The sequence below is a fragment of the Diceros bicornis genome, chromosome 31, assembly GCF_020826845.1.
Source record: "Diceros bicornis minor isolate mBicDic1 chromosome 31, mDicBic1.mat.cur, whole genome shotgun sequence".
NCBI classification, from domain to species: domain Eukaryota; kingdom Metazoa; phylum Chordata; class Mammalia; order Perissodactyla; family Rhinocerotidae; genus Diceros; species Diceros bicornis.
Genome location: NC_080770.1, coordinates 5,095,107 through 5,165,102, shown reverse-complemented (window position 1 = coordinate 5,165,102; position 69,996 = coordinate 5,095,107). Strand labels below are relative to the sequence as shown.

The window sequence follows — 69,996 nt, the reverse complement described above, 5'->3', positions numbered from 1 at the left end:
GGTAACATGAGCAAGGCTGAGTCAGGGTCCTCAGAGTGGCCAAGAGCATACAAGGCAGGTGGAGGGGAGACCAGGGCTGGGGGGCCCAGTACATGCCACCCCAAAATAGGCCTTTTTGGCCTATGGATTATTTTGAGCTGAAGACCATTGAGAACCAGCAAATGCAGGGAAAGCTCTAAAAAAACAAACAAACAAAAAAAAACACACACAAAAAAAACAGGGCACAAGTTTTCTTTTGTAAAAGACATTTACATTTATAAAGGCAATTTCCACTTGTAAAGGGTCTCCCTCTCCCATCCTAGAAGTGGAAGACTGAACTCGCATCAATGGAGAAGGCAGGGACGTTGAGTCTGCATGACAAACCTTACTCAACAACCCTTGAGTACCATGCTTTTCCTGGTCACATTCCTTTAATTTCCTCCTCCACCTGGAAGGCCAAATCCCCTTTTCCTTGGTTTTAACCTAAGATGGTATGTAAACCCAAATTCTCACCACCCGTTTGGGTTACTCACGGCTGGGTGCTCCCTTGCGTCCATGTGTGATGCACGTATTAACACACTCTGTCTGCCTTTCTCTTGTTAATCCATCTTTGGCCAGTCTCGTTTACAGGGCCCCAGCTGGAGGACCTCAGAGGGGGAGAGGAAAAGATCTTTTGCCTCCCCTGCTGGCATTAACCTCCCCAGGCAGGCTCTGGACGTACGCCCCCACCTCAAATCCAGGTGCGCTCACTTGCTAGCAGTGTGGCCTTGGATGTGTTTTTTAGCTTCTCCAAGCTTCAGTTTCTCATTTGTAAGGTAGAGATCATAAAGCCTACCTTGTAGGATTATTGTCAGGTTGTATGGGTGTGGTGGGTGATTTTACGTGTCACCTTGACTGGCTGAGGGCTGCCCAGAGAGCTGGTAAGACATTATTTCTGGGTGTGTCTGTGAGCATGTTTCCAGAGAGATTAGCCTTCGAATGGGTAGACTGAGGAAAGAAGGTCGTCCTCGCCTCCCCAGTGGAGGGGGCCCCGTCCAACCCACTGAGGGCCTGGAGAGAACAAAAAGGTGGAAGAAGGACGAATTTGCTCTCTCCTTGGGAGACATTCATCTTCTGCTCTCGGACACCCCGGCTCCTGGTTCTTGGGCCTTCAGACTCGGATTGGGATTTATTCCACTGGACCCCCTGGTTCTCAAGCCTCTGGGTTTGTACCGAATTATACTGTCCTGGCCCTACAGCTTGCAGACAGTAGATGGTGGGGCTTCTCAGCCTCCGTAATCCTGTGAACTAATCCCTCATCATAAATCTCTTTCAACATATCTATATATATCTTATTGGTTCTGTTTCTCCTGAGAACCCTGACTAATACAATGGGATTATTTTCGGGATTAAATGTGATAATTTATGTAAAGTGCCGGGCACGGGGCCTGGCCTATAGTGAAAGGTCGTGATGGGGTGGGTGGAGCCCGTGTGCCTAGCCTGAGTGACCAGCTGATGGGGCGGGGCAGTCAGACACCTTGCAGAGTAGATGAGAACAGGAGAAGGAAGCAATGTGCCTCCAGAACCTTCTGTGGGCCACTAGGCAGTCACCTGTAAACTGACCTCAGTTTTTATTTTCATAGTCAAGTATTTATTTAATATGCATCAATGGGTAGCTGCTACATCAAGCTAGGATTTCATAGCTGCAATGGCTTGTGGCAAGGCTAAAGGAGGAGTCTTTAAAAAAAAAAGTGAGGGAAATTCAAGAAAATTAATAACACCTGTGATGGGAGGCTAGGGCAGAAATCACAAAGGTCAAAGTTGAAGGGAGTCTGGGATCAGCGGTAATAGGCAGGGGTCTTGCTGCTCTACCTTGCTCCAGGAAATTCCTTCCTCCTGGAAACGGACCACAGGTAAGATGGACGGGTGTGGAATGGTGATCTTAAGCTTCCATGTGCTCCATCCTCACTTCCTAAACACACACACACACACACACACACACACACACACACACACACACATCCCACTTGTCTGCTGGAAACATGAGGGCCCACAGGTCCTACCATCTTCTCCACTGGGGCAACAAGACAGGCCCCACCTTCCCAGCCCTGCACCCGACCCTGGGCCCCTCCCCATCCTCCGGGGAAGGACCAGGTGTCCAGGCATCCACGGCAACAGAAAGAGCGGGCAAGAGTCTCTAGGGGAGGTGGGGTGTCTGGAGGTTCCCAGGTGCTCTGCTCCCCATGTCCAGTTGGGTCAACCTTGGCCGACTTTGCCTTGGTGGGACATTGTGATGAATCCCCGTCTTGCTGTGACACTACCAGTAGGACCTCCATGGTCCCAGAAGGAGCTCTACGCTTCCCTAAAACCTCCCACCACCGACACCCTATCAGACTCACCACAGGCCAAGGGCCCTGATCTTGACCTTCTGTATCGCTTCCTGCCTTGCCACTGTTCTTGCAAACTAGAGCTTTTACTAAGCCTCTCTAACTTCCTTTAACTGTTTCCCCAGTGTCACACACCCCGTACCACCATTTCCAAGCTGTGATCTTGTGATTTATAATAAGAGACATATACAGTATTTGGTCTTCCTCCTTGTCCCTGGTGCAGAGCTCCGAAAACACTTGGCATTTCCTAAGAGACAAGAGCCACCAAGGAGGAATGGGTGTATGTCTTATACTGGCCCCTTTCAGCTACACCTGAGTTTATGTTAAGGAGGTGACTTTTGGAAAGCCCCTAGACAGCCTCAGGATGGGGGCTGGCGGCCAGGGGAACCAACCACGTGATTAGAGGGTTGGAACTTTCAGTCCCACCCCCGACCTCCAAGGAGGGGAGAGGGGCTGGAGGTTGAGTTAATCTCTAATGGCCAACGATTCAATGAACCAGGCCTACACAGTAATTATGTGATGTGATGGAGGCATTAGCTAACGCTATGGTGGTAATCATTTCACAATATATAGATGGATCAAATCAACACATTGTATACTTTACACTTACACAATGTTATATGACAATTATATCTCAATACAGTTAGAAAAAATATTTTCCCCATAAAAAGAAATCATGCTTACGTAATGAAGCCTCCTTAAAAATCCCTAAAGCACAAGGTTCAGTGAACAAGAATGCATCCATGTGCCAGGAGGGTGGCATGCCCCAAACTCCACAGGGACAGAGCTCCTGTGCTCAGGACCTTTTCAGACCTCACCCGAGATACTTCTCCATTTGGTTGTTCATTTGTATCCTTTAATGTCCTCTGTAAGAAATGGGTGATCTAGTAAGTAAACTGTCTCCCTGAGTTCTGTGAGCTGCTCTAGCAAATGATCGACCCCGAGGAGGGCGTCATGGGAACCCCCGATACATAGCCGGTTGGTCGGAAGCACAGGTGGCCACCTGGACTTGCCATTGGTGTCTGAAGTGGAGGGCGGTCTTGTGGGACTGAGCCCTTAACTTGTGGGGTCTGATGCTATCTCCACGTAGACAGTGTCAGAATTGAGTTAAATTGTAGGACACCCAGCTCATGTCCAGAGAATCTGAGAATTGCTCGGGATGGGGGAAAAACCCCACACTGAGTGGCCAGAAGTGAAGTATGGAGAGTATAGGAGTGTGAGTGTGGATGTAGTAGAGAGCAGAGTAGAGAAGAAACACAGGAGTGTTTTCCTATTCACAGGCCTTTTGTTCGTTTCTTTATGCATTTGGTCAATTACTCTCCACCTTTCTGTTGTTCTCAGAGGCATCAGGCCTTTTCATTTTGATTCCTCTCCTTTTAAAAGAAAAAAGTTAGCCTTTCACTTCTTAAAATGTCCATACTTCTTATTTTAAAAATATTTAATTTGTTTTAATATAAAAAAGAAATTTAAAAATGCTTCAAATACCCTCACGTAGAACTCAGCACTGCTAACCTTGGGCATAGACATATTTGGTATGTGTGTGTCTTGTCAGGCAGGGTGAAATTCTCCCTTCTACCCTTCCTGAGTTCTTACGGCTGAACTAATAATAAAATTGACACAAGCCCAGATTAAGAGGAGAAAAACCAATTTAATATGTATGTACTGGAGATCATCAAAATAATGCTGTCCGAGATGGGCAAAGCAGGTTGCTTTTATATCTTTTTACATAAAGAAACAATCAATTTGTGAGGAATTGATAGGACAAAGAAACTTAGGTTTGGGATATGTAACTGGTGAGGAATTTAAGCAGAGTTTAGGCTTGAGGTAGTAAATTAGTAAAAGTAACAGGTTTGTTTATACAGGCTTCTCAGCTCTGAATTCCCTAGCTCTGGTGATAAGGATGTCTCTCTATCTCCTGGTGCTGGGAGTGTACCTTTCACATGGGAGATTTATTTCCTGCTTTCACGGGGACAGAGAGGAGGGGATGCCCTTTTTGCATTAGCTGCTTCTCAAATAACTTTAAAATAATCAATATGGCATTATGGAATATTTCGGGGTGGCCTGCCCTGGGCCCCAACAGTACACACGTGTGTGTATACACATTCATACCTATGTGCACACAGTATACATGCTCCTCTGTTACATGGCATCTCACTTAGTACCCTATCAGGACATCTGTCTATGTCAATACAAATGGTTCTACATTGGGTTCCCCCAGAAGCAGACCCTGAGACAAGGATTTGGGTGAAAGTAGTTTCTTTGGGAGATGACCCCAGATGACCCCAGGATGTATGAGTGGGGGACGGAGGAAGTGAGACAGGGAAGGAAAAGAAAGCAAGACCAAGTACATTAATGAGCAGGTCACCAGTTTGGGGCAACCAAGGCCCAGGCCCAGACCTCTGGGAGATACAGTAGCACATGTCTCCCTGCTGGCCACTAGAGGGACGGGATGTTCTAGTATTTATCCTCAGATGTGACAGCTCTTGGTGTTTACTGCCCAGCACAGCCAGCCTGCCTGGCCCATGGGGCTGAGAGGAAGCCCACAGGCCACTGGGGCCTTCAGTAGGACACGGTGGGCCATGTCCTGGAAGGTGAGCTCTGGAGCACCAACAACATTGCCTACAGTTACCTAGTTCTTTTTACCAGTTGCATAATATTCCAGTTTGTGGCTGTGCTATAATTTACTTAATGAGTCTCTTGTTGGTGGGTGTGTAGGTGGTGAGCAGTTTTCCCCATTTTGAGCACACAGGTGCAAACTCTGCTCATCTGTGTGATCATCTCCTTTGATAAATCCTCTCATTCCTTCCTCTGCCTTCAGGAACGGCTCTGCCTGGTGGCACCAGGGCCTCCTGCCCTGTCCACGGAGCTCATCGGCTCTCTCGTGTCCACTCCCAATGCTTCACTCAGGCATAGAATTTTCACACGCCTTTGCACAAAGATCCTGTGAGTCAGAATTTTCAGGTGACTGTTCTTTGGGAGTTGAATTTATTATCTTGCACAGGTAATGCTTGTCCACGGCAAAAATTCCAAAGGCACAGAGGGCATATGGGAAAAAGTATGCCTCCCGTCCTCTGGTCCTCCAGCTCCCGACTCTGGAGAGAGACACTCCTGCCAGTTTCTTGTGTGACCTTCCAGAGATCTTCCACTTTGTCAGACATACTTTTCTGCATTTCCCACCCCCCGTGAAATGGGAATCTTCAGATGTAGGGACACGAGACCTGTGGCAGGGGGTGGGGAACGAGACCAAGAGTTCTTTCTGAAGTCATCATCTCTGTCCCGAGCTGGGTCCCCTTGCCGGGGACCCCCTGCCGTGTATTCTTCCAGCAACCCCACCAGAACCCAGTGTCTCCATCCACCCCTCCTCATCCTCCCGCACTTCCTTGAGCCGACTGATCATGAGTTCTGCCATTTTCCCTTCCCAGCCTCGCATGGACTGTTCCTCCTGGATCCGTGTCCTTCGCTACCGCAGCTGTCAGCTTACGCCTGGGTCCCTCGGAAAGGCTCCAGGCCAGTCCCCTGCCTCTGTGCCCTCCTCCACTCCAGACACGGCCAGGACTGCAGACACACTCAGAGTCTCTCCGAGTCTTTCTGTTTGTCCCCTGGGAGGCTGAGCTCCTTGCAAACAAGGACAATGTTGTCATAGCTTCTAGGTGTTGCATAAAGCCCGGCCCAGTGCCCCACAAAGGACAAGGTGACAACCACTGACCTGGTTGGGGGAGCACAGCTCTGTACTACCTCACAGACCACAGCACTCACTCACCCAGGCCCTGGAGCCGATCTGCTGGGGTTTGCCTTCCAGCTCTGCCCCTTTAAGCCATTTGACCTTGGACAAAGTCGCTCAACCTGCCTCTGCCTCAGTTTCTTCATCTGCAAAATGGGCAAAACAATAGTAGGTAAAGCATTTAGAATCATATGAAGGGTGTAGAGTGAATAAATCACAGAAGTAACATAGAGTCTGTAAATAAACAGAATGAATGAATGAATGAATGTTGGTAAAGAGTGTCCTTGCAAGCTGATGTCTCAGACAAGCTACACTCAGGAAAAATATCTGCAAATACATGAAACCAAATCCCTGAGTGGGGGTCCCAGCCACCTCATCGTGGTGAAGCACAGAGGCAGGGCTGGGACACTGGCTCTGAGAACAGGCTGGACACACGACAGTGTTGATGCTGGTTATTTGTGTTGCCACCAGCAGACACGGTATACTGGGAACTGAAGCCAGCTTGAGGAGAGGGTGGTGAGTTTCCCACACTGTCTTAACCTCTCGTCACCAAGGAACATATTTACAGTGATTCAAACCCGCGCTCACTGGGTTCCACGCGGGAAGCTCCTGGTGTCTGGGGCTCCAGGGGGTGCGAAGGGTTGAGAGGGGATGCAGTCACAGCAAGGAAGGTGGCTGGGACTGGAGTCTTGTTTGTCTTAGCTGCCCCGAGAGCGTGTGACAAGAGAGAAATTAGGTTCCTGTGCTACCAGAGGTTACTTCTTGGAAGCTTGGTCTCGTAACCAGCGCCAAAGTCACGGCCACACCCCGTCAAGGTGAAGGGTGACAGGCTGGCGGGCAGGCCTTCGGGGCTGTTGGGTTTGCTCATCCATGACCCCAGCCAGCTCACCCTGGGCAGTCCCTGGAGGGGTGCAGGCCACCAGGGCAAGGAGGAACCACTACTCCAGAAGTCTGGCTTGGCCTTTGAAGGAGAATACAGCACACTTGGATCAATTCCACAGGCTAGACCTGGGCAGAGCCGCACGCTGGCAGCCAGGTGGCTACCTGATGGTGGGGGTCAGAGTTCAGGGCTGATTCGAGAATGTGCCTTTGGTGTTTATCCAACGTCTTCATCTCTGTCTTAGCTTCCTGTGGCTGCTGTAATGAGCTTCCACAGCTGAGGGGCTTGAACAACAGAAATTTATTGTCAAAGTCCTGGAGGCTGGAAGTCCAAGGTCACGGGGTTGGCGCCCCTCAGGTGCTCTGGAAGGGGCTGTCCCAGGCCTCTGTCTGGCTTCTGGTAGCTCCTTCGCTTGTGGCTGCATCACTCCAATCTTTGTGTGGCGCTTTCCCTGTGCGTGTGTCTCTGTATTCGATTTCCTCTTTTTTTTTTTTTTTTCTGTGAGGAGGATCAGCCCTGAGCTAACATCTGCCAATCCTCCTCTTTTTGCCAAGGCAGACATGCCCTGGGCTAACATCCGTGCCCATCTTCCTCCACTTTATATGGGACGCCGCCACAGCACGGCCTGACAAGCGGTGAGTCGGTGCACGCCCGGGATCCGAACCCGGGCCGCCAGCAGCAGAGCGCGCGCACTTAACCGCTACGCTCTAGGGCCAGCCCCCGATTTCCCCTTTTCATAAGGACATCAGTCATATTGGACCAGGGCCCACCCTACTCCACTGTGACCTCATCTTAACTCACTACGTCTGCAACAACCCTATCTCTAAAGAAGGTCATATTCTGGGGTCACATTCTTCACAGTATGAATTTGGGGGGGATTTCAGTCAACACATGACGCCCACCCATTGTTCTTTTAGCCGAGCTGTCTGGTTGGACCTTCTCCCTTCTCCCTGTCAGCCCCGGGCACACGCGCGTCAGGGCTCTCAGGGGTGGGCTGTGAGGTGCCCCGCGGCCCCCCAGCCGCTTGAGTGTAGGATTCAGCTTCCCCTTGAGTAGCCAGAGGCCTCGGACACGGCTCCTGGGTGACGACAGGACACCCGGTCTCTGTCGCCGGCACTGGGAGCAGAAGTAGAGCGTGGCTGTGGTTGGAGAACTGTGTAAATATGTGTGGCTTTTCACCTGCGTGGCCGTGAGCAGAGTTCAGAAGACTCAGAACAGAGGCCGACACACCTACTCACAGCCTCTTCTTCCCCATCTGCAAACTGAGAGGCCAGAAGCTCTTCGGTCTCTGCTTCCGCTCATGGACTATCCAACAGGTATTGACTGAGCATCCACCGCGTGCCCAGGCCCGAGCTCCACCCGGCCACCTGCTCTGGGAAGCTGGCCCCAGCTCGCGTTTTGTTTTACACGGGGCTCAGAATTTTATTCAGATGCTTGCCTGAACAGAGAAGTCAGCAGGAAACGAGTTGAAATACATCCGCATCAAATCCCGTATTGACTCTCACCACAAAGAGAGGTTTTATTCTATGAAGTCCAGTGTTTAGTAACAGCCATCTCTTTGGCCATCTCGTCTCTCTTCCTCTCCTCCGTAGTGACAGCCAGATGGACAGTTTCTAGAACATTGCAGCTCTTTCCAGCCTCTGGAGCTTGGGGAACTTTGCGCCTTTTATTTCCTCTGAGTGGCATCACTGTCAGTGTCATAGAGGTGCTGCCCGGCCCTCCCTCTGGGGGGTCCCCTCCTGGTTATTCTCTGCCACAGCTCCCTGCTTCTGTGCTGCTGGTCACAGTGCTCCCCATAACTACTTTGTTGATTCATGTGTCAGCCAGCCGCCCAGTCGATTGCAGCATCTCCAGCACAGGCCTCTTGGCACGAAGCCGGGTCTCAATGAGGACTTGAGAGGTGGACGAGTCTAATCGGATGCTGTGTGTGTGTGCGTGCACGTGTGACGCGCAGCATGGCATTTGATTTACACAAGTCAGTGAGGAGTGGTTCGCTCTGTTTTGTGCATGAGGGAATAGGGCTGGCGAAGCTTCCGTTTTGTTACTCAGCCAGCACCTGTTGAGCTGGCAGGAATCTGGGTTCCGGACTGTAAACCCAGCGTTCCTTTCCGTCACACCCAACTGCCCGACTGTATTAATCACATCTTTTTATTTTCTGTATTTCTGATGCTTTGAAGTCTAGGGTCTGGCTGATCTGGACGGACTGCCCCTGCCCAGGTGGGCCAATTCCTAGAGATGGTCAACAACACACCTGGGAGTGCACCTTTCAAATGCAGACCAGCCCTTCCTGAGCCCACACCCCCAACCCCCTCCTCTATCCTGCGCTCACACTCAGGGCCTCTCCCCGCTGCCCTAATCACCCATGCCACGGAGCCCCCTGAAATTACTCAAACTGGCCAATCCTTAGCCTGCTTACCCCGCCTCTCCTGTTCCTTCCTGAGGAAACCACAGTAAAGGCTCCTGCCCACGTTTCCCCGTCTCCCTCTGCCCCGACCACAGGGAGGCATTTGTGGCCCCCATGTGGCCCCTATGGCATGGTGCACCCCCTCTCTCGGGAATTGTAACAAACCATCTTTTCAGTGGCATCGTCTCCTGAATGCTTGAATATAGTGAGACTATATCCGGGACTCCAAAGCAGGTTACCCGGTCTCCAGATGATGACGGGATCCCACAAGATAGCCCCACACAGCCCTGACATAGCGAGCCTGGTAAACTCTCATTAATGCCTAGCGTCATTCACAGAGTAACATTAAAAATCAGATAATTGGGGAGGGGGCAGGAAGAACAGGTGGGCTTTATGGGGAGGCGAAGGTGCAGTAGGGGGAGGTAATGTTCTGGGGTCGTGGAGAGCTCCAAGCCCAGGCCTCAAATCCTGCTTCCTGAAATAGCCCCACTTGGCATCCAGGGATTTTTCAGTCCAATTCAAACATTCCTGGGAGAGAGAACTCCCCAAGCCTTGGTGATTTCGTTCATGAAGCTGAGCTCCGGGAGGAGGGGGGCAGCAGATGGAGGTGGGGCCTGGGTGTGTGCAGCAGGAGGGACCATCGGAGACACACTTGGCTTCCAAACTCAGCCTCAGGCTGGCCCTCCAGGAGGATATGTTCTTTGGGTTCGAAAACATCGGGTGAAATCAGTTTCAATGTCAAGGTATAGGTTTGACAATTAAGTAGAGTCTTCCCTAAAAGGGGAAGGCAAACCAAGAGTTTCCATTTGTATGCATTGCATCATCCTGTGAGAACAGAATTTTCTGGAAGGCCAGAAACTGTCAGCGTGCCATAGAGCTGCATGCGTTAACAATTAGCCACCACCATGACAATGACGATGATGTTTACCCTGCACACCCACCGGTGCAAGGCAAGGTGGGTACCACTATGTCCCCACTTTACAGATAAAGAAACTGAGGCACACGGCATGAACTTGCTCAGGGCACAGAGGGAGTAAGTGGTAGGAGTGGGGTTCAGCCTTGCCAGGCTGACAGAGACTCTGCTTTGAATGGTTCAGAAATCCTCTCAGTTCCTTATTTATCCAAACCTTCAGCCCCAAGAAGCCCTTTGGTTAAGAGGGGGGACTGCAGCTGAGCTTCCCGACCCTGGCCGCCCATATTAGAATTACTTGGGGAACTGAAAAAAATACCAGTGCTAGTCGGGCTCCCACCCCAGACCCAGAGACCAGAGTTTTGGGGCTGGGGGCTGGCAAAGGTAGTTTTAGAAGCTCCTCTGTCCGGGCACCCAGGAAAATGACGCCTCCCAGCACCCCACTTGTTCTGGGGTTATAACTACAAGTTAGAGAGTGTCCCCTGCTCTGCACCAGGTTTTTCGTGAGCAAGAGATAAAACCTTGCTGTGTAAAGCCTCTGAGAGTTTGGGGTTTATCTGTTACGGTGGCATCGCCTAGTCTGTCCTGACAAACATACCAGATGATTCTCAAGTGCCGCCAGGGTTGAGACTTGCCATCCCTCTCTGTGGCTCAGTCTCTTCACGTGTAAAACGTGTGCAGAATCATCGTACCTGTGTCACAGGGCTGTGGGGGGTTGAGATGGGTTGGCATATGTCATGTGCCTGGCCTGGTGCCCTGTGCATGTTACTTGCTCAACAAATGTTACCATGGTGACATCCTGGCCCAGAATGCACACCTGGGCCTTCCCAGCCCCGGGCTCCTGTCCCCTGGCCCAGGAGACCAGGGGCTCCATGGCAGCCCATGCAATGTAATTTTCCTTTAAAATGATCCCCCGATGAAGGGATCTTTGTCCTCAGAGATCATTCCTGGAGACAATCTGATAAAGACTCTGCCACACCTGAACTTTCATTAGGATCCTGGGTGTAGGGCAAGACCCTCACCTGGCACTTCTGTTCTGTACATCAAGGCCTGGAGTGGTTGGCGGGGTTCCCGAGGGGGGACCTCTGTGTGTCCTGGTAGCCGTTGACAGGAGAGAAGAAAGCCAGATGGCGTCTCCTAGACGTTAGGCGGCCGGGGTTTCTGCATCTCCTCCAACCTCCGCTGCACTGTCTGCGCAGGAAGTGGGTTAAAGGGCGCCCAGGCCTCCAGGGGTGCTGCTTTCTCTTTCTGAGGGCCACTGCGGGGTGGCGCCCCACCTCAGCGGAAGTGGCTCCAGGGTGTGGGACACTGGGAGGAAATGCCACGCGCAGCTGCCGTCCTGCTGGCTACCCTTTGCCTGCGGTAACTGGTGCAGCCCCCTCTGTGATCTCTGTAGACCACGCTGAGCCCCGACTGCCTGGGGTACAATTTCCATGTTTAATGCTTCTAGAACAAAGTCTTACATGGTTCTGGTAGACACGAGGGACTCAGCTCCTCCACAAAGTGCTGGGCCGGCAGCCTCGCCTGACACCACTGGGCAGGCTCCACCGACCCCCTCTAACCCCCAAATGTGGCCCAGGACCCCACCGATGTCTGCCCTCCACGGGGCACCAACCCTGGTCACCAGCACTGTGGAATTAGGGATTCTGATGGAGACCTTCATTCAAAGTGTGCTAACCGCAGGCCTGCCGGGGGCCAGGTGTGGCAGCGGATGCTGGGCATACGTTGGTGAATAAACAGATGGATGCTGGGCCTACGTTAGTGAATAGAGATGTGTTAGTGAATAAACAGATATACGTCCCTCCTCCTGGAGCTGGCGGTCCGGTGGGGGAGGGAGGCAGAGAAGAAGCTGGGACCAATAAAGATGCATATGCTGACACCAGGAAGGAGTCAGGAGCAGACAGGGCCCGGAGGAGGGACCCCCTGAGATGGGAGGGCCAGGCAGCCCCATCCGAGCTAGTGACACGGGTCAGTAGCAGCCAGGCAGGCTGCTTAGTGACGGAGGTGACAATGGAGTCAAAGCCCTCACGTCTAACCCCTGGGCTGTCCTGTGTCCCCTGTTGTCCCCTTTCACGCCCTCCTTACATCCCCACTGCCATCTCTCGTACACACAGGCTTGGCTGGAGGTTTTGGGGTGGCAGCAGCCTTGGGCCTCGGGCCAGGCCTGGCCCCGAGAGGGTGAGCTGAGCTCTGCAGTCCGGGGGAGCAAGCTGGGGGGCGACGGAGGGGCAGTGCTGGGAGAGGACAGCCACAGAGCCTCAGGAGCTGGGCGGGGCCCCGGTGGGTGCTGACCAGGTGGAGGCTGGGTCACTGGGAGGCCAGGCAAGCAGGTGCGCCCTGGTGAGGCCCACGCTGCTGAGAAGGGGGAACAGAGAACCCTGGCCTGGGCGAACCCAGCAGGCAGCCCACGGAGAGCCAGAGAGGGGCGGTGTGGGCCGGAGCGTCCTGCCCACCTCAGGCGATGCCCAGTGCGGCTGTGGTCTCCCGCCCAGACAGCCGTCTAGAGGAACCTGCGAGGGAACGTTCATACCCTGCAGAGACAGGGACGTGGGTCCGTCTTTTGCCTTTTGTTTTTAGTCAAGTGATGTCATTAACCTAGTCCAGGTTTTTCTATTTTTTTTACGGTGGTAAAACACACCTAACACGTAATTTACCATCTGAACCATTTTTAAGTGACGATTCAGTGGCATTAAGTACATTCACAATGCTGTGCAACCGTCACCTCTATCTACTTCCAGACCTTTTCTTGACCTCAAATAGCAACCTGTACGATGAGGCAAGAACTTCCTGTTCCCTGGCTCCTAGCCCCTGGTAACCTTTCCTCTTTCTGTCTACGCATTTGCCAAGTCTAGATACTTCCCATCAGTGGAATCATGCGGTACTTGTCCTTCTGTGTCTGGCTTCCTTCCCTTACCCTACCGTGTTGAAGGTTCACCCGTCCTGGAGCACTCGGCCGTGCTTCCCTCTTTCTTCTCGCTGAATTACGCGCCATCGTACTGACCGACCACATTTGTGTATTTGTCCATCTGTTGCTGGACACGGAGTTATTTCTGCCTTTGGCTGTTGTGACCGATGCCTAGTTCAGTTTTTTTAAAAGGCGTAAACTTTCGCCAGTTCAACTCCTGACCATGTTAACACTCTGTAGGCACGTCACCAAGCAAGTTACTAAAAATTCCCGAGGTGTCAGCGTTAGAGGGACAGCACCCCACATTCTGAGGTTGGGTCCCATCACCACCCTCTCACCCCAGTCACCGCAGCCAGCAACCAACACGGGAGCTGCAAGTGCCTGACTCCAGGACCTGCTAGTCCAGCGGCACGGCCGCCCCCTGCTGTACACGGAGGGCACTACAGCGGGAGAGAGTCCCCAAGGGCCGGCCAGCATCTCCCAGGGTGACTGGGGACCTGAAGTGGGGGCAAGTGATGGGGGCAGGCGCGAGGCCTCCCGACGCAGCCCTGCCTCCCTTTTCTCATTTCCACACAGCAGGGAAGATTTCAGAAGGAATTACGTGGAAGAAAGTATTTACTCTGGTTTGATAAAAGGGGTTTTACTACATCCCTTGAAGGAAGTCACTTGGAGAACAGCTCTGCCTCCGTGGATGATTGTGAACCAGGGCCCCGGGGTACCCGAGAGCCCCCACCTCCCCCAGCCCCGCTCCCCCGTGTCCTTCCCTGCGTTCCCCGGGCCACTCTGGGTTCAGGACCTGTCCCTTCTTACCTGCGTCAGCTGCCTGCCTGGTTTGAATCCCAGCTTTTAAAAAACCAAATCGCTAGAAACAGGTATACGGGGTTCCTTGGAGACGGAACTTGCTGGTGTTTTTGTCCATCTCGCCCAGAGGGGGAGTCTAGACTGTGTCCCTCTTGGCATCGGCTCCGGGTCCCAGCTGCGTCCCTGCCGCCTGTGGTGCGGCGTGGAGGGCGGCCGAGAACACTGGCTTGTCTCTCACACAAGCATCCAGGCTCCAGCCCCAGGAGGGCTGTGCCTGTCATTCTTCCCGAGTTCCTGGCTCCTCGGGCTCAGGGAGGCTGCCGCTTACTGAGAAGCTCACAGGTACGCCGCTCAGGCTAGAACCACCCATAACAGGATGCAGGGCTTTACACACCAGAACACAGACACGCGGTCTCCTCGGAAAACGGGAGTTTATTTTCACACTTCTGTGAGCGTCAGCTGGACGATCAGCACAAACAGGGAGCGATCTCAATGGTGTTTATCCGGAGCACAGTCTGTGAGCTCACAACAACTGGAAGAGACAGAACACGGTCACAGCCGGACCACGATTCTGACGCTGTTAGAGAGCTGCAGCGAGGCCCTGCCAGCGACGCCGCCCGCTCCTTCCACGAGGGCTCTGTCGTGCACCAGCCCTCCCCAGGCGGCACCCGCATGCCCTGCTGGCCACGTGCCCCGAGTACTTTGTGGGTGCACTGTCCCCCCACTGGTTCTATGAGCCCATCAGGAGCTGCAGAGGCTGTGACAGCCAGGGGCCTGGTGGTCAGGAGAGCCCTTGCCGCGACCCCCAGCCTTTCTCACCCCGCGTGCACTCTACGAGACCCCTGGACTGTGGCAGGGGACAGCCCATCTGGTTGACCTCGAGGCTCCCCGGAAGCAGTGAGGGTGTAGGAGAGGCTCCTGCTGGCCCGAGTCTAAGTAAAGCCAGCGCCCCTGTTGCCAGTACATTGTAATCCTCCCCACGACTGGCAGCTGAGGCCGGCAGTCACTGCTGTGACCAGGGATGTGAGTGACACAGATTCTACAGCCTGCGGGCCTGCCTCGTGGGGACTGGGACTTCAGGGGAGGCTCCTGCGGGCACAGCCCTGTTCCGGCTTGTGGGTCACCTGGGCAGTGCTGGTGGCCATGGGTTGGAATGAAGAAGGGAACACAAAAGGGTCAAGGAGAATGAGGAGAGCGCAGGCCAGGCCTTGGCCCAGGCTCCCTCCCGGACAAGAGGGCAGAAGTGGGCAGTGATGGCTGGTCCGAGACCAGTCTGGGGCTTCCTCCCAGCCACCTTCTGTGCCCCACTGCCCTCTGTCCCGGCTGCGCTGAGCCTGGCAACCACACCACGAGGTTGGGCAGGGAAACCCAGATCTGCCTCACTCAGGAGACGCGCTCACCTTCCCATCCCCACCCGCCAAGGGGGGGTGTCTCCTGGAGCCCCGCACTTTCTCAACACTCCTTCCTCGGTGTGCCCCAGAACACCACTAAATGAGGCTTCCTCTCGACTTCCCGCTAACTGGCCACCCAGCCCACACCTGGCCCCTCTGCCCCCTCACGCACTTGTCACAAGCCCCCTGCCTGTGTCCCCCGACGAGAGGGCACCACGGTGAGGCTCTGCTGTGCAGTCACCCCTCAGGCTCGCTGCTGCTGCGTCTCCACGCTGGCTCTGCTGTCAGTCCCCCTCCTCCACGCAGTGTGCTGTGCTTGTCACCTCTCTGACCTCTGGCCTCACCCCTTCCCGCCTCTACTTCCTCTCCCGCCCCAGCAGACCCCCTGACATCCTGCCCACCTCAGGGAAGCCATCAGACAGAAACTGCCGCACTGAATGCCCCCTCACCCCGACGGAGCCGGGATGGGGGCCCTCCCGTCCGAGGCCTCACTATCTGTGCTCCAGAGCACAGCCTCCTCCTCTGGCCCCCAGCAGCCAGACGCCTCGGGCCTCCCTCCCCGTCCTCCTCCTCTTCCCACGTTTCCCTTCCTCCAGGCTTCAGGAGCGTCCCTCCCGAGCCCACGCCCTTCCCGCCACGACCTCTAACCACCTCTACGCCATGGCTGACGCACCATCTCCTTAAAAGGATTTTAGTGTAATATCAGTAATAGGAAAGAACGTGTGGCACAAACATGAGCGCTCTGAAGCCCAACAGCACGATGAGCTCCAACGAGCCCACCAAACGAACCTGAAAGGAGAACACCACTGACCCCTCTGCGGTACCCAGCTTTCTCCTCCTGCTCCCCTCCAGAGACAACCATGACCACAGACTCTGCGCTTACTGTTCTGCCTTTAAGAAATGTTCTGTGTACGCGTATGTGTATACATAAATGTGTGTGGACACACGTGCCCAGAAGAATAAGGCTGAGTTTGCTCATCTCCAGGCTTTATACACTGGCATCACCCTGCGCGTATCTAAGACTCATCCTTGTTGTCGTGGAGAGTGAGGGTCCTTCACTGAGAGGTCATTCCACCGAGAGAACATCTCTCCATCTATTTGTCCATTCTCTGCGGTGGACACGTGAGTTGCTTCTGGTGTTTCCCAGCACGAATGAGGCTGCCACTGACGTCCCCGTACATGTCTCACGGCACATGCTGTGCCAGGCCGTGGTGAAGGTGAACGTTCACCTTGCCGCCAATGGGCGGCAGCGTCTGAGGGCTCCCAGGGCCCTCTCCCTCCATGACCCCTGGGGTGGTTAGGAATGGCCTCCACCTGCCCCTCCCTGTCACCCCACAGACTGGGGCAGAGCTCTGTCACTGGTCTCTGTGGCCACCACACCTCCAATGATGCCAGGCAGCAAGAGGCGCCTGGTCCGAGCTGGCCCAGCAGCAGGACGCAGGGGTCAAGCCCACAGCAGGACATGAACACTCGGGGCCAGCTAGCCTTTCTCTAACTTACTTTTTTTCTTCCTGTAGTTTTTCCTCTTCTTAAATTTCATATTGACTTTTGGCCATGATTCTGTCTTTTCAATGACTGTGGCTTCTACTCGAACAAGATCCTTTCTAAAAGGAGGAAAAGAAACAGTGACATACCTTCTTGATTTTTCAATTTTACCAATGCTTTATGTAAGAATTTCTCTCTTTTTTTTATGAGGAAGATCAGTCCTGAGCTAACATCCAATGCCAATCCTCCTCTTTTTTGCCGAGAAACATTGGTCCTGGGCTAACATCCGTGCCCATCTTCCTCTACTTTATCTGGGACGCCACCACAGCATGGCGTGACAAACAGTGTGTCAGTGTGCGCCTGGGATCCGAACCCTTGAACCCTGGGCTGCCGAAGCGGAGCGCACGCACTTAAGCACTTGCGTCACCAGTCCGGCCCCTATGTTAAGAATTTTTAAAATGAAGTTTTACTTTCTTTTATGCTGATTATAAAAGTAATATGCCTTTCCTGCAGACATTTTGAAAACGACAAGGCAGCATAAAGAACAGCACAGTGTGTCAACAAATCTTAAAAGGCCACACTGTAACGAACTAGTAACAGACCAATGATTTGGTCTGAGGTTCTCTGCTCGGCCTCACTGCCTGGGCCCTCGACAGAACCAAGCATCTGAGAGCAAGTTACCCGAGGAGCGGCTTGCCAAGTAACGTGAAGTTGTCAGCTCCAACCAGCAGGACCTGCCAAATGAAACAGGCGCATTACCAATACGTGATACAAAAGTCGCCAGAACAGGTAGTGACACGAACACACGGGAAAATGAGCAAGGTACTGGTAACTGAAATTGTGATACGGACTTGATCTGTTATCTAACCAATTATTCCCTTAACTTTAAACAAATGGGGATGCGAACTGACAACATGGCGGTGTGTGACAGGACACCCCACCCCAGATGAGCCCAGGACTGTCGGAGGCAGCACAGGTATAACTGATTACTTGACACACTGACCACGCATCCAGATAACTGTGTTAACCTCCTGTGGAAATGGTGGCTTTTTTTTAACTTTTTATTGAAGTATAACATATACAGGGAAAAGATGCACGAATCATTCTGTGGTATCTTTTGAAGCTGTTCACAGTGCTGTTAATACTGCAAAGACTAGGATCAAGTGTATTCTTTTAATAACCGCAAAATTCTGTATAGCCAGGCAACCATTCTCGGTGTCGGGGAAATTGTGACGCTAACTGTGGCCTCAGATGAAGACTTCTTTGCATTTCAAGGGCAATGTTGTTTTTATTAGATGCTGGAAGACTGTCTTAAATTTTACTGATAAGAAAAAATCCGATCATACTAAATTTAAATGACTAAAGACACAGCTTATTTTAACATCACATCAGTGGACCATGTATATTAGATAATAACAAATAATAAAACATTTGTTGAGAGTTGCTTTCAACATGGCAGGCTTTCTCCCACTGGACTTCGTAAGTTAGGAAAAACAATCAGCAATGGGGCCGGCCTGGTGGCTAGCAGTTAAGTTCATGCACTCTGCTTTGGCGGCCCGGTGTTCACGGGTTCAGATCCCTGGCACGGACTGACGCACCGCTCATCAAGCCATGCTGCGGTGGTGTTCCACATAGAGCAACTAGAAGGATGTACAACTATGACATGCAACTATCTACAGGGCTTGGGGGAGGAAATAGGAGAAAAGGAGGAAGATTGGCAACAGATGTTAGCTCAGGGCCAGTCTTCCTCAAAAAAAACAATCGGCCTTAGATGGGGCTTTCTATAACGTCTCTGTTAATGTGAAATGTTTCAAAAGAATGTCTTTTCAGAAGTCTTCGCAGACACACTTGTGAAGTCGCCTGCTTATTTCAGACGTCCGAGCGAACACGCTCTTGTTCCTGAGCTCACGGCACAGCCATGAAGCCATCACGGAGGAGAGAGCCTTGCTGGCTCCTGTCAGTTAATTAGTTCAGCCCTGAGCTAAGCAGGCGTGCTCAGATCACAGGTGTGAGAACATCATCTCAGAAAGAGAGTTTAATGCTCTCCTTGGTGTAAATGTGCAAAAACTCTACAATCAGAGGAAGGAGGAGTTTTAATTAATAAGGAAAATCATATACGTTATGTTACATTATACTAACAGATAAATATATCCTAGCAAAATGATCCGGTACAGAGGTCTTATATTTTATATATAGTTTTATAAATAAAATCAGGAAAAACCAAATAGACCCATAACCAATGGGTAGAAACGCTTAGCTCAATAGAGAGGCCAGCAGTTTAGAAGGGTCAGGAAGATAAACTGGTGCCTGGTGAAATGCCTCGAAACCAGTCCTTACTGTCTAAAAACAGAGGCAGCCCTCAGATCTAATGTCAGAGTAGTGTTCTAGCTGAAACTGAACATTTTTTTCCCACAAATATGGGCTTGAAAACCCTTTACATCCTTAGCTGGGATTTTTATTATATCTCTGATCAGGTGTTTTTCTATGGGAATACATTCACGAGATGTGAGACCATCAACAGACATACTTCTCCTTAGAGAAATGCACTGACCGTGTCCCTGTAGGGAGTAAACCTCCTGAGGAAGTGGCCGTCCTGGGAGCGGTGGCACCAGCTCTGCCCACACTGCCCCTGGCCTTGCTTGCGCCTGCCCTGCCCCTGCCTGGCCAGCACGCTGCACTCCAGGGAGGATGCTGGCACCCTCGCTCCCCCGTCCCCAGGCTCTGCTCCCTTTCACCCTCAACTCCCAACTTGAGGAAACCTCCCCGGTGATGACCCCGGGGGGCAGGAAGTGCACACTTGATGACCGAGTCCCCGAATGCATAAAGAAACCCACAGTCCCACCTTCTCCAGCCGAATCCTCTCTCCACACGCAATGTCTAATTCATTTTCGATTAGAATCAGATCCTCGGAGGTCACCTTCCACTGATGGCTGGCAAAGTGCACCACGGCAAAGAGCCGGCCGTACTGGCCCGTGGCGATCAGCGCGTTCACCCTCTCCACAACCTCTGCGGGGAGGAGGCAGGTCGGTTACTCACAACTGCAAGGTGACTTTATTACATGAAGCATGCCCCCTCCTTCCGTTCTCCCACGGCAGGTGACATGGAGCTCCTGTGGAGTGGCCACAGGGTGGGCAGGACAGCCACCCCTCCCATGAGGCGAGCTCACTGCTGACGGCCATGCCCTCACTCTCCTGACTGCAGGCACGGGCGCCTGGGCACGGGGCAGCCTGCTCTTCCCAGGAGCACCACAGCTCTGCATGTGGGGCACGTGGGGCTCTTACAGAGGGAAGTTCCCCTGGACGTCACAGAATGCCCCCACCCCTGAGTCTCTGGCCCGAGCACTCAGCACGCCTGGCTCCGTCTCCGACTCTGGGGTGGAAAAGCCCTCACCTCGCTTGATCCCAGGCATTACTGATAAAGAGCTGGAGGACTGGAGGGTGTGCAAACCCTGGGCAGTGGGAGGAGAGGCCTTTTTGCAAACAAGGAAAACCTGGAACTACACCCCGTGGCACTGGATTCCGGCTCCTTGCTTCCCGTGTCTGTGGTCACTCCCCGACTCAGGTCACAAGCCCTTCTACCTGCACCGATACCGTCTGAGCACCGACCCACCCAGCGTCGTCTAGGGCTGGGTGCACGGGGATGAACACGACCCATCTCCTGCCCTGGAAACGGTCCAGACCAGAGGCTGCACCTGGCGAGAGGGCAGAGCCAGCCTGCAGCTTTGTCTATCTCGCACAGCACCTGAAACTACTTTAACACTAGAAGATTCCACGCGTGAATCCAGATCTCCAGCTTTTTTGGGAAGATCGAGGAGCCCCCACTCCCTCATGGCGGCGGTGGCTGTGGTGGCTGGCCACAGTGTCCCTCCTCATGACACGCTGCAGGCTGACACGCTCCCTGACAACCTGGTGGTTTCTCCAACACCCAGGACAGCACCGGCCCCCTGATTACCGTGCACATTGTTCCTCTGACTGGGGGGACATCGGTCCCTGACCCACCTTTCCACCACAGTAGGAAGACAGAGATGCACCCAGGGCCCCTTCCCTCACTTACATGACCTGCCTCGAACACGGCTGGTGCTCGAGGAGGATTTGCTAAATGAATGAGGGTTTAAGTTTTGGTGTTAAGTGGCAAAGAATGAACCTGAGTGTTCATGCTGTGCCATGCCCCGGAGCATCTAGAAACTGAATCCCTGTTCTGGGGCCAGGTGCCGACCTTCATCGGGGGAGGTGGTGGGCACGGCCCTCGAGTTTCTGCCTCTCTTACCTGCGTGGTGTCTGGTCTCCTCAGCTGGGTCTGGCAGGACAATTTCTGGCCACGGTGGTGAACTCAGTGATGTTTTAGGAACATATCTGTAAAAAATATTTTATGTATGCATGTCACAAACATGTGAAAAGACAGTTCAAAACCTCTAAGAGATGGCTGTACACAAAACACTGGGAGGGACCAGGATCTACTGTGTCGCCAGTTGATGTCTCGGATGCTCAAGTCACTGGCTGGGGCGGCTGCCCTGCAGTCAGAGTGAGCCATGCTCCCACATCCACAGGAGGCCGCAGCGCTGGGAGGGGACGTGCACGTGTGGGGTGACGTGACTCCTTGGCATAGACCCCACCCCTTGGCGTCATCCTGAGGATGGGCTCCCACATCTCCTCTTAGAAGGGCCATGTACTTCAAGGAACAATGGCTAATCATTCAATAACCACATAGGAATTCTAAGCATTCTAGTCCAGAAGAGCCCCTCCTAGGAATAACTCTCTCCTCCTGGGCTGGCGGCCCACCCGAGGCTGGATCCTCTCGGTGTCCTCAGGACACACGCACTCTGAGCGGTATAGGCTAAAACGCTCCACCCTTCTCCCCAGCTTCCCTCCAACACACAACACCGGGCCAAGAAGCTGTCCCGCCTCCCAGGCTCGCATCCTGTGCTCCCCCCGGCATTCAAGGGCCCTGAAAGCGGGGTTCCAATTCCCCTTCCCTGCAGCTCGCTCCACTGGGCCCACTTTCCTCGCTCTCCCCACACCTGGGCAGCCCCACCTCTAACTCCTACCAGGGAGGTGCTGACCCTTCCCTCAGCCCAGACGGGAGGCGGGCAGACCTGGGTCTGAACACAGCTTTGCCGCTGATGAGTAACATGACCTTGGCAAGGATTTAACTACTCTGTGTCCTGGTTTCTTTACCTGAGAAAATGGGAATCAAAGCACCTGCCTCCAAGGGCTGTGGGGGATCAGAAGGGATAGTGGGCCCAGCGGGACCGGAGAGAAAGTGGAGATGCCCTCAGCGCTCAGGACCAGTGGCACCGTGACCACGAGTCTGTCCTGTGCTGGGGTCACCTGTCTGCCGTCAGCCTGGTGTAGATGAGTGCGGTGGGTGCAGGGAGGGGAGGGGGGCAAAGAAGAAGGGGAGCAGGGACGCAAAAGGAGGAGGAGGGTCTTCCTAACTCCCTGACCTATTTTTGCCTTGAATCCCTAAGTCTACACAGCGGGGAGAGGTCGGCAGGGCCCAAATCAAATCACTCAGAAGAGCTTTTAAGCTTTCGTTGCGGTTTGCCACCAGAGAATGAAATTGTAGTCTCTCTGCTCCAGAGTTGCACGAGGGAAAAACGTTGCTCCACAGGGAAAAACGGCCCGCTCCCACAACAGGGCCCCGGCCTCTCTGTCAGTAGACCTGGTAGTGCTCCAGACAACCTGTGCACTGAGGGAACGCTCTCGAGCTGGAGTTCATTGGCCATTTGGCGTCAACTGGCCAAAATACTGAATTGAGCTTCCCACCGTGCTAACCTCAGAGCACCTAGAGAGAGGGACTCCGCGCTCTGTGGCCGGCAACGACCTCTGAGGGACGAGGAGGAGCGGGAGGGTGCTGCCCTCTCTCCCCGTCAAGGCTGAGTCTGAGGGTGGGACCTCTGGTCTCCCAGCGCCCCGCTGAAGACCACGAACAGAACAAAGACTGGAAAACCGGAGCCTGGCGGGTGGCAGTGACCTTTCATAGAGGGCACAGGGAGGAATAAGCCAAATTAACTAACATGCCCACTAATGATCTCTGCCTGCGTCCTGATTCAGTTTTTCAACCTCTTTTCAGAAACAAAAAGAACCCCTGTGTCTCCTCGCTGCAGAGAACCTCTGGGGCAGCAGCAGCAGCAGCAGCAGCCAACAGTTTTCAAGTGCCGACTACGTGCCAGGCACTGCTCTGAGCCCTTCAAATGTAGAAACTACATTTTTCACAAAACTACAATTCTCACAGAAATCCACTGAGATGGATACTAATATCGCTTCCATTTTGCAGAAGAGAAAACAAAGCTCAGAGTGGACCACCTTGCTCGGGGTTCTCGGGCTGCGAGGGGCCGGGACAGGACCCTGGGGGGCTTCCCTGTATTGCTCCTGTCTGTTCCTACCAGTGAGCGTGACTTTGTCATGTTTACTTTCTGTAGTTTATGTTAATCTAAAAAGCGTTTTCCTAAGTATAAAATTTTAACACTGAATATGCTTTTTCAAACATACCTAAGTTCCTCCTAGAGATTCTGATAGAAGCTTCTAGTGACTCAACCTGCCCAGTTAGAAATCTCTAATTATGGAGATGGCCCGGTGGCATAGTGGTTAAGTGCGCACGCCCTGCTGTGGCGGCCTGGGGTTCAGATCCCAGGCGCGCACCGATGCACCGCTTGTCAGGCCATGCTGTGGTGGTGTCCCATATAAAGTAGAGGAAGATGGGCACGGATGTTAGCCCAGGGCCAGTCTTCCTCAGCAAAAAGAGGAAGATTGGCAGATGTTAGCTCAGGGCTGATCTTCCTCACCAAAAAAAAAAAAAAAAAAGAAATCTCTAATTACAAGTTTAAAAGCTTTTCCTTAAGAAGATAGAGCTACGTAAGGCCCAGGAAGCCCTTTCTCTTTAGACTCTTGAAGTTCTGTCTATATTTATATATGTCAATGGTCTGAGAAAAAACACCGTCAAAAAAGTTAAGAGAAAATTGAAACATTCCCGAAAACCCGAACGTAAGAAGTTTTGACTTTAGAAAGGCAGTCCTACAAATGAAAAGAAGAGAGTCACCAAAACCCACATTTTGATATTACCCTTGTGGAAATGAAGCGCTCTGTGAACGGAACCTCCGAGAAGCAGACCACAGGGAAGCTGAGGGAATAAGAGAAACACCGGCAGTTACCAATACAAAACGCACACCTGCTGTTACTGCTATCAGTTTAAATCATCACGTCACAACTTGTCTCCAGAAAAGTCTAGGTCGACAAAACGAAAAGGTCCTCGCTTACAGTTACTGGTTACTACTGTAAGGATGGAGATGCGATCACCACACCCTCTAAGGGGCCTACAAGCGAATCACCCCCCACCCCGCTAACCCACTCCTTGACCACCAAGCGCCCAGGAGGCTCAGATCCTGTCGTGCCTACATGTGGGTGCAGCTGCCAAGACGGCCCCATGAGCCCGCCTCCTGGCATTCTCACCCCTGTGTACTCCCCCCACATGGAGCTGGTTTCCGTGACCAACGGCACGCGACAGAGGTGATGGAAGAGAACTTCCGAGGTGAGCTTATGAGAGACTGCGGCCTCCCTCCTGGCTGCGCTTGCTCTCTCTCTCTCTCCCCCTCGCTCTCTCCCTCCCATCTCCGGCTGTCGGGGCTGCCACGCTGTGAGAACCCGACGGAGAGGACTACCTGCGGCCTCCTGCCCACAGCTGGGGGAGAGAGCTGGGAGGCAGACCCTCCAGCCTCAGTGGCCTCTCAAGGGAACTGCAGCCCCGGCTGACAGTCTGACCCCCAGCTCAGCTGCTCCCGCAACCCTGACCATCAGAAAGGCTGTGAGATGATAACTGTTGGTTATCTTACGTGGCTAAGTGGTGGGGCAATCCGTTACACAGCAGTGGATGACTGACACACCAAGGGACAAGGGCCCTCACAGTCTACCGAGGGGAGAAGGGCTCAGAACAAAATGCACCGTGCTCAGGCAGAAAGCAGAGGACAGATTTCTCAATAACCATCGTTTTCATAAAAATTGGGCTATAATTTACATACCCCCAAATTCACCCTTTAAAGCTCACCTACCAGCAGTCGCTCCCCGCTCTTGGTCCCCTTGGCTGGTTTCTCCTCTCCCTACCAGTGTGGTGTGCCAGGGTATGGACCTGGCCCTCACCTCTTCTTTATCTACGGCCACTCCTCTGGTGACGGCTTTTGGTCAACTGGATTTAACACCACTCTACACTGGAGATGCCAGGTTCACCCTGCAGCCCAGGCTTGGACGCCCCCTGTCTGCCTGCCATCACCACGTGCGTGTCTAACAGGCGTCTCAGAACTAACAAGGCTCCTGTCACCCCCTCATGCCCGCTTCTCCCAGACTCCCTCCCACCTCACACAGCGACAACGTCATCCTTCCAGCTGCTCAGGCCAAAAGCTCAGTCGTTTTTGACCCTTCTCTCTCACGCCCCTCAGCCAACCTATTGGCAAATCCTCTTGGCTCTTCTTCAAGATCCAGGCTCTGACGCTTAAACCATCCAAGCCACCCCAGCCTCTTGCCCGGGTTATGACTAACACCGGGTCTCCCTCTCGTTCCCTTCTCTGCACAGCAGCTGGTGATCCTGGTAAGGCTTAGGTCAGATCATGTCAGTATTTTGCTGAAATCTCCAAGAGCTTCCCCCTTCATTCAGAGAAAAAGCCAAAGCCCTTCCAGTGGCCTACAAGGCGGTGGGCAGTGCGATCCCCTCTGTCGCCCTGAGCCGGTTTCTCAAGGGCCTCCTCTTGTTCACTCTGGCCTCCTCGCTATTCCTGGGACACGGCAGGACCACGCCAGACGTGCACCTGCCCACCAGCCTATGCCCTGACAGCCCTTTCCCTAGAACCTTCTCACCCTCAGAGATCTGCAGGGCTAGTTCCCTCATTTCCCCTAGGTCTCCATTCAAGTACCATCTCTGTAGAGAGGCCTCCCCCATCATCCTATTTAAAACTGAACCCTCCTTCCCGACTCACCCTTTATTCTTCTCCATAAGACCCATCAGCTTAACATACTATGTCATTTGCCGAATTAAAAAAATTGCTGTCTCTCCACAGACTCCTCCTTCTACCAGAACACTGGCTCTTTAAGCAGGGACTACTGTCTTATGTTTATTACTGACGTATCCCCACCCGCGGACCAGTGTTTGACACCTAATAGGTACTCAATAAATGGTGAATGAACGAGTGAAGTCTACTGTGCTCCATCATCAAATGCAGCGCCTGCTGGAACATTCCACAACTGGGAACTCGGCATCCTTCTTGGGAGCCATCCCACTGCTCAAAGCTCAGTTAGAGAGTTTCTGCACCCAATCTGCTTCCCTGCAGCTCTCCCCTACGGTCTGACCTTAGCCGTGGACCCCGCGGGGACAAACGTGCTCCCTCCTCTCCCACAGGACTGTCCTTCAGGGCTCTGAGGACTGTGACTGCGTCTCTCCATCCCGTTTCCTTCACTCACTCTTCAAGGCCGCGTCTGCTCACCGTTTTGCTCACCTTCTCTGTCCTCACCATACTTGATCTGTTTCTCTCTTAAACAGTTTGAGTCTGGAATTGAACACAGCCTCCTAGTGGTGGCTTCGTGTCAGCAGAATAGAGTAAGTCCCACTGCTTTTGTACAAACTTTCCTGCTACCTAAACTCAAGTTTTATTATGGAAAATGTCAAGCACACAAAAGTAAAGAGACTGGAATAGTGACCCTGAGCCCTCAAGGGTCCCTCTCCAGATTCAACAGTGACCCACTCATGACCAGACTTGTCTGATTTGCACTGTCCCGGGCCCAACTCTGCAATTATTTTTAAGCAAATCAGACATATTGTTTCATCGGTAAAGATGTCAGTATACTTCTGTGAAAGGTAAGGATTCGTTATAAAAACCCGACATAACCACACACTGTTATCGCACCTAAAAAAGGGTAAATTCTTTGACATCATCAGATATACGTCTAATCCAATTTAAAACCATACGTAAACACTCATGCACACAGACACGCACTCCAACCGTTTTCAGGCAGAAATTTACAGTGTTTTTGACGAACATAACCTTTTCTGAGCCTCCTAACAACCCAGTGCCTACACTACAGCTGTTGATTTTGTCGAATGGGTTCAGTTTAGGCGAGGACATTCATCATTATTTTCCAGATGAGGACAACGAGGCTTAGAGAGTGGCTCAAGCCTGGGGGCAATGGTAAGGCCCAAGTTTTGGAGCCGGGCAGAGTTGTCTGAATCACTCCTCTCCCTCTTGCGTGCTGTGTGACCCTGGGCAAGTTAACCAACCTCTCTGAGCCTCGGGTTGCTCCCCCGGTAACATACGGCCTATTCAGAAGTTAAAAAGCTATTGTCAGTATTCAAGCTACTAACTTAAAAGAACCAGAATCTGAACCCAGATCCCCGCCGACTCCAAAGCCCGAGCTGTATTCACCGCATCAAAAAAGGCGATCAACCCCGAAGGCATCAGGTCGGCCACAGACACACCGGTGGCGGGACGGCGGGGCGCCCCGCTCGGCCCACTCCCTCCCTTCACCCCGCGGCCCGACTCTCACCCGCTCCGGGCCCCGGCGGTCTCAGGACGCTGCGGCTGCACGCGGCCACCACCCGCCCGAAGGTGACCGTCAGCGCCGAAGCCGCCACGGCCGCCGCCATCTTCCCGCCGCCTCGGCCGGAAGCGGAAGCGGCACGAACCTGGTACGTCGACGCACGGGGCCCGGCGGAGAACAGCGCCCGCGCGGCGGGTGGACCTCGGCCGCTGCGGGCCCTGGCGGGCGGCGGCCATGGGCTCGGCGGCCGTGGAGAGCTTCGTGAGCAGGCAGCTGGACCTGCTGGAGCTCGAGAGGGACGCGGAGGTGGAGGAGCGCAGGTGCGGCGCGGCCGGGCCTCTCGGGGTCGCTCCGGCCGGGCCCCTGGCCCCGCCGCGCTCAGCCCCGGGCGGGCCTCCGAGGGCGCGGCCCGTGCTCCCCGCTCCCCGGGCCCGGCCGCCTCCGGGGAGGGCGCCGCGTCCCCTCCCGGCCCCCCGGCGGCCGGTCCGGTCTCGACCCCTGGGACGCCCTCTCTTTGCTCGCCCTGAGTCCCCTCTGCCCGGCCACGCGGGTCCTGCGCTGTCCCCAGTTCCGTCCCCGCGTGCCTCAGCCTCGCCCTCGGTGTCCCCTCTCTGGATGCTGGCGCCCGTTCTCGGGGGCCCGAGTGAGAGGGAGCCATTGATGGGGTCACTGAGAGGCCGAGTCTGGGCAGAACGGGCGGACAGAGGCGTGGACGGTTCGCTTCCAGCCCGACCTGTGCGGACGCGCTGGGGAGCATGGGGGAGCACGGCTGACCCTGGGGGGCAAGTCGAGGATGGCTGCGGGGAGGAGGCGGTGTCGGAGGGGGATGCGGAGGAGGAGCATTCCTGGAAGAGATGCGGGGAGGACGGGAGCCAGGGGGGAGCCCGGCTTGTTGGGAATGTTCGTTAGGCTGAAACACTAAGAGCTAACACTCCTTGCGGTCAGTGAAAGCACTTTACATGCGTTAATTCCTTTAAATCTCGTGTCAGCCCAACGAATTAGGTTACTGTTATTCTCATTTTACGTCTAAGGAGGCGGAGACAGAGGTTAAGTAACTTGCCCCATGTAACACAGGTGGAGTGAGGGTTTGAGGTCAGGCAGCCTGATTCTAGAGTCTGCACTCCAGCATTGTGCTACATGCGTTGATAGGATTTGCTTAAAAGGTTTTTAATCGTGATGGTTAAGAGCTTTTGCAGTCATATTGACCTTAGAAGAATCCCGGTTCCTTTGTTGATGGCTGTGTGACTTTGCAGGGTACGTCTCTGAGCCTTAGTCACCTCGTCTGTAAAAGGGGTTATACCCCCCCCCCCCGGATTGCTGTGAGAATGAAATGATGTTTAAGTCAGGTGCTCAGCGTGATACCCAGCGCAGAGTAAGCACCCACCAATAGATACGCAGGGCTCAGATTGAGAAAGGCCTTGCTGAGGAGCTGGTGTGATGTTCTGTGCGCAGAGGGTGGCCCCCAGCGCAGTTAAAGCAGGTGAGGGAGGCGAATGGATTTGCATTTTTAGGAGGAGTGCTCAGGTGCTGCTGCTGGTGATGGGACGGGAGAGCCGGGAGGTGAGGCTGTAGGAGGCTCAATTTAGTCCAGAGGATCAGTGATGTGGGCTTGAACCGAGGCTGTGGCAGCCAGAATGAGAGGCAGAGGCGGATTCTGAGGGTATAAATAGGAGGGGCCTGAGAGGACTTAGTGACACATGGGAACCAGGATGCGAGGAGAGAGTAGGGAAGGTAAAGATGACTGAGGGTTCTGTCTCAGGACCTGGGAGAAGGGCTGTGGCGTGAGCTGCAGTGGAGGATCTGGAGGAGCAGGTTTGAGAGAGGGGCAGATCTGGAGTGTCGTCGGGTCGTAGTTGGTCCCTGTGCACAGATCTTGGTCTGTTTTTCTCTCCTTTTGCATTCCTCCTGCGTGGGTAGACATTTCAGTATTGCGTGTCTTACAGGTCCTGGCAGGAAAACATCTCTCTGAAAGAACTCCAGAGCCGAGGCGTCTGTCTGCTGAAGCTGCAGGTGTCCAGCCAGCGGACTGGGCTGTACGGACGGCTCTTGGTCACCTTTGAGCCCAGGAGATGTGCGTCTTCGGCTGTGCTGCCCAGTAACAGCTTCACCTCCGGTCTGTGCATTTTTGACATACGTTGACTATTGCTGATTTTCAAACTGCGACTTTTACTCTTGTAAGGACTGGGTTACATGTGACCAGTTGGAGACTAAAGCGTTGCAACGAAGAACGCTTAATTAGAAGTTCAGCAGTCGCGTGATTCTTGATAGCCCAGATCAGCACTGTCCAGACTGGTAGCCATGTGGCTAGTGATGGTGGCACATGTAAAGTACGCACCAGATTTTGAAGATTTAGTACAAAAGAGTTAGAATCCCTCAAGAGTAATTTTTTTGAATACTGACCACATGTTGAAATGATAATGTTTTTCATATATGGGGTTAAGTAAGATATATTATTGTTAAAATCAATTTACCTGTTTCTGTTTAATTTCTTAATACAGCTACAGGAAGATTTAAGGTTATGCGTGCCTGTCGTTACATTTCTTCTGGGCAGCCCTGGTCCCGATTGTTAGCATGCAGCGTGCCTGGTTCTGTGTTCCCACACCTGTGTCGTGCCACGCACACTTTGGCTCAACTTGTGGCCGCCGTACTGGAAAGGAGAGGCAGTCAGAAGTAGCTTCCTAACCACACACCTGGGACGCTTGTTTAGGCCTCAGACTGGAAACCTGGGGAGAGCAGTGCTGCCAACACTGTACTCTCCCTAGAAACGTCTCTTGTCAAGGCACGAAAACGTGCCTTGTCTTGGTGGGGCAGTTGATTTCCTAGACTCTTGCCCCACAGTTGTTGGAGTACTGGCTGGATTTGGAGACAGATGGGAGGGAGAGCGAAGAGGGGAAGCTGCTGGTCAGAGTCGGACCCCAGCAAAGTTTGAGATCTTACACTTTCTTGTTAAGTGACCGTCCTCTGAAGGCCAGGGCCAAGGGGCTTATAGTGGTGCCTTTTGGCCTGACTGTCAGGATTAAATGAGCAGGATTGAATGTCTGTGCAGGGGGTTTGTAAACCCCGAAGACCGAAGGTAAAAGTCTGTATTCAGTTAGAAAGCCTTGTGGCGTGAATGACGTAAGAGATTGACGAATAACAGAAAGTCGGAGGGAGCGGCATTTGTGTGGAAAAGCAGGGGGCTGGGAATTTGATGTGTTGCTGCTGCTATTGATCAAATTGAGGTGGAGATATTTTTCATCTTCCGAGGAGCAGTTTTAAAGCTCAGTCACTTTGAGATGTAAATTCTGAGGTGTGAGCTCCTATTCAGGGTGCTCACGGGGAGGTCACAGTGGGGATGGGGTCCCTGCTCACAGAGCCAGACCTCTGCCTCAGGAGCGTTGCTGCCACCTGCTCTTTGTTTTTAAAAGTTGGGGAAGGAGACGGAGGAAAGAGTCAAGGTGTAGGTGAAATTCATTGCCTAGAAGGGAGACAGCTAGGGCTGAAAATGTGCCTGGTTGGTGCATGGCACATACTTTCGGACGTGGACTAACTAGGGTGTGGATACATGGGAGCCCTGGCTTTATCTCAGTGGATTCTCTCTTGGTCAGAACTGTCTGTGTTGCGGGTGACAAAACCCAGGCCAGACTGTCCTGTGCAGGAAGGCTTGCGTTGATAACTGGGAGGTAGGTTCAGGGCCCAGAGGACTCAGTTTCTCTCCGTTTCTTGGCTTTGCCCTCTTGTGGATTGGCTTCCTTCTAAGGCGCCACGTGGTGGTGGTTCTAGCCCCTGTGTCCTCTCAGGTTTCTGGTCGAGCTGGAAAGAGTGACGATTTCTCCCCTAGATGCCCGAGCAAGACTGTCACTTGTCTCAGGCACTCTGATTTGGTCCCTGCCTCTCCCTGAGCCAGTCACTGGTGGGGTGCGGGGAAGCCCTGATTGGCTCCCATGTGGGTCCAGTGCTCCATCCCTGGCGTCGGGGGAAACCCTTCAGACTCACCTGGCGGGCATGTGAATCGCCGAACAGCATCACAGGGAGTGGGGAGAGCCATGCCGAGTGGGCAGCAGACACCCACTGGCCCTCCTGCATCCATGTTCGTTTCTGCCTGGAATGCTCCCCCCTAGATGTGGTCATGGCCCCCACTTCAGGGCCCACCCTGCTTACCTGTCACCAGAGAGGCCTGACCACACACTCTTTCTGAACTGGCCCCTTGTCCCTGTCACCCCACCCTGTGCTTCGTCTTTCCATGGAGCCCTCCGCACTGACAACTGGCAGACGGGTGTGTTTATTCCTCTCGTCCCTAACGGGAGGGCGGGGCCTGGTTTTATTCCTGATCAGACCAGTGCCTAGACCAGTGCCTGGCCCGAGGAGGCACTTAAATATCTCATAGACTCTCAGGTTTGTTTTAAACAGTTCATTGATCTCAATGATCTCAAGTCAGTTTTCATATGTGATTTAGATGGTAGTTAAGAAAACTTTTTTTGCTGCTACTGATTTTATTTCTAATGAAAGTAACAGGATATTTGAAATATGCTGGAATTAGTATATGAAATAATCTGCATTTAACTTTGTCCAGTGTTTTATGTAACTGAGCCTTTGTTTCCGCAGGCGATATAGTGGGTCTGTATGATGCTGCTAACGAAGGCAGCCAGCTGGCCACCGGGATCCTGACCCGGATCACCCAGAAGTCGGTCTCGGTGGCCTTTGACGAGTCCCATGACTTCCAGTTGAGCTTGGACCGAGAGAATTCCTACAGACTCTTAAAACTTGCTAACGACGTCACATATAAACGACTGAAGAAGTGAGTGCCTGAGACTGGAAATCATGCAAAACACTTTCCTTACATGCAGCTCCCTCCCTCTGGCCGCTTGTCCTGCTGGGCCAAGAGGTTCGCGTGCCCCTCCCGTGAGGTGGGACAGGGGCTTGGGCGCTGAATGAATGGCTGGTTTTCACCCAGCTCCTAATTCGAGTCTTCTCCCTCGGCAGAGCTCTGATTACCCTCAAGAAGTACCATTCTGGCCCAGCATCCTCGCTCATAGAGGTCCTCTTCAGCGAGTCAGCCCCCAGTCCTGCCAGTGAAATACGTAAGAACTTTTGGTTTTTCTTTTCTGGTTGAAATCACCACGGAAAGCATCAGGCACGACATGATGGTCATTTTAGCAGGAGTTTGAGAATGTACAATCAGAAGAAATCCACCTTTGTATCTGTGTGTGAATTTCTTCGAATGACTTGCATGAACTTGACTGTTTCCTGTACTCGATGTCGAAGTAGCTCATTCCACTGATTTTTTTATAATGTTCTTTCTAATATATCTAATATTTTATTTTGAAATGTAGGGATATTTCTTCTAGCTCAGTGCTCTGTGAAAATAGAGGGTAGCTGATTGTACTTTATGCTTGGTAGCATTTTCTTTCTTCTTTTTTTTTTTGTGAGGAGGATCGGCCCTGAGCTAACATCCATGCCAATCCTCCTCCTTTTGCTGAGGGAGACTGGCCCTGGGCTAACATCGGTGCCCATCTTCCTCCACTTTATGTGGGACGCCCCCACAGCATGGCCTGGCAAGCGGTGCGTCGGTGCGCGCCCTGGATCCAAACCCGGGCCGCCAGCAGCGGAGCGTGCGCACTTAACCGCTACACCACGGGGCCGGCCCCTCAATAATATTTTATTTCTGCCAAATATTAATACTGAGAGGCTACTGCGTGCTGGAAACTAAATTAGACATTTATTTACTGTGTTTGGAGGAACGTGATGTCTTGATTGTAGCTGACACCTAAGGGAAGAGGGACGCGGTATGGAGTGGTGGAACACACACTGAAACTTTGGGTCAGACGGTCCATGACCGCTGTCCTAGTTTGTTTCAGTTGTACAGGTCGAGGTGGGCGCCCTGTGCCTGTGAGTCCGGCACGCCCATCTATCAGGCGCCTCTGTGGAGCAGGCGCCCTGTAGTGGATGCTGTGGGAGCAGAGCTGGACATAACGGTACTGCTCTCGGGGAGCACCGGGCACACGAAGCAGATAATTAGTCTTGCTCATGAAAGATTCCAACTTGAAACACAGTCCTGGGATTTGCTTGTAGTTCTTTTTTGTCATTTTATGGGCACTTAAGAAGGGCCAATATGGTAGAAACAAATATGTTCCAAGAAACATTTACTTCAGACAGCTCTGTTCCTCTGGAGCATGAGTTGGCAGACTTTGTCCATAAAGGGACAGATGGTAAATATTTTAGGCTTTGTGCGCTGACGTAGAGGCAAGCAGCAGAGACAGTATGTGACTGAATGGCCTGGCTGTGTTCCAGTAAAACCTGACTCACAGAAACCGGCAGGAGGCTGGGTTTGGCCTGTGGTCCGAGGTCGCCGATCCCAGTTCTAGGAGAAATCTTCTGACAACAAAGCAGACTGATTTTGTGTTAATGGATGACTCCTGGGGAGGGCCGGGTCTCCTCGTGTCCGTCACTCATCTCCATCAGTGTGCTCTGCGAGGACGGAGCGCCGGGTGCCTGAGAGCCGGAGCCTAACACTGTTGCTTCTCCCGCAGACTCGCTGACGTTCTGTAACGCCTCCCTGGACGCCTCCCAGAGGGAAGCGGTCAAGTTTGCGCTGTCCCAGAAAGAACTGGCCATCATCCACGGGCCTCCTGGCACTGGGAAGACCACCACTGTGGTCGAGATCATTCTTCAAATTGTGAAGCAGGGCTTGAAGGTGGGCAGTGGACGCCACGTCCCCGTCAGCACCGCGCAGCTTCTGTCTTCCGTGCTGGCAGGCGCCCCATAGGGTCCCAGCCTGGGCTCTGGGGGCACGGTCAGGAACATTCCTGAGCGTTTCCTGATTGGGCATTGGGCTGCACCCTTTTTGATTTTGACAGCTACGTGCGTCGTTGCGTCCTTGCTCAGGAACTTGGCCTGGGTGATTAAGAAAGGCCCGGCGAGCCCTCCGAGGCTGGAAGCCTTTGTTGTCGACTGGGCCACGGTCCAGATTTGTCCACTCAGCACACTCACTGTGCTCACGCTCTGTGTTCAGGCCTGTGCCTGGCACGCTGGGGGCGTGGAGTGGACCAGAGCCCGACTGTGCCCTTCAGAGCCCTGTGGCTGGTTGGTCAGATGGTCTGGTGAATTGATACGATGCGCGTGTGCAGTGCGCGGATTACTGATTTTCTGAGATGTGGAATATAATATTCTACGTTGTCGTTCACACACATTTTTAATGGTTGGGAAAGGATCTTTTATCCTCATCTGCATCAACACAAGTCATCGTGGATTCTGAGCACACAGAAAGCTTTTTAAAGTATCTTTCTGGTTTATCAATGTTGGGTAATGATGAGAATTGGAAAAATAATGGCCAACATTTGTAGGTTGATGTTTACTGGGTGCTTTTTGTAAACCAGGCACCCTTCTGAGTGCTTTCCATGCATGCACTCGTTTAATCCCACAGAAACCCTGGGTGCCAGGGATGGTCCGTGGCCCCAGTTTACAGAGGACACTGAGAAACAAGGTCACATGCTCCAGCCACTCACCAGTGAGGGGCAGGGCCAGGATTTCAGCCCGGGCAGACGTTCCCTCCAGAGCCTCTGTTCCAGGCCACACGCCTCTCTGGGCAGAAGCACTGCTTCTGACAGCTGCAGCAGAATCTGTCGCTCGCTTCCAAAACTACGTCCAGTGGTTTCCTATAAAGGAATGTCTTGGCACAGGCAGTTGAAACTTGATAAAAAGATGACTTATTGGCAGGAAGCAGATTTGGTGGTTTAATTGGGTGCCTTCTGTGTCAGTAAACAGACAGATCACACCTGTGTTCACGCTCGGGTGCAGGTGTGCCTTTGGCCACCTCCATGCAGGTGGAGGTGATGCCAGGACGTGGGGAGGGTCGGCCACCTGTTGGGGGTGAACAGGACTCTCCTCTCTGCCTCCTCTGCTGGCTGCCACCTGCCCCTGGTAGTGGGACTGCAGTTCTGGGAGCAAGATGGAGCCCATTCAGAAAGATTTTCCCTTGTTCCACTTTGTCAGATGACAAAATGATTGGTGGTAAGTGGATGTCCCAGCTCCGATTATTCAGGGCACTCTTTGGTATTTGAGTCCTTTTCTTTCCAGTTGCAGGTCACTTAACGTTTCTGGTGCTTTGGAGACTGAAGGTTCTTAGGACCTGAATCCTAGGCACCCAGATGTCGTATCAGCGCACAGTGCCGTGTGTCCTTCAGGCGTCTTCACCCATCCTTACAGCTGTGTGCTTACCCTTAACACTCCCACTTGTACACGCTCCACTCGCCTCTCTGTACCTGTAAGGCTGTCTGTTTGTTCTAGTGTAAACTTAAGTGGTTTCATTGAAAAATCAGCAAACCTGAATTTAAACCTTGCTTCCCTAGGTGCTGTGCTGTGCGCCCTCTAACATCGCCGTGGACAATCTGGTGGAGCGTCTGGCTCAGTGCAAGCAACGGATCCTGCGCCTCGGGCACCCCGCCCGGCTTCTGGGGTCCATTCAGGAGCATTCCCTGGATGCGGTGTTAGCTCGGAGTGACAACGCCCAGATCGTTGCCGATATCAGGAAGGACATCGATCAGGTCTTTGTATGTGTCCCGGAGCTGCTGTCTGCTTTACGTGTGGTTTTCCATCTGCACCCTTTTCAAGGAGTGAATTGTATCTGTGTTCTTGCTTTTCTCTGGCTTCCATCCATTCATTTAAGAGTTGTAAACATTGGGTCTGCCAATTTTTGATGGAGACCTATACTCAGCATTTATTAGGGACTCGGCTGTCTTCAAGGTACTTTCATGAGGAGGTAAGGAATTGTCTTAAAGAAAACATTTCTCTTAAGCATTCCTTATGTCTGGTCATTTGTCTGGGTCATATTGGCAAGCAAAAAAAAAAGCAGCCTGAAAATAAAAATTGAGGAAATATGCATCCTTCCCAATTTTTTGGTCCATTTTGCATTATCCTCGTGAAAGAGAACGCAGTTGGTGATAGGTCAATTTGAGATGGCGTTTTCTCTGGCGGTCCAGTACTTTTGAGCTCTTTGGTTTCTAGTATACATGTCCACCTGAATTTCCTTCGCTGCATGTCCTGCCCTGTGTTTGCCCACCATCAGCGGTCTCCTGGCCTCCCGCTGGCGCTCCTTGGTGTCCCGGCCTCTCAGGGCTGGTGCGGCGGGTCAGCCTTTCTTGTGGGCCTGCGGAGTAGCAGGGTAGCACATGGGGTGCTGTATGGAAATAGCAGGGCCGGGAACAGAATAAACGCAGGTTGCTCAAGTTAAAGGCCGTACAGGAATACGCAGCAATCGTATTTGCTCCATCCCAGGTGTGAGTGATTTCATTTTCCTTAAAATCAGTGCTTTTCAGGGTTTTCCTCTCTGTAAGTTAGGCGCAATAAAATCCCTCCTGTCACTCATGCCACAACCACATCCTCCAAAGCAGAAATCACAGATAAGGAAGGGGTTATGTGTCTTTTTGAGTATTCAAGTCAGTTGGGGTTCAGGTAAGCATCTTATGGGCTGAAGAAATTTTTTTTAATCTCTTGACAAGTGTGCAACGAGAAGTGGAGCTCAGCCTCTCCGTGTGTCAGCTGCTCAAACCCCAGTCCTGGGAAGAGCAGGTGCTGTTTCTTCCCAGAGAGCATATCCGTGACTGTGCGGGGCAGGGCTGGCAGCCAATTTCTGGTCTCATCTGAGTTCACAGTTAAAACACCGTCCACTTCGAGGACCTAGGCTTTCCCTTCTCCCTGTCCCTGTGCAGGTGACAGTGGCTCTCAGGCCAGGCAGGATGTCAGGCGCTTAGTCACCTGTGTATAGCTCTTCTCCTTCAGTAAAGAGTTTTGACTTTTACTGTCTTTTGAGGAACTGACTAAAGTGGACCAACTGATAGTAAATAAAAGCACCTCGTGAATGGAAAAGAGCTAAATAAGTACAAGGTCATGTCCAAATAATTACGTTTTCTTGGCTTTCCTTTATAGGTAAAAAACAAAAAGACCCAGGATAAGCGAGAGAAAAGTAATTTTCGAAATGAAATCAAGCTGTTAAGGAAAGAACTGAAGGAGCGAGAGGAAGCGGCTATGCTGGAGAGCCTCACGTTGGCAGACGTGGTCCTCGCAACAAATACAGGTGGGGAGGGGCAGGCTCCATCCCTCCATCTGGCCTCAGCGAGGGTGGGAGGTGTGCCCTCTTCCTCAGGTTTCTGGAAGGGTTTGTGTAGAATCATCCTTCAGTGTTTGGTAGGATGCACCGGTGAAGCCTTCTGGGCCTGGAGTTTTCTTCCCAGAGAGGTTTGTAACTACAAATCCTATTTCTTTAATTGATAGAGAGGTCCCAGTTTCCCTCTTCTTGGTGAGCTTGTGTCTTTCAAGAAATGTGTACGTTTAGTCTAAGTCATGGAATTCATAGGCATAAAGTTGCTCATAATATTCCGTTATAGTGTTTTAAATATCCAGAGCATCTGTGGTGGTTACCTCGTTCATTCCTGATACTGGTCATTTGCATCCTCTCTTTTTCCCCTGATCTTCTGGCTAGAGGTTTGTTGATTTTATTGATCTTCTCAAAGAACCAGCTTTTTGTTTCACTGGTTTTCTCTATTTTTCTGTTTTCTGTTTCATTGATTTCTGCATTGATCCTTATTATTTCCCTTTTCTGCTCACTTAGGTTTAATTTGCTCTTCTGTTTCTCCTTAAGATGGAAGGTGAGGTCATTGACTTGAGGTGTGTCTTTTTTTTCTGAAACAGGCGTTCAGCGCTATAAACGTCCCCAAAGTACTGCTTGTGTGGCGTCCCACAAAGTCTGATATGCTGTGTGTCATTTTCATTCATTGTGAAATACTGTCTAATTTCCCTTTAATTTCATTTTTTACCTAATCTACTTGTCCTGTCCCTTATTGAGAGAGGAGTGTTGAAATCTCTGACTATAATTGTACATTTGTCTATTTCTCCTTGAAGTTCTATCCATTTTTGCTTCGTGTCTTTTGAAGCTCTTTTATTAGGGGCATAAATGTTGGGTTATGCTCTCTTGATGCTGTGACCAATTTATCATTATGAAATGACCTTTCTTATCCCTGGTAATGTTCTGTTTTTGAAATCTGCTTTGTCTTGTGTTAAAATCACCACTTCAGCAGGAGACTGCTGCTCGCTGCTTTAGACCTTCCCACATGGCCACTTCTTCAAAGCCAGCAAGCGACAGTCTTCTAGCAAGAGGGGTCATAATCTTAGATAATGTTATCAGACGTGACCTGCCATCACCTTTGCTGTATTCTGTTGGTTAGAAGCAAGGCGCAGGTCTGGCCCACACAAGGGGAGGGATTGCACAAGGCGTGAACACCAGGAGGCGAGGGCCATGGGGACAGAGACACAGAGTCCAGACTCTGGCTTATAATTAGCGTTTTGTCCAGTTGTCTTCTGAATTAAATAAGACAGAAGAAGCCCGTCCAATGAGCTTCAGTTACTGTACTTTTCAACTGCAGAATTTCTGTTTCTTTTTTTTATAATTTCTGTCCCTTTATTGATAGTCTCTAGGTGGTGAGATACCATTCTCATACATTCCTTTATTTCTTTAGACGTGGTTTACTTTTGCTCTTTGAACATACTTAAAATCGCTGATGTTTAGTAAGACCGACATCTGGGCTTTCTCAGGGATAAATTCTGGTGACTGTTTTTCCCCGTGTGGGGGCCGTACTGTGTCTCCTTGTTTGTCTTGTAATTTTCCGTTGAAGCCTGAACATTTACAACAGCATACCATGGCACCTCTAGAAATGAGGTTCTCTTCCTTCCCAAGGGTTAGTTGCTGCTCTGTTATTATTTGTTTGTTTAGTGACGTGTCTGAGCTGATTCTGTAGAGTCTGTGTTCTTTATCCTGGTTGGCTACTGAAGCCTCTGCTCAGTTAGCTTGGTGGTCAGGTAGTGATTAGATAGATTCCTTCAACTCCTGGAACCAGTAAGTCTCCTGTCTTTGCCGAGGGGCTCTGTGTGTGTGTCTGTGTGTGTCAGGACGCACTTTCACTGCTCAGCCAGGCAGTTTACCACTCACCCTTCACTTCCTGCTTGTGCAGAGCCTCAAGGTGAACCAGAGGTGCGCACTTAGGGCCTCCTTGGGTCTTGCCTGAGTGTGCACACAGCCCTACATGTGTGTGGCCTTCTAGATTCCCAGGAATATGTCAGAGGTTTTCAGAGACCCCGTGGATATCTCATTGCCTAGCTTTTCCTTTGAAGCTTTTTGATCATCCTATCATTTGCTGCACCTGTTACCCAGAGGTCAGAGAGCTCTGATGTTCAACAATCGCCTCTGATTGTTTTCACCAAACACCGCTAGAGGAAGGGCTGTTTGCACTGGGTGAGCTCCAGGTCAGGTCAGAGAAAGACAGTGGTGTGAGTGGGATCTTCCAAGGAACCAGCAGACGGGTCAGATAATGACAGTTCTCTGGGAACGGGGCCTTGAAGGAGCTCTGTCAGGCTGCTGGTTTTCACTGTGATAGCAGGCCACTGGTTTCAAAGCTGCCGCGGACCTGGGCAGCAGCGCCTGGTCCACAGGAGTACCGCAAAGCTTGCTGCTCTTGCCCAGATTTAGCCTTTCTTTTGAATAAATGCTCCCACATTACTGCAAGCCTTTGGTTAATTTCTAGAGTTCTGAAAAAGTTGATTCTGACAATTTTTTCAGTCTTCTCGTTGCTTTAGTGGAGGAGAGAATTTTCAGAGGTCCTTACTCAGCCGTTTTTGCTGACGTCTTTCTCCGACCTACTTTAAATGCAGCACTTTCTGGAAATCACAAGGCAGCTGGCCTCCCCGTCCCCCCACTGCAAGGTCAACGTGTGGCCTTTAGGTCTCTCCCGATTCGCTTGGGGAACTAGAGTGAGTTTCCTGGAAGTGCTTCCCTTTGCACCGTGAAGTCACGTCCACGGTCTAAACACGTCTCCTAGTTCTGCAAAGCCCGGTCCAAGTTCTCCTTCTTCTGTGGACACTTCTTCTGACCATTTCCTAAGAATCAGTCTTGGGAAATTCGTCAAGATACATATCTTAGTCATCAAATAACATGTGTGCATCTATCTATCTATCTATCTTAGTATAATTAACCAAGGGGGAGAAGGGCAAGAACTAACATTCATAGCATTTATTAAAACCTGCCTTCTTGTGGTAGACACTTTATATATATTGTTAAGTATGTGTTAAATTTTTATGTATGTCCTTATATGATTTATATATATTATTGACATACATGTGCTATATTAGTTTCTAGTCATCGTGACAATCCTGTGAGACGCAGGTATTCTCCACGTTTGCAGATGAGGTGCAGGGGTCGGGTGGCTTGCCCGGGGCCGCAGATGAGGTGCAGGGGTTGGGTGGCTTGCCCGGGGCCACACTGCAGTTTGCAAGAGTTGGCATGGGGCCCAGGTCCTGCTCGCACTTGGACTTGTTCCATGTACCGCTCTGCATGCCGGGAAGGAGGAGCTGGTATGGTGGTTTATGTCGTCAAATGCACAGAGTTTTTTTTCCCTCGTGAATTCTCAGCAGTTAATTGTTCTATATGTTCAAGAAAACACCTTAGAGGAGACAATTAAATTCTAAATTCAGAAAATGATACAGAAATAATATTTAGAAATAAGACAACCTTCCAGGATTTGGGGTCCTGGGCCCAAAGGAGGGGTTGATTTTAGTGATTGAAATGTTGGAGTGGCCTGTGGCTAGGGACACACTGCTGCACATTTAAACACAAGTGGGCTGGAACTGTGAGCTTTTTAATGTCCTTCCCAAGTTTTTATTCCAAGACGCAAGTTTATCACACACAGTGTCAGTGTAAGACTAGACTGTGAAACACTTGGCTTGTTGCCTCTTTCAGTGTGATTGCAGCTGTTGGGACACAGCCAGCGCCTCCTGTAAAGGCTGATGGTTCTGATTTCCGCCAGGTGCTTCTTCCGACGGCCCTCTGAAGTTGCTGCCCGACAGCTACTTTGATGTGGTGGTCATCGATGAGTGTGCCCAGGCCCTCGAAGCCAGCTGCTGGATCCCCCTGCTGAAGGCCAGAAAGTGCGTCCTGGCCGGAGATCACAAACAGCTGCCGCCCACCACCGTCTCTCACAAGTACGAGCCCTCTGCCTGAGGGCTTGTCTCTGCCCCTGGCCCGCCACCCCTTTGGTCCGTCCTTCAAAGTCCAGTCCAGAAGCCCCAGGCTCACCAGGAGGCCCTGGATATGCCCTCCTCTGCACGTTTCCTGATTATGGCGCCTACCCCATTGTATGGCACTTACTCGTTTACACGTCTGATCTGTCAGACCGTATGCTCCTTGAGGTCAGGGGTCAGATGGAGTTCAATCTTTGAGGTCGGGGTCATATGGTGTTCATCTTTATGAGGTCAGGGGTCGGATGGAGTTCATCTTTACGAGGTCAGGGGTTGTATGGTGATCGTCTTTGTAGCCTTAGAACCTGGCATGCTCTCGGTCCACCCTTGCTGAATTGAATGTCCCCAGTGAGTGAGGCAGGTTGATCGCGCGTTCACGCTGGGTGGAGGCCCGTGAGAGCCGCTGCCGTGGGCTGTGCTAACTGACCTCTGGGTTGGTGAGCTCACAGCCCAGCCAGGGACTCCCTGAGTCCTAGAACACAAGGAGTGACTCAGTAAGTGCGATCGTGCCCGCTGTAGAGACATGGTGTTCCCTGGTGTTGAGACCGAGCACAGGCTCCACCCTGGGTGGGGGGATGAGCTGCCCCGCCCAGCCCCTCTCCTTTCCTCATTTCCCAGCACTCCCCCTCACTCCCTGCTCCGGCCACGCTGGCCGCCTCTGTCCTTGCTGGCCCCCTTCTGGACCCCTCCTTCCCTGGATATCGGGTGGTCACGCCCTCTCTTCGTGTAGTTCTCTCTCAGGTGGACCCTCCGCGTGCTCCCCTGTGACCAGCCCATCTAAACCGTGTCCCTGTCACCTGGCCCTTTATGGAGCTTACTTAGTGTTTGTAGCACTTGTCGCTCCCCGCAGTGGTGTATGTTCATTTGTTCATCTTCCCCACCAGAGTGTGGGTCACATGAGGCCTGGGGACAGAGCCTGGCACGTGAGTGTCTTTGAACAAACCGCTCTTTTACGATGCAGCTGCAGAGTCCGTGTCCCAAAGGGCATCCTAGAGGAAGGAGACCCTTCGAGACTCCCGGGTCACTTGAAGATCCCTTTCTTCCTCTTTCTGGTGCTGTTTGAGACTGTTCTCTGCTTCACTGTGTGTGTAGAAGTCATGATTGACTTTGGGACTCTCGTTGTTTTCTGAGGACCAGAAAAAGCTGTGCAGGAAAGTCTGTCAAGTGGAGCCTCCCTGGAGGGGTGTGGGGACCCCGGAGCTGAGGGTGGTTAGGTCAGGGTCCCTCAGAACGAGGGCATCCAACCTGGTACTTCAGAGTGAGGATTCGGGCGGGAGACGTTTGGGGTTGAATAAAGGGAAGCTTGTCCTGGGGGAGAAATGCTTCCAGGGGAGGGAATCGGCTCCAGGAGAGGGGGGCTCAGTGCGTGTTCATTCAGTGACTTCTTCCCAGAGGAGCTCCCGAGGGGGCTTTAAAGGAGAGCTTTGTGCCCCAGAAAGCCTCTGTGTGGAGAACTCGGGGAGTGGGGACCCTGCCGTGTCCCTGGAGAAGGTCGGTGACGGGGGAGTGTGGGGTGGGGTCGTGCTGGGTATTTCTAGGGGTACAGTTGGGACTGGCAGTCACTTCACCCCCTCACTTCTTCGACACTAATCGTTTTTAGTAGATATCTTTATTACAAAGGTTAACCACAGAGGTCTGAGAAGTTCACAGAGGGAGGAGCCCTAAGGTAGGGTTAGGTGCTTTCCGTGCTCTTAGTATGAACACCGTGGAGAGAGACGGTGTGCCGTAGTGGTTAAGAAGGTGGCCTGGAGCCAGGCTGCCTGGCTCTGCAGCTCACGGGCTGGGTGGCCTTGGGCTGGTGACTTAACCTCTCTGTGTCTCTGTCTCCTCTTACGGAACATGGGGAGTGCAACAGTGATGGCCTCGTAAGGTTGTGTGAGGGTCGGGTGAGTTGACAGGTGTGAAGTTTTGAGGGCAGAGCCTGGTACTAAGGAAACACTCAGTGAGTGTCAGCTACTGTCACCACAGTAGTGGACCGCTCATGGCAGCAGTATATGGGAATTTTAAAAATTTATCTGTATTGGTTACTGTTGCTGCTGTAACAACTTACCACAAACTTAAACAATGCAGGTTTATTATCTTACTGTGCTGCGAGTTGGCAGTCCCTAATCAGCCTCATTGGGTTAAAATGAAGGTGTTGGCTACATTCCTTCTGGAGGCTCCAGGGGAGAATCCACTCCTTTGTCTTTTCCAGCTTCTGTCGGCACCCACATTTCTTAACTTGTGGCCCCTTCCTCTGCCTTCAAAACCAGCAGTGCAGCATCTTCCGTTCTCTCTCTCCTCACATCGTCTTTGACTCCGGCCTTGCTGCCTCCCTCTCATGAGGACTTCGTGATTACACTGGACCCACCTGGACTGTCCAGGATCATCTCCTGTCTCAGATCCTTAACTTCTGTGAAGTCCCTTTTGTCGTGTGAGGTCGCGTATTCGCAGGTCCCAGGATTAGGGCGTGGGCATCTTTGAGGACCATTACTCGGCCGACCACACCCTTGGTCTAGGTCAGAGCTGGGGAGTGAGTGGGTTCTGAGGTGTGAGGACTACTTCCTCCCTGGCCCTGGTTTCAGCTGGACTCGGGGACTCAGGCCCTCCTTCGGTTCCTCTCCTCTTGGTGCAGGGCCGCGCAGGCCGGGCTGGCGCTCAGCCTGATGGAGCGCCTGGACGAGGAGTACGGCGCCAGGGCGGTGTGTACGCTGACCGTGCAGTACCGCATGCACCAGGCCATCATGCAGTGGGCCTCGGAGGCCCTGTACCGCGGGCAGCTCACGGCGCACCCTTCCGTGGCTGGGCACCTGCTGCGGTGAGTGACTTGGTTACACCCCCGCCCGGCTTCTCCTGTCTTGTCCTTCCCGCCTGAGCCCCCTGTGTCACCTGAACTGTGTTCCGTAAAGACTTTAGAGTAAAAGTCGCCTCTAGGCCTGGTGTTGGGAAAGGAGAATGGCCTTGCCCTGAGGGTTGGATTTGAGTCGCTGCAAGTCTCTGATGTTCCTCATGCTCGTGTGTGGGGTGGGACCCCGTTTTCCTGTGTAAGGGCCAGTGCTGCAGGGAGTGGAGAGGCGAGCTCTGGTTTAGGGTCTTGGCGCTGCTTTCCTTCGGGCCTCACTGTCAGTCTCCGCCTGTGTGCAGGGATCTCCCGGGCGTGGCTGCCACAGAGGAGACGGGCATTCCCCTGCTGCTGGTGGACACGGCCGGCTGCGGGCTCTTTGAGCTGGAAGAGGAGGATGACCAGTCTAAAGGGAACCCTGGTGAGCCTGCTTGGGAAGGGTCAGCCTTTTTGTTTAAACATCCCTGAGCTCCTCTCTAACAGCAGAAGTCCCTCCAGATTGCCCATTTCAGAGAGGGGCTGAGTGAAAGGAGAGGGGAGAGGAGGGGAAAGCACATCACTGATGGGCTGTGGGAGGTTTGAGCCGCATGCTCTAGAAGGTTGAACACCATCAATGTTCCTCTCAACGAGCAAACAGCACTGATCCAGGAGAACATGCAGGACGGGGCAGGGTTTATGTTCTCGTTCTGAGTGAAGTGGCCCAGCACTGCCTGCTGTAGCCCTGGGACGAGGACTTTGCTCAGCCAATGGTACCAGACTGCTGGGTTCCGCTCACAGGGCTGCCACAGTGAATGGAGGACCCACGGCCGTACTTAGTTCACTGTTGATGGAAACTCAGGTTCAGCTGGGCGTCCTGTGTCTGCTAAATCAGGCAACCCTCTGACTCAGATTGTTAGTTCTCAGGACGCTACCTCGGGCACCACATAAGATCAGCTCGTCGTAATAGTCAGAAAAGTGCTTACAAAAACAAGCATTGGGGGTGGATGTCAGCTCAGTGTCCCTTGTACTGAAAGCCTGTTTGTGTCCCTCCAGGTGAAGTGCGCCTCGTCACTCTGCACATCCAGGCTCTGGTGGATGCTGGCGTCCAAGCACGTGACATTGCTGTCATCACGCCGTACAACCTCCAGGTGCGAGAGGGCCCCTTTGTCCCTCTCTGCGTGTATCAGTGGGACTCAGCCACTGCAGAGTGGCTCAAGAAAAAGGGTGACTTATTGGCTCTTGTGACCGAAAACTCCAGGGTGGAATTGACTGCATCACAACTGGATCCAGGGTTCAGGCGGTATCAGCTAGAGCTTCTGTCTGTCTATCTGTCTGTCTCTCTGTCTCCCTTGCTCTGCCACAGCCCCGCCTGTCCGGATCTCTCAGCCTGGGTCCCTGTTGGCTTCGTCTGCAGGCCAGCTTCCCCGGTGGCCGGGCAAACCCGGGCTGATGGTGTCCTTACACGGGCAGTCCTGGGAGCAGCCTGGCCTTTTACGGCATTCCCCACAGTCTCGGCTGTGGATCTTCATGGTCTGGCTCAGGCTGTCCCCATCCCTGAGCCAGTTGCTGTGGTGGGGAGCTGGTCCTCGCCCGTCTCTGCAGTTGGGTGGGCTCGGCTTCATGGGACACTGTACGACTGAGCATGGGAGTGGGGGTTTCTTGAAGGAAAATCAGAGGTGCCGCTGTGTCTTGGAGAGTGTAGGTAGTGGGCCAGCAGAAGCAACGACGTCTGCTCCCTCCTCGTCGGTTTTTCTCGCATTTTCTCCCTCCGTGCCTGTGCGCTTATGAAGCAGATCCTGTCTCCTTTGGTAGGAAAACGCACCTGCTTCAGAGTGTTGCGAGAGCCATGGATTGGTTGCCCTGCCTGGTTTACAGGCATTGCACGTAGGGGTGTCAGAGGCGGGGGGCCCTGTCGTGAGCCAGAAGAGGTGATAGAATATCAGTGCTGGGATTTGGGGCAGTATTTGCTGTGTGTACGTGTTATTTGGGGCAGTATTTGCTGTGTGTACGTGTTATTTTGTCTGCTCATTTGCATGCCCGTGAGAAGGGCGGTTGTAGACACTTTCCCTGCGGGGCTCCCCCACGGTCGTGGCGGTTTTGTAGCGCCAGGCCCCCTGCTGAGCTGACGAGCAGAGTATTGGAGCCGCCTGGCCCCGGGTGGTGATGTAGCTGCGGCCTCGCTTGTTCCAGGTGGACCTGCTCAGACAGAGCCTCGCTCACAGGCACCCCGAGCTGGAGATTAAGTCCGTCGATGGCTTCCAAGGCCGGGAGAAGGAAGCCGTGATATTGTCCTTCGTCAGATCCAATAGGAAGGGTGCGTATGCCTGTGCGAGGCCTTGGGGGGAGAACGGAAGTCAACTGTTCACTCAGGGCATGCTGGAGTCCTGCTAGGGGCTGTGCTGGTGGCTGGGCTGTGGCCGTGGAGCAGTCTCTGTCTTCCACGAGCTCACTGTCAAGCGAAGGGCCTAACGGGAAGGCCAGCAGGAGTGTGGTGTGACGGGAGCTCTGACAGGAACCTGTGCAGGGGTCGGCACCACATGGGGCGGCAGGAAGTGGTCCTGTGGAGGGGGCATCTGAGCTGAAGAGCCAGTCAGCTCGGGGGAGCGAGTGGGGAAAGGTGTTCCAGGCAGAGGGAACAGAGGGTGGAGGTTCAGAGACACGAGTGCGCGGTTGGGGTGGGGGCTGGGAGCGCAGGCCGAGGACCCTGCTGAGGAGGCAGGGCCCCCTAAAGCCCAGAGGTGGTCTCTTGGTCTCAAGGCGGGTTCAGCCTCAGGGTGGGATTTTGATGCCTCTGGGGCTGTGGATATCCCATTTGGTAAGAAAATTGAACCCAGGATGGTTTTTAGTTAATGGGCTTTGTAAAATGTCTTCAGTACAAGGTTGAAAACAGATGAGAGCAGTGGGATAAGCTGCAGTGGAGAGAAGAGGCTGGGATGTCCCTTGCGCGTTCCCGTGTGTATCGACTGCAGCCACGTCCCCCGGGCTGTCTCCCAGGTCTAGGCTTAGGGAGGAGGAGTCCATGCGTACTTGGAAATGAGCAGCAGTCTGATAGCTGCCAAAAGCCCGCTGGGTGCCGTGGGGCCGCGTGGTAAGCAGTGGTGAGCCACCTGGATGCCCTGGCGCCCCGACGGCGCCCTCGTGTGGTGCATCTGTCAGCAGTGTGCGGTGAATCCTGCTACGTGGAGACAGGGAGGGTGGCCAGTGGCTCAGGGGGCTGACTTGTTAGGGGACTGTTGCTGACGAGGGCGGGGGAGTCTGGCTCCCTGTTCTCTAGTCTTAGATCTGCCCTTTCGCTCACCCCTGGCTCGTCTTTCAGGTGAAGTTGGTTTCCTTGCCGAGGACCGGCGCATCAACGTCGCCGTCACCCGCGCTCGGCGCCACGTGGCGGTCGTCTGCGATTCTCGCACGGTCAACAACCATACCTTCTTGAAGACCCTGGTGGATTACTTCACGCAGCACGGGGAAGTGCGCACGGCCTTTGAGTATCTGGATGACATCGTCCCTGAAAACTATTCCCACGAGAGCTCCCAGGGCCCCGGCCACTCTGGTGCAAAGCCCCAGGGCTCTGCCGCCCCTGCTGGGAAGGCTCCCGGAAGCAGGCAGCAGGAGGGAGCCCGGGGGGCCAGGGCAGCTGCGAAGCTGGATGGGAAGAAGCCGGGTGGGAAGCCTTTGGGCCAGCCCAGCCTCAACAGAGGCAGCCCCGAGGGAGCGGGGAGCAGAGACAGCGCAGACCACTTCAGGGCCGTGATCGCCGAGTTTGTGGCGAGTGAGAAAATACAGCTGGAGTTTCCTGCTTCCCTGAACTCACACGACAGGATGCGGGTCCACCAGATAGCCGAGGAGCATGGGCTGAGGCATGACAGCGCCGGGGAGGGAAAGCAGAGGTTCATAACCGTGAGCAAGAGGGTCCCGCCGGCCCCACCGCCTCCACCAGGGGCCGGCAGCAAAGTGCCTCTTGGTCCCGCACAGATGGAGCCCCCAGTCCAGAAGCAAAGTGGCCAGGAGCAGCTGGATCTGAAGGCGCTGCACCTGGAGAGACTGCAGAGGGAGAGGAGCAGGCAGGAGCGGCAGGCCAAGGAGGGGCAGCAGGCCACGGGCTCAGGGCTGCGGAAGTTACCAGAAAAGAAGAAGAAGAAAGATGCAAAAGGTAAGTCAGTCAACTAACAAGGACACAGGCATGCTGTGCCCTAACCTGGGGTGTTTGCCCCACCTGAAACCCACCTCCCTCCCTCGAAAAGCATTAGGACTTTCAGGAGAAAGATGGGCACGGATGTTAGCTCAGGGCTAATCTTTCTCACCAAAAAAAAAAAAGAAGAATTAGGACTTCCTCCTGCTGCTGCCACCGCCCTGATTCTGCATTTTGTGCCTTATTTTTAATGGGCTTGGACTGAGCTTCCTGAGGGCGGTGCCTGGTCGTGGTGACCCTCGCGTCCCCAGAGCCGTGTGCAGGGCCTGGCACATGGAAGCTCTCGGGCACTGACTGCAGGGAAGGGCCTGAGAGCAGGCGGAGGTGGCATCTGGGAGCCCTCTGGGGATGGAAGAGTGCTCACAGGCCCCCCTGCTGCAGCGACAGCCCTCCTTCCCACTCAGACACCCGCACGGGCTCACATGGCGGCTGTCCTGCGTCCCAGGAAGGACCACATGCTCTGCTGTTGTGCCAGGGCACCCCGTCCCACACTCTGATGAGTGTCCTGGCGTCACAGCTTGGATTTTCTGGAGACATCTTGTCACAACCATTTCCCTCTCAGCAGGACCATGAAGCCGTTCAGGTTCCCTTTTATCATGTAGTTCCTGGGAGCAAAGCTGCATCAGCATAATTTGGGGTCTTTGAAACCAGCCTCCAGTCTGAGGCTCCGGCTGGCTTCGCTCTGCGGTATTTAGTGAGCAGCTGCTGTGCACCAGGCCTTGTCCAGTGCACAGGCAGATGCCACCCCTGCCCTCCGGGAGCTGGTGTTCTGGCGGGGGAAAGAGATGCTCAACTCCTTCCTAAAGCATGCTGAGAACATGGTAGACCCTGTGAAGGGTTGATGCCAGCGGGAATGACCGGAGGGCCTGGCCTTCCTTCTGGGAGAAGGTTTGCGGCATGATCATTTGAGGACAGAGCATCCTAGGGGGACTTCACCCCATTTCGGGGAGGTTGGCGCCACTCAGGGTTAGGAGCATTTCCTCAGGCAGCTGCCTTCAGAATCCCTCTTGCCACACAGGCTCTGAACGTGACCTGTCAGTTGGTCTCCAAGCTCTGTGCCGACGTCCCAGCCGAGAAGCAGAGGCCAACCTGGGCAGGCTCTTGGGGCCACGGCTGGAGCCCCATGCTGAGAATGGTGCTGCTGAATGGAGCGAGGGCTGTCTGACGACCCTGCCTGTCATGCGGGGGCCTAGGGGGAACGTGGGTGCATGTCCTGCAGGACAGGGCCCAGTACTTGTGTTGATGAGATTTTGTGTTGGTTTGGGGCCTGAACACCCTCTGCCTGGTCCCTGTGTCTCGTCCGTCTCCCGAGGTTGCTTGCAGCCGCCGAGAGAAGGGGAACCTGCGGGCAGCGAGCACCTCCCGGGCCTTCTCCAACCCTCGTGGGACTGCTGTTGGGGCGTCAGCACTTGTGTCCCTCCCCTGACCTTGGGCACCCACCGGGCCTGTGTGTGAGTGTGGTAGAGTGTGGCAGCTTTACAGCCTATCTGTGAGGACAGGGTAGGGGGTGTGTCCCCATCTGCAGGTGACCGTGGCCAAGTAGCGCCCGCCTAGAAGGATTGACATGGCTGCTGCAGACGAGGCACTTGCAGACCAGTGGGGGCCTGGGAGCCCCTGGGTGGTGTTGCCGTTATCCTGGTGTCCTCCCTGAGGCTGCCCATCCTGACCTGTGTGCTGGGCACCGTGGGGCCCATTACAGAGGCTAACTCGGAAGTGGCAGTGAATCCTGCCTGTGCATGTCACCCGGATAATCGCTACCATCGCCGGGCTAGAGCCCTCGCACTGTTGCCTGAGCATCTGCGTCTCTGTGTGTGTGTGTGTGTTACACACGTGTATTTTACAGAATTACACCTGTGTAGAAATTTGTATCTCTCTTCACTCTTGAGCGTTTTCCTATAACTTTAAAAGACTTCCGTGGTTAAAATTGTTAAGGTCTCTTGGCATTGTACCTCGTGGATGCACTGTGGTCCATCTGATCTCTTCCCCAGTGTGGCATGTTGAGTGTGTTTGGCTTTTTGTTTTTGTAGTTAGCTTCACAAGGAACATCCTCGTGTCTGAGTGTTTTCTGGACTAAAGGGGGTGAGCTTTCCGAGGTGCTCTCCGTGCAGCACCAGCCCCTTGCAGGAAGTCCACGCTGTGCTCACACCCCCAGCAGCGAGTGGTCAGTGGTTCAGTGAAGAAGGGCCCCTCGCAGCCTGGACCGACACCTAGCTCCACTGAGCCTGCATTTGCTCACTCGCCGTGAACCCGAAAGCAGGGCGCCGGGGCACAGCTGCTCGGTGGGGCGAACGTGGGCCCCGTGGAGAGTTCTCTCTGTTCCTCTCCGTCTGAGTGACGCTGTTCTTCTTCCAGGACACGCGGCCGTAGATCTGCCCACCGAGGAAGACTTTGATGCCCTGGTCTCGGCTGCCATTAAGGCTGATAACACCTGTGGGCTTGCTAAGTGCACAGCCAGCGTGGTGACCCTAGGCCAGCTCTGCCTGCACTGCGGCCGCCGGTACTGCCTCAGCCACCACCTGCCCGAGGTATGCGCCCCTCCGGGCTCGGGCAGCCGGGGTGGGGGCAGTGGGGCTGCGTCTCCAGGGCCCGGAGCCAGGGCAGACGTGCTCCTGATGGAAGCAGCGGCTGGTCGTGAGCTCTAAATATCTTCACACAGGCGTTGACTCATGGTTTGTTTTGAGCACATCAGGGTAGAAGTAAGTAAAGTGTCATATTTGCTGAGTTAGAGCCACGTCCTGGGGATTCTGGGCAGGGAATCTTGTGCCAGTGTCCTCGGGTTCTGTCAGTGGGTTAGTGCAGGGGAGGTGGGGCCTCGGGGCCGTGGTTGGAAATGGGCCGCAGCCTGGCCGCTTGTTCATTCATTCCTGAGGATGTGTCAGTGGGAACCTCTGCCAGGCCTGGGGAGCTGGGGGCCAGAGTAGGCTTCGTCTCTGCCCTGGGTGGGCGCTGGGCCCAGTGGGGGATCTGGATGAGAGATCAGCATGTGGTACCTGGTACCTTGCACTGAGCACTGAGGGAGGGACCCAGGGGCCAGGCTGGCAGCAGGGGTGGGGGCTGCTCAGATGCAGCCGTCAGAGCGGGCTTTCTGGAGAAAGTAACCCTGGGGCTGACCTAACGGGTGAAGGTGGGGAGCTGAGCGGGGCAGGGCTCGTGCAGAGGCCCTGGGGAGAGGTGGTGGCGCGTTCAGGCAGTTGGGAGGAGAGTGTGGGGCAGGCTAGTGAGAGTTGAGCCTGAGCAGGGCCCCATGAGCTGCCTCGAGGAGTGCAGACCTGGTTCTGAAGGCAGTGGGGAGCACTGGAGGGTTCAGCAGGGCGGGGACGCGGGAGCATTGGCTGCAGTGAGGAGAAGGTGAGGGCGGGGCCGGGAGGCAGGTTGAAGTGGCTGCAGGGACGTGGGTGAGAGGCTTCGGGGTCCACCCTGGGTGTGGGGAACAGCATGGAGGGGTAGTTTTGGGGCCGTGAATTGGTTGTACGTCAGGTGAGAAGAGGAAGGAGGACCAGAGTGGTCCTCGGGCTTCTGGTCTGGGCAGACGGGGGGGATGGCGGCGGCGCCCTCGGAGGTGGGAGGAGGGGCAGATCTTGGGGAGGGTGTGTGGACCCTGGGCTGACACCATCCCGGAGGGGCTGAGTCAGAGTCCTGGGGGTGTCCCGCTCCAGGTCAGGGGTCGTAGCTGCCTGCTCACGGGGGAGCTGTGCCGGCTCTGATCCCAGGAGGGGCTTCCCGGGCGAGGGGCTTGTCCCTCGCACACCCACGCAGCCTGTCTGTGTTCACGCTGTTGATAAAGTGCACAGTGTTGTAGAAAGATTTTTACCCACAATGTTTAAAAATTGTCAAACGCAAGGTACGGGGGCCAGTTTGCACAGCTTGTGCTGGTCGTGGTGCTGTGGGAGGCAGGGAGCCCCTGGGCGACTCCTGCTGCTGGAGCGGCTCCCGGTCCTGAGCTCCCTGTACCCTCGGTCCCAGGATTGGGGGAAGGCCAGCGCAGCGTGTTGTCCAGCAAGAGTTCCTGGCTCTGGGGATGCAAGTCCCCCTGCTCTGAGACGGTCGTGTGGGAAGAGGCTCGAGGAAATGGCACAGGGCTCGGTGTCGGGGGCTTGGCCTCAAGCACCAGCTCCACCGCCCGCTCACTTTGTGATGTGGGCAAATTAACTTGGTGTCGGCTCTGAGCCTCTCTCCCATAGAGATGTGGCGAGGAGCAGTTGTGACCATGGATGTGGGTCCTGGGCCACATGGAAAGGGTGACTGCACGTCTGTGTTGGGGAGCCCGTGGTGGGCAGGGCATGGGCCTAGAGTCGGGGCAGCCCAGACGGGCAGAGGACGGGGGTAAGGACATCCAGTGAGCAGGGTGTGCGGTGGGTCCTAGGCAGCTGGAGGCCCCTGGGCCCTCAGTGACCGGGGCGTGGGGCTGGGTGAGCCGAGTAGCTATCTGTTCTGGGATCTTACTAGGTCCTAACTCAGATCCCACCTGGCACTTCCCAAGGGAACACCCTTCCTTTGTGCAGCAGGGAAGGCTCTGGCTTGGGGGACAGAAGTCACGGGTTCAGTCCGCTCCTCCACTTTCTAGCAGGAATCCACGAAACGTGCACGTCGGGCACTGGGCGTGCTTGCTGCCAGCACTTGGAAGATGCTGAGGGTTCTCTTCCCTCTTTGCTCCTTCTCCTTCCCACCCTCCTCTTAAGCACAGGAGTCATGCTAGGGTTTGTCTGAAACAGTGGCAGAATGGATGTCCCCTGCAATGGGTATTCGTCACAGGAGCACCTGCGACGGGCCTGGCATCTGGGTCACATAGAGAAAGTGGTTTCTTCCCAGAGGAGATTCTTATCCTAGTTTGGGTGCGTGCCCGTGAAGTGATTAGGCGGAAAGACAGGGTGACCTCACCAGCGTGATTTACAGAGAGCGTGTTGACATGTCGCCGTATGTGTCGCACATGCAAAACGGGGACCCGTGTGCATATGTGTGTCACCCGTGTACAGAATGAGCTCACCCTGCAGGGAGGTTGTGGGGAACCAGCCCTGCACTAACATCTGCGCAGAGGATGGCCCGGCTGAGCCGAGGGCGGGGCGGGGGAAGGGTGTGGGTGCTCCAGCCTCCAGCCCTGCCAGGGTGTGGAGCGTCCCGGCGCCTGGCAGCCTGCGGGAGATGGATCTGTGTGTGGGAAGAGGAGGGGCCCCCCGAGGCCTTGTGCTGGGGCGTCATGGTCCCGGAGCTCCGCGCTGGGCAGAAGCGCAGGACCTTGTCCCCACTCGGCCCAGCGCTGACTGTTGTGTCCCCCCAGATCCATGGCTGCGGGGAGCGGGCTCGAGCCCACGCCCGGCAGAGAATCAGCCGGGAAGGAGTCCTCTACGCCGGCGGCGGGACCAAGGCCGGGGCCCTGGACCCAGCCAAGAGGGCCCAGCTGCAGAGGAGGCTGGATAAGAAGCTGGACGAGCTGACCAGCCAGAGGAAGAGCAAGAGGCAGGAGAGGGAAAAGTGACGGTCAGGTCCTCCCAGCACGCGGATGCCAGAGCTCCTGTCTGTGAGGAGGTGGCTGAGGGGCGAGGAGGACTGCGCCCCGGCGCTCTCCGTTCCTTGTGGCTGCACCTGGGCCCGGTGCACAGCCCCACCAGGGCCGTGCGGGGTGACACGCCTGTGGGAAGAGGGGGCTCTCTAACGTGACAGATGGTGAGGGGGTGCCCGGGCACACCATCCATACCAGTTGGCCCTTCCTCAGGACGTGGTGTAGGCAGGCTCCGGCATGCCGCGTCCCCTCCCTCACTCCCGCCCTGGACCTTTTCCCAGTCTCTTCCTTCCCTCCCCGTCAAAACCGAAATCCACCCTCTGAATCTCGGGGAGCTGCCGTGAGGGTCAGGAAGGGTCTGTTCCCTTGAAGATGCGTCCAGGCCTGAGCTCCGTAGAAGTAACAGCCCACTGTCCAGGGCTGGCCAGCTCTCCGCCCATGAGGATGAGACAGGGCGCTTGAGAGCTCGGTGAACGCGCACTGAGACGGCGTCTGAACGCCAGCCATTTATTTCTCCCTATGGCCCCATGCGGCCAGCTCGCCCCTTGTTGGAGCTGTGACTTCACTGAGGCCACCTTCTGTCTGTCTTCTGCTCCCTGGTGGCTGCAGTGACCCCATCCTGCCCCTACAGGGCAGCAGATGCAGCCCTGGCCCTTCCTTGCTCCCGTGTGGTCTGGATGGTGGCCCTCAGCGTGGTTCACAGGCTCCCTGGCCTGTATGAGCCCTCCCTGCGCTGTGCCTGGGGACGGTCTCGGGAAAGAGCCGTCCAGAGTCCCGGCGTTGCTAACCTTACGTCTGGAGCCCTCTCAGGGGTGGTCTCCAGCGTTCTCCACAGACTCGTATTTAAGAGAATCTCGGGTGGATGTGTCATTTCAGCCTCAGAGTTTTATCTGTTTCAAAGGGAGATAAATTATTTAAAAATTAAATAAAAATGTATGCACACTGCCCACAGTCTGTTGTGTCTAAAATGAACATTCTTTCCCCTTTCTTGCTCAAAGTGTTGCTCTCCTGAACCGAGAGCACAGGATGAGCCAACGTGGGTGCTAAGGACTCAGGGCGTCCGGAAGGCGTCACTGAAGCTCCCAGCAAGGTGGGTGCGCAGACCGCTGTCGGGAAATCCCTGTCCTGTTAGCGGAGGATGAGGGGGACGAAAAAGTTCCTGTTTTGCTTGACTTGACTACCAACTGGAAGGGAAGTTTGAAACTGGGGAGTGGAGTTGTGAACTGATGAGAGCAAGGCCAGGCTCGGTGGAGGGCAGGGGGGGCGTTTGCCTGAGATGCTGCCGCTGAGGAGGAGGAAGTGCCAGCGTCGGTGGTGGGTGCCCCCGGGGTGTTGGGGGTCTGCCCTGTGGTTTCAGCTCTGTCTCCTTTCCCCGCTTTCACGGTGCGGGTCTGACCCATCAGCTCGTCCCGGCTTTCATAATGCCCTCCACCTTCCGCCCCCTCCAGACCCTCCTCACTCAGGCTTTGCGTCCACTGTAAGTGCCGTTCAGGTCCCCGTGGCCTCAGCCCCCCGACCAGGCATGCAGGGTGTCTGCGTTGGCCTCAGTCTCCCTCAGGAGCGTTGTACTGTCCGTATGTGCTGGTCCCAGACGCCATTTATTCAGTGTGCCCTCTGTGCCAGGCCGGCACACTTGACCACTCTGCTTCTGCCAGCACCGGGCTACCCTCCCGTGGGGACACCCCGTCCCCCTCCCCGGGCCCGATGCCCGCTCTGGGCCACCCTCCTGTGGGGACACCCCATCCCCCTGCCTGGGCCCGATGGCCACTCTGGGCCACCGGGGCCCCTCCTCCTCCCCCTTGTGTGGACGCCTTGTTCCTATCAAGTGGCTTTAGGATGGAATTGTGTGGATGGGGAAGGGGCGGGGACCCCCTTGCACGTGTATTTAAGTGCCCCACAGTCAGTCCGCTGACTCCCGTCAGCACAGAGAGCCTCCCACGTGCAGGCGTGTACAGCCGTCAGCTGCCGTTTTCGCTGCCCTCGACGACCCGTGCCTGGTGGAAATGTGAACAGGTGCTTACGAGGGAACGGGAGATCTGCGGTTGAAGCGTTGCCTCTCGGTTGTTGAAGGGCAGCCGTTGTGCCTGCTGAGGAGGCTGGCTGTATCTCCCTGTCTCTGCGGTAATAAGTCCCAGTCCCATGACCACAGGGACGCTGGGTCAGTCAGAGAACCACACTCTCCTGGCCACGGCAAGGCCAGGTTCAGGGCTGGGCCAGAATCCAAACAAGGCCCATCAGGGCTCCACCCTGGGGTCCACACACAGATGCTGAAAGGAAGATGTGGGCTCTTCTTCTTTGGGGGTGGCCAGCAGCCACCCTCCCTGCCTCCTAGAGGAAGCCAGTCTGCAGGACAGAAGGGGGCAAACACAGAAACAGAGCCAAAATGGGGACAGGGGAATCACCTGATCACATTGTTTGAGCACCTGGATGCAGCCACACCTGACCCCCACCCCATTCTTCCCAGTGTCCTGAACTAATAAATCCCCTTTTTTAGCTAAGGAGAGTCTGCCTTGAGTTTCTGTTGCTTGCAGCTAAAAGGATCTTAGCCGGTCCAGTTGTGCCCACGGCTGTATATCTTACGGGTATACCCAGTCCCGGGATGGAGGCAGTGCTGAATCGGTGCACCTCTGCTCATTAGAGAAGGAGCGGGCCCCGTACCTTCACCCACGTGCTCTTCCTGTGGGCCATCTGGCAGGAGGAGCTTGAAGTAGAGGAAGGAAGGCACCGCAGCGTGGGCTGGGGTGATGGGAAGCCTCCGGAACTGGAAGGCCCTGATCTGAGCGCTGGCTCCATGAACGTGGCTGCAGCAGGTCCCTTCCCCTCTCCGAGCCTGTCTGCTCGTCTGAAATGGGGACGAGAACAGTCTCCACCCCGCTGGCTGAGAAGTCAACGGAATGAGCGGTGGGCAGCGGCGTGTGTTGGGCTAGCAGGCTCCATGGCCGTGCCCAGCACAGTGCTTGCCCGTGGTCATCGTGCCCTCCGGCCCCCACATGGAGCATTCTCCCCCCCACCATTGACCTCCACTCACGCCGGTTTTGACGCATTGTTAAAATGTCAGAGTTGACCATTGCAGCACAGAGAGTTTCTGTTTCTCATCCTGGAGAGACCTTGTTAGGAAAATGTTTGTAGCTGGTTGCTTGAAAAATGCCCTACAATTTGGCTTGGACGGGGTAGCCGAAAGAGAGGAAAAAATGTGCCATGCCAAACATCTTCCCAGCCTGCGAGAGTGGTCTGCTGGTCAGCTACAGGCCGCAGAGGAGGGGCCCTGCCATTTTCTTCTTTTGGGGTGAGGGGGGCAGAAGGGCACAGGATGGAGCCCCAGCTTTGGAGCATGTCAGCCCTGGGGTTCATTCCCAGATTTAGCTGGTATGGGCTGCGTGGTCTTGTGCCTCAGTTTCCTCATCTGTAAAATGGGGAGTTACCAGGACCTGTCTCACAGGGCTGTTGTGAGGATTAAATGCTTTAAACTCACAAGGCCCTTGAAACAGTGCTGAGGAACTATCTGCTATCCTTGTCATCATCTCACAGAGCTGCAGTGAAGATGCCATGAGATGGGACATGTGAACCTCGTACGGGTTCAGCAAATGGCCTTTGGTGCTCGGGGCCAAGGCGAGGGCGCCCAGGGCCCCAGGAACTGGTCGGCTGCAGCTGAGGCTGCTGGTGCGGGAGCCCTGCCCCTCCACGTGAGCACACGGGGCATCCTTCCGAGCCACGGGCCTCACCCTCCTCACCCCTGCCCGTGGGCAAGGGCGACGCCGGGCCAGCCTGCTCCGTGTTTACCTGGGTTTGTTTGGAGCGTTACCCGGAGGGAACAGAGCGGGCTGATGGGCACTGTACTGCTTTGGGATGTTTTAGGCCCGAGTTATAACCTGGCACTTAAATGGAACTGTGTTCCGTGCCAGGAGCATTGCAAAAGCTGCAGCCTTATTTGGTCTGGAAACTTCTTTGCTTGGAGGAAGAGTGGAGCGCGTAAGCAGACCTCTCATCCGGGCGGGCAGATTTTTAATTCTGCTGGGACGGGTTGTCCATTGTGTGAATTATTTTTCTCTCTCACCTCTGTCTCTGTTTTTGGCTGCCTGCCTTTTTCATCTGTGATTCTCCCCCTTTCTGCTGGGACCGGCACTCGGCTCTCTGTCCCCTGCTGTCAACTGCTAATGAATTATTTTGTTGTACAGCTTTACTGGGGTGTGATTATCATTCCATAAAATTCACCCATGGCAAGTGTACAACTCAAGGGATGTTAGTAAATGTATGGGGTTGTGCAGTCCTTCACCCCACCAATTCCCTGATGCCTGTTTGCATTATCAGGTTGAGGAAGTTCAATCCTTAGTGTGCTGAGAGGTTTCATTTATGTATTTATAAATTTTTTATTAGAGTTTTAACTTTTTAAATCATAAATATGCTTTTTCTCTCCCTTCGAGATGACCATGTGGGGTTTGCCGTTTATTCTATTAATATGGTACATTGCATTAACTGGTTTTTGAATGTTAAACCAACCTTGAATTCCTGGGATAAATCCCACTTGGTCATGGTGTGTAATTTTTGTATATGTTGTTGATGGGGGGTATATGATTAAAAACCACTGTTTTGAGATCTGCTCCACATCAGAAGTGACTCTCCTTGTGGGGCAGCCTTACTTGGATTCTTGTGGAAAGAGAGATTTCAGGACCCAGAGAAACAGAAACCCGCAGAGGGTTTCTCCTGCCCCTTTATTCCCTATGAAACACGATACCCAAACCGCCCTTAGATTGTCATGCCACTTGTTTTAGTCCTCAGCCCCAAGGTGGGAAACTTGAGCAGTCAGAGTGGTCCTGACCCGAGCTAGCCCTGCCCACGTCTTGGGGGTGGACGGAAGCAGGCCCCTGCGTAAGGCTGTGCAGGTTGGGCTTTTGGGGGCGAGTTGGGGCTGCAGCCCGCCTTGTGCCCTGCCCGTCGAGTCATGCACACAGGCTATGGCCACTCAGAGGAAGGGCTACGAGTTTCTAATTTGCACAGAGATGCTGTGGAGGCTGCTGGTGGCCCTGGACGGACGGAGGTTGTGGGGGAGTAGGGGCACCCAGGGCTCGATCACACAGCCAAGCCTGTGCAGGAAATTTCTGGTGCATCCTCTTTGGCGAGTGAAGGAGTATCCTGCTGTCTTTCATACCCTTTCCTTGAGCCAAGAGGACAGAGCTTGTGGCTTGCTGGTGACGTTGCCTCCCTGTCCTCCAGCACTTAGTTCCATGGGGCCAAGCCCTAGCAAATCGTCTACAGAGTCCAGTCGTCTCCCTAAATGTACGGGAAGACGCCTTAATGCGGGCAGCCAGCAGGTTGTCGCACAGAGCACTCGGAGCCGGGAACGAATCCATCTCTTGCTCCCATGGGGCACAGATGCAGCTGTCTTCCAGGCCAAGGCTGGGACCTGCTGCCACGGCGTGCTTGAGAACAATGGTCGCACCATCATTGTTCTTTATTCTCACGTGGAGAGGCCATGGGAGGTGCAGACCCCAGTGGGGAGTCCCCCAGCCCCCCGTCATGGAGGGCAGCCCATTTGCAGGAGGCATAACTGAGACATCCGGTGAAGATGACATTGCAAGTTTATTCTTAGGAGCTCAGCCCCCCATTTCTGGCCCAACACTCAGCAGTGATAAAAAAATGGAAAAAGTGTTAAAAACATGGAGCCACACTCAAAAGGAGATAGACATCCCTGTATTCCAGAAAACAGGCAGAAATAGGGCAGCCAGAGGCGGGGAGGCTGTGGGCCTGCTGGGCTCCTGGTCTGGCAAGGAGCAGGGGGTGTTTTTCCTGCAGGTATTGGGGACAAAAAGGGCCAGTGCTGAGGTGGGATGGGGGCCAGGCTCATGCTCTGGAACCAGATGCCCGGGCAGTGCTTTCCGATTCATCGGAGGGAAAAAGGGCTCTTCCCGTTTCTATGGCTGCATAACAAATTTACCCAAAACTGTGGTATAAAAGACCCATTTATCATGCACAGAGGTTCTGGGGCTCAGGAATTTGGATGCGGAGGTTCAGAAGGCCAGGCCTTTGCCTCAAGGCGGGAGGAATCTGGTGAAATTTGTCCCTAGCGCTGCCATGGGGTCAGGCTGATGATGGTTTCCAGCCAAGGCCGCGTCTTGGCTTAGCTCCGAGTCCACCCTGCGCCCCTCGCTCTTCCCCGCGGCGCCCTGGCTCTTCCCCGGGGCGCCTTCACTCTTCCACGGAGCGGCCGCCCCCCATAAACCACAGGCACCTGAGTCCCGGTCCCAGCTGGGCTCCGGCTCTGCTTCCGGGACTGGGCCTGATCCCCTCCCCACAGCCTCGGGGCTTTAAATGCCAATATTTGCGGTGATTATCTTCCACTTTGCTTTGCTGTCTTCCCCCAACTCCGAATGAACGCTGCTCACGTTTCCACTTGGAGATTTAAGAGCCATCTCAAACTCAGCGTGTCCGAATCCGAGCGCCTGATCTGCCCCAGTGGCGGGCTGAGTGGTGCCCCCGAAATATATGTCCATGTCCTAATACCCAGCACCTGTAAATATGACCTCATGTGGATAAAGGGTCTCTGTGGATGTAATTAAGTTAAGGATCTGAGATGAGATCATCCTGGAAGGCCCTAAGTCCAGCAACAGGTGTCCTTATAAGAGACACACGGAGGACAGACACTAGAAGAGGAGAAGGCTGTGTGAAGAGGGAGCAGAGACTGGGGGGACGCGTCCACAAGCCCAGGGACGCCTGGGGCCCCAGAAGCTGGAAGAGGCAAGAAGCACCCTCCCCTAGAGCCTCCAGAGGGAGTGTGGCCCTGCCACACCTTGATTTCAGACTTCCGGAAACCAGGAGCGAGTAAGTGTCTGTTTAAAGCCACCCATTTGTGGTCAGCCCCAGGACACTACCATGCCTTCCAGATCTGCAGCTCCGTCTTGCAGGCTGCTCATCCCTGATTTTAACCTAGAGTCATCCTGTACACTCTCTTCCTCTCACACCCACGCCCATCTGCCAGCAGACCCTCTTTGCTCTGCCTTCAAAGCACTCTTGGAATCTGACTGTTTCTCCCCATCCCATTGCTACTGCCCTGGGCCGAGACAGCTCGCCTCTCCCCTGGCTCCCAGCACGGCCCCTTACTGTCCACTCCGCTCTTCTCCTCACGATCGCTGGCTGTTTACAGCGCGTCTTTCTGCTCCAATCCGCTTGGCTCTGCTCTGTTTCTCTGGGCTGACACTCAGCACACACGTTCTGCCAGTGGCCGGGTCCAGAGGGAGATGGGGAGACGGGGGGGAGGGACTTGTGTCCCCTATTTTCCTGTCCTTCTCAGTGTCACCCCAGCAGCAGCAGTTACTTCCTGTCCTAGGCTTCTTTTGGTGCTTCCAGAACCAGCCTCTTGCCCGCCCTCAGAGGCCACACAGTACCCCCTCCTCAGAGATCTGTGGGGCCTGTCCTTTGAGCTCCTGAGTTCTGGAAGCCCTCTCTGTCCCTTTCTGTCCTCCCAGTGCTAAGGACATAGCTGCTTCCCTTGGCTGTTTCCTGTTTTTTTGTGTGTGTGAGGGAGATCCGCCCTGAGCTAACATCCGTGCTAATCCTCCTCTTTTTTTTGCTGAGGAAGACCGGCTCTGAGCTAACATCTATTGCCAATCCTCCTCCTTTTTTTTTTTCCCCAAAGCCCCAGTAGGTAGTTGTACGTCATAGCTGCACATCCTTCTAGTTGCTGTATGTGGGACGCGGCCTCAGCGTGGCCGGAGAAGTGGTTTGTCGGTGTGCGCCCGGGATCCGAACCCGGCCGCCAGTAGCGGAGCGCACGCACTTAACCACTAAGCCACCGGGCTGGCCCGGCTGTTTCCTCTTCTCAACCAGTTTCTGGACCAGATGCTTGGTTTGAAGTGCCCACTGTGGCTTCCCTTTTTTCTGACCGGACCCTGACTGATGCACTAGTCTCCCAGCTGCCAGCCTTCCGTCCACGAGCTACTCTCAGCAAAACAGTCAGAGGGGTCCTTGGAAATGCAGTGATCACTCCCTGGCTCCCCGGCTAGGAGACAAGGGGCGCCCGGAGTTAGCTGTACAACGGAGGGCTCTGGGGTTCAGGGTGAAGTTGCGAAGCTTAGCAACGTGGAGCACACACAACTTTATTACATCTGCTGTTGCAACATCTGCCTGCCCCTCTAGCTTGGCATTTTGTTTTTCTTTTTACTTCAGGTCATATCCCAGTGGTGAGCTGTGACATCAATATAGCGAGTTGTGACAGGTGTTGTAACAAAAGTGGAATGAAATAGAATAAAATAAGCTAGAATAGGAATTATCAGAGAGCAGCCAGTTGCAGAGTCAGCATCGTTCAATGACACTTCTGGCGATGGTGCGTGTTATGGAGTCAAGATGGACGTGCATTTCTCTCTGAGTCTTAGTTAAACATGTTTGTAAGCTCCTCAGGTTGGGTCTGCACCTGTCTCCTCCCCTGGGTCTGCCTCATGGAGCTTTCCAGTAAACATTTGTCGAGCACCTGACTAGGGTGCTCCCTCCATCGCCAGTGCGAAACTTTTGGGATTGTGTGCGGGGGAGTTTTCTGAGATGGTTTTGCTGGCGATTTTCCTCTCTCGGACTTCTCTCCGCCCTTACCCAGAGCTTCTCTTGCTTGTGGGCAGATCCGGACCTACTTGCCAGTATTCTCTCTCCTCTTCCGTTTTCTTTCTCTTCGTCTTCTGCTTTCTTTTTATGAGCTGTTCCTCAACCTTATTTTCCAGCCGTTCTATTTAGGTTTTAAACATCGACACGATCACGTCTGGGCCCTTTAAGAACTCTTCTTTTTCACAGCGCCCCCTCCTAGGTCATTACCTATCCGTTCCCCCCTTAGCGGGTTATTGGTGTATCGTTTGATGTGTTCTTCCTCCTGCGCGTTTTTATTCCAAATTGCTCCTGTCTGCCTTTGGCACGAAGGCTCTCTTCAGACACCTGGCGGTCGTCTGCTCACACTGAGTGAGGGACGGAACCCTCAGGGCCTTGTTGACCGTGGGCCCCGCGGGAGAGCCAGCGGCGGGCCCTGGAGCTGGGGAAGGCCGGGTCAGTCCCTGTCTCTCCCCTGACTGGTCAGTCCCAGAGCTCTGGGAGCCTGGGGGAGGGGGCAGGCCTCAGCGTCCGCTCCCTTCCTCTTAATGCCCTTTCCTCTGGGGGGAAGCCCTGCCCCCTGTGCCTTGGGCCCCAGGCAGAGCTGCCTCGGTCACCCACAGCAGAGACCAGACCTGCTGTTAAGCTCCTCCCAGACTGGGGAGGAGGCTTCACTGAGGAGCAGATGGAATTTGAGCATCTGCTTGCTTTAAAAATTGTGGTAAAATTTACCATTTTAACCATATTTAAGTGTACAACTCAGTGGCATTAAGCACATTCACAGTATTGTGTCACCATCACCACCATCCATCTCCAGAACTTTCCATCTTCCCAAATGGAAACTCTGTCCCCATTCAACACTAACTCTGCATCCCCCTCCCCTGGGCCCTGGCCCCCACTGTCCTACTTTCTGTCTCCATGACCGTGGCTTCTCTAAAAGACTTTCATCCACTCTCCTTCTTTTGGCACCCTGCACCCCACTTCCTGAGCGCCCAGGGCCCCAGTTCTCGAGCCTTTGGTGAGTCTCTGGTCTGAGTCTGTTTAGTGGCTTCTGTTGATGTATGGGTTCAGTCAGCCGGCTTTACGTGGAAGTGCCTCCATAATATTTAAGAATTCTTCTTTTTGTAGATACTTTGTAAAATCATCCAGTAGAAAGATTTTATAATCGCATTGTTATCATTTAATGTTAACGTTTAATGGTAAAAGTAGGATAAAAAACTGTATATTCAGTATGCTCTAACTTATGTAAAACACACATATATGCATAAAAAAGATGGAAAGGCAGAGGGCCAAATTGTAAGCATTTCTGACCTTTGGGATTTGGTGTGATTCTTGTGATTTTATTTATACTTCTTTTTGCATTTTTTAAGTTTTCCACAGTGGTGAGTATTGGTTTTGGAATCAGAACAGAGCAGTTCCTGTTGGCTGGTTTTCCAGTTGGTCAGTAGAATGGGTCACAGCCAAGGAGAGGCCAGGTCCCTGTTGGGTCTGGGGTCCTCCACGAGCTTTCTGCATCTTGGGCCTCATACGGTCCTGGTTGACTGGGTGTGAGCCTGGGTCTCACGTGGATGGGAGGAGGTGGAGGTGGGCATCGAGGAGGGGGAGATAGGCCAGATTTGTGTTCTAGAAAAATTCCTCTGGTGACGGCCATGAGAAGGTGTCGGGGGTGGACAGGACTCGCGCAGGAAGCCCCGTTGGAAGGTGTGGCAAGCGTCTGGAGAGGGGACCAGGCGGAGGGGGGTAGAGGGGCACAGCTGTTGCACATTCATGGGTTAAGTCATCAGAACTCGTCGCCGACCCCCTGGGGCGGTAAGGGCCTGGGAAGATTTCCACGTGTCTGGCTTGGGTGATGGGTGACTTAATGGCTCAGGAAGTGCTGCCCAAATGTTCTTAATAATAATCGTATTTCTCTCATTTTGAATTCACACCCGCTGCCCAGAAGTTCTGCGCGCCTGGAAACGTATGAGGATGGGGGAGTCTGGACTCCCCAGCCTTGTCAGTTAGGGGGAGCGGCATCTGCTGGTGATATGCTCCACTGAACCCCCTCGGGCCCTCGCCGGCGCAGCGTGGGGCGGGGGGCAGACTCAGGGAAGACTGCAGCCCCCTGGGGGCAGTGGGCTCTCTGGGAGCTCTCTGTCCTCTTTGGGGAGAGGTGGCAGCTGCCCTGGGCCTGGCCCCTCTCAGGACAGGGCCCGCGTTCTTCCTCCCCTTGCCCCAGGGTCTGTCTTGTGGTTGGTGTTGGTGCGTGTTTGTTGGATGGAAGAATTGGTGTATATATTTGTGTGATGTCCTGTTATGACATCTTGCCTGTTCTTGATGGCACCATTCAGCTGCCATATCCGCCCCCAGGCCAGGTCCCTCTGGACTTTTTTTTTTAATTGAGGTAAAATACACATAACATAAAATTAGCCATTTTAAAGCGAGCAATTCTGTGGCATTTATAATGTTGTAAAACTATCATCTCTATCTAGTTCCAAACATTTTCACCACCCTAGAAGGAAACCCCTGCCCGTTAGCACTCATTCTCCATTCTACCCCACCCAGCCCCTGGCAACCGCAAATCAACTGTCTGTCTCTACGGATTTGCCTGTTCTGGTCATTTCGTATAAATAGAATCATGCACTATGTGGCCTTTCGCGTCTGGCTGCTTTCACTGAGCATCACGTTTTCAAGGGTCATCCATGTGTCAGGAGTTCACTCCTTTTTACGGCTGAATACTATTTCATCGTATGGCTATAACACGTTTGTTTATTCGTTCAATTGGTGGATATTTGGATTTTTCCATTTTTTGGCCGTCATACAAGTTTTTACGTGAGCGTGTTTTCACTTCTCTTGGGTTTATACCTAGGAGCAGAAGTGCTGGGTCATGTGGTCATTCTGTGTCCTCGGGACTTCTTGAAAAGCAAACAGTGGTGTCAGCCTTCCAGCCCGCCTCGGAGCCAGGCTCTTGGTCAGTCTCATCTCCTTTGGCCCTCACTCTCCTCCGTGAGGGAGGTGCGGTGCTTATCTCCATTTTTCAGGAGGAAACAGAGGCACAGGGCAGCGAGACTTGCCGGCCACCACTGGCCGGTCTGGCCTCTCGCCTCTGCTCTGGGGCTCTGTGGCTGCCTCCCTCTGACGGAGGAGCTTGGTTAGGGCTTGTACGGGCCAGGCCGGGCCCCGGGGCTGCAGGAGCTTGTGGGCAGGTTGAGGAGGTGTAGCAGAGAACTCGCTGACCACTAAGACACAGGAAACAGTCGTGAGGGAGGTGCCTGTGAGGGACTGTGGCTGAGGAGGACACACGGGCTCCGACTGAGGCGCCAAGGAGGGCTCAGTTTAATATTAAACTAGCTTGAACAGCTAGTTTAATGTTTTGCAGATTACCCTCCATATGCTTGCATAATTTTACACAGTTGACATTAAGTTCTTCATACCCTTGTGTGTTCTGCTATTTTTCACTTTATGTGTCATGAGCATTTTCCATGTTTTCTTTTATATATATATATACATATGTATATTTTTTTTGTGTGAGGAAGATCGGCCCTGAGCTAACATCCAATGCCAATCCTCCTCTTTTTGCTGAGGAAGATTGACCCTGGGCTAACATCTGTGCCCATCCTCCTCTACTTCATATGGGACGCCGCCACAGCATGGCCTGACAATTGGTGCGTCGGTGCGTGCCCGGGATCCGAACCTGCGAACCCCGGGCCACAGAAGTGGAGTGCGCACACTTACCCGCTGCGCCACCCGGCCAGCCCCAGGCTGGCTGTGTCACAACTGTCATTTTAAATCGCCTCAGGGGCCGGCCCCGTGGCATAGCGGTTAAGTGCACACGCTGCACTGCTGGCAGCCCGGGTTCGGATCCCGGGTGCACACCCACGCACTGCTTCCTCACACACACACAAAAATAAATAAAATAAAATAAAATAAATCGCCTCGTACTGTTGCCTCATGGGGCTCCCCGTAATTTTAGTAAACCATTTTCCTAATGTTTGGTATTTAGATTAGGGGTTTTGCACACTGCAGCCCACAGGCCAGATCTGGCCCATTGCCCTTTTTTTTTTGTGGCCCACAAGCTAAGAACGGGGTTTACATTTTTATTTTTATTGTTTTTTAATTTTATTTATTTATTTTTCCCCCAAAGCCCCAGTAGATAGTTTATGTCATAGCTGCACATCCTTCTAGTTGCTGTATGTGGGACGCGGCCTCAGCATGGCCGGAGAAGCGGTGCGTCGGTGCGCGCCCGGGATCTGAACCCGGGCCACCAGCAGCAGAGCACGCGCACTTAACCGCTAAGCCACAGGGCCGGCCCATTGGTTTCTTTGGGAAAACTTTACACAACTGTCTGTAAATCTTGATTCTTGGGCCATTTTCCACAGTGCAGTAGACAGAATAATGGTCCCCCAAAGATGTTCATGTTCTGATCTCCAGGACCTGTGAATTTCTAACCTTACATGGCAAAAAGGACTTCGCAGATGTGATTAAGCTAAAGATCTTGAGATGGAGAGATTATTCTGGGTTATCTGGGAGGGTCCAATAAGTCCTTAAAAGAAGGAGGCAGACGTGAGAGACAGAAAAGGTGATGTGGTGATGGAAGCAGAGAGAGAGTGATTTGAAGAAGTTATCCTGCTGGCTTTGAAGATGGAGGAAGGCGCCACCAGCCAAGGAACGCACATGGCCTCTAGAAACTGGAAAAGGTGGGGGAAACGCATTCTCTCCTAGAACCTCCAGAAGGAACGCAGCCCTGCCGGCCCATTTTAGACTTTGGACCTCCTGAACTGTGAGATAACAAGTTGTGTTGTTTTAAGCCACTGAGTTTGTGGTCATTTGTTACAGCAGCCACAGGAAACTAACACACCTAGTAAAGAATGCTGCGACCTTCTGCCCAGGGAGCTGGGGGTCTCCCTGACCAGTGCGTACCTCCACTTTGTCTCCAGTTTCCAGAATGAGCTTCATCCCTGCTCAGTCTGGTCTGGTGTCTCTGGATGCAAGCCTGAGTTTCGCTTGTTTTAAGGTGGAGAATACTACGGATTTGTCCATTCGTCTGGCCTTTACCAGTGCCACTTTGTGCTGGGCTCCAGATTTGCTGAGTGTGACCTATGAAGGAGACTTGCTTTCCCCCTCAGTGCGGACCCTCGTGAGGCCGAATAGCACGTGGGTTGAGCTCACAGACTCTGGAGCTGAGTGCCAGGTCCCAAAGTCCACTTCTGCTGCCTCCTGGGGTTGTGACAAGCCACTCAGCCCCTCCCTGCCTCAGCTGCCTCATCTGTAAAAGGAGGATGCTGATAGGACCATCTGCCGGTGCTGTGGGGAACGGGATGGGTTCATGTCTGTACGGAGCCTGGAACTGCGCCTGGCCCCTAGTGAGGGTGGGCCTGTGTGCAAATCGTGACGGGTTAATAATCACATTTTGAGCGGGTCTTAATGCAGTGGGGCCTTCTCCCAGCACACGGCCTCCCCTGACCAGGCAGGGGGAGGCGAGCCTCAGACCCCCCAAGTATCTGAGGCCCAGGGTCCACGGGAGCCATGGTGGGGATGTGACTGCTGGAAGCAGTTTGCATGTGGGGGCTCCTCAGGTTGGGCAAGGGCTCCAGTGGGAGGCCCCCTGTTACATGCCCCTTCCGCCCCACCCAGGCCCAGCCCTTCTTCACCCCTGTAGGACACACAGGCCCTTGCTGGGGAATTCTTTTTAGGAGGTGGGGGGCGGGGCTTGGTGCTGGACTGGGCTGGGCTGGGGGGCCTGGAGGCAGGGCTTGTATGGGCGGGGCTCTACAGGGGCGGGGCCTGGGAGGAGCTTGTCTGGGCCGGTCTGCAGCCAGTCTTGCCTGGGTGGGGCCTGTGGGCCCTCCCGTCACCCCCTCTATCGAGGAGTTTGGGGTGGGAGGAGGGCTTGGTGAGGGGACAGCCTTTTCTCTTTTCCTCTCTGCGTCCCTCTTCTGCATGCTCCTGGCTCTCCCCCAGTGAGGCTGCAATGAGCGGGCCTGGAGAAGGCACATGTGCCCCTTGGCCAAAGGGAGCCGAGAGGAGCCTCTGAGGCAGGGGGCCTCGGCAGCAGAGCGGACTGGAGTGGAGGCGCCCTGGCTGCCCCCTGTCGTCCTGGCCTCCCCTGGTCATCCTGGCCTCTCCTGGTCATCCCAGTCTTCGTCCCTTGTCATCCTGCCCCCTGCTCATCCTGACTGCCCTCTGTTTACTGCCCCTGGTTGTCTCTGGCATGAGCGTGCCCTGGGCTCTCCCAGTCTGAACTGGAACCCCTGAGTCAAGGATGGGCACAGCCCTACCACGGAAAAGGAAGCACAGCAAGTGCAAGAGCCTCATATTTGGGGTGAGAGCTCGTCCTCAGAGGCCTGCAAGTCCTCTCGGGGGTTGACATCCTTTACCTGACCCTAGGTGGACCCAGAGACAGGATGGAGGGGGCCTGGGATGGCTCAGGCAGGGCTGGCTGGGCCCACACAGCTCTGATGCGCTGCAGGCCCCTCCTGGAAGGGCAGGGTTCCACCCTGGAGATAGCACTTTTCAGTGCCCAGTGATGGACGGCTGCAGGACCCGCACGTCCCTTCCGCACAGCAGCCTGGAAGAGGAGGGAGCTCTCATCCCCATTTCACAGATGAGAAGACAGCTCGGGGGGGCACAAGATGGGCCAAGGGCACCCAGGGAGGTGGTGGTACAGCGGGGGCTCAAAGCTAGAGCCAGTCCTTCCCCTGGTTGCTGTGGCCCCTCAGTGAGGGCTGGGGCTTCCCACCCGCTCACCTTCCCCCTCCTCGGGACTGGCTCCTGGGATGGGGCCTGAGGGGTTCAGGACACAGACTCAGTGACTGCGGTGATGGGTTTAATTTCCAAAGTTGTAGCTCAACCCAATTCTGAATTGTTTACAAGTGATACGTCTAATGGATAAGGATGCAGAAAGTCTGAATGTCAAAGGAGGCGAGAAGAGGAAGCATGCAAGAACCAACTGAAAGAAAGCTGGTGGTGGGGCCGGCCCGGTGGCGCAAGCTGTTAAGTGTGTGTGCTCTGCTGCGGCGGCCCGGGGTTCGCTGGTTCGGAACCCGGGCGCACGCAGACGCACCGCTTGGCAAGCCATGCTGTGGCGGCGTCCCATATAAAGTGGAGGAAGATGGGCACAGATGTTAGCCCAGGGCCAGTCTTCCTCAGCAAAAAAAGGAAAAAAAGAGGAGGATTGGCAGATGTTAGCAGAGGGCTGTTCTCACAAAAAAAAAAAAAAAAGAAAGCTGGTGGAGCTATGTTAATATCAGACAAAGCAGACTGTGACCAGGATTAGTGAGGGTAACTTCATAATTTATCACCAAAGCTCCGGTTCCCCAGAATGATATAACACTCCTGAATTTGCATGCTCCTAATAACAAGGCCTCAAAACAGGTAAAGCAACATAGCAGCTCAGGCACGAGCTTGCTTGTTCTTCCTGGAGGTCAGGTTTTGTTGAGGGACTGCAGCCTTCGCTGTCAGCCTTGGGCGAGATTGGAGAGTCAGGCCATCCTCTTGGGAAGTTTGCCCTACAGAGGGGAGAGAAAATCATGGATGCACGAAACAGCTGGAGACCAGCGGCCAGCACCCACTG

At 54.0% G+C, this 69,996-nt stretch overlaps 1 protein-coding gene across 1 annotated transcript; it reads left to right on the top strand.

Annotated features, from left to right (window-relative positions):
• Window positions 1-27,554: 27,554 nt before the first annotated feature.
• IGHMBP2 (immunoglobulin mu DNA binding protein 2) lies at window positions 27,555-54,833 on the top strand. The gene is made up of 15 exons (XM_058526191.1): window positions 27,555-27,679; window positions 29,303-29,472; window positions 31,944-32,136; window positions 32,322-32,419; window positions 33,869-34,032; window positions 35,687-35,887; window positions 37,263-37,410; window positions 41,189-41,363; window positions 44,014-44,196; window positions 44,523-44,641; window positions 45,253-45,347; window positions 46,390-46,513; window positions 47,516-48,346; window positions 50,738-50,910; window positions 53,661-54,833. Exons 1-15 carry the CDS (start codon window positions 27,594-27,596, stop codon window positions 53,856-53,858), a joined length of 2,958 nt encoding a protein of 985 aa, XP_058382174.1. The 5' UTR covers window positions 27,555-27,593; the 3' UTR covers window positions 53,859-54,833.
• Window positions 54,834-69,996: the final 15,163 nt, after the last annotated feature.

Bases quoted from the DNA above. Each gene is read 5' to 3' on its own strand.
- IGHMBP2 (XM_058526191.1), top strand. From the start codon at position 27,594: ATGGGCTCGGCGGCCGTGGAGAGCTTCGTGAGCAGGCAGCTGGACCTG. The intron at 46,514-47,515 runs GTGCGTATGCCT...CTCGTCTTTCAG, and splicing joins CGTCAGATCCAATAGGAAGG to GTGAAGTTGGTTTCCTTGCC. The intron at 50,911-53,660 runs GTATGCGCCCCT...GTGTCCCCCCAG, and splicing joins TCAGCCACCACCTGCCCGAG to ATCCATGGCTGCGGGGAGCG.